At 35.3% G+C, this 72089-nt stretch overlaps 1 non-coding gene and 2 pseudogenes across 1 annotated transcript; all 3 read right to left on the bottom strand.

The window, feature by feature from the left end:
- Positions 1 to 7402: 7402 nt before the first annotated feature.
- Positions 7403 to 7535, bottom strand: LOC126031361 (small nucleolar RNA SNORA51). Its single transcript, XR_007503284.1, has one exon. It is a non-coding gene; the product is annotated as a small nucleolar RNA SNORA51 (small nucleolar RNA).
- Positions 7536 to 46171: 38636 nt separating this feature from the next.
- On the bottom strand, positions 46172 to 67535 carry LOC126009001 (60S ribosomal protein L5-like; annotated as a pseudogene).
- LOC125995455 (uncharacterized) lies at positions 51974 to 52092 on the bottom strand (annotated as a pseudogene).
- Positions 67536 to 72089: the final 4554 nt, after the last annotated feature.

Here is a 72089-nt window from a genome sequence, read left to right as displayed (position 1 = left end):
TTAGAGGATCAAACTGAAAAATTTCTTCTGAATGCTATGCCCTTAAATAAGGCCCTTCATCAAATGGTCCTCCTCAAAGGAACCATGAACACTTCCTTTTTATTCATAAATACCTAGCATCAACACTTTACCAAATTGCAGAATTATTCAAGTCAATCTCATACTTTTTTTTTTTTTTTTGGTTTTTGGTTTTTGGGCCACACCCAGCATTGCTCAGGGGTTACTCCTGGCTGTCTGTTCAGAAATAGCTCCTGGCAGGCACGGGGGACCATATGGGACACCGGGATTCGAACCAACCACCTTTGGTCCTGGATGGGCTGCTTGCAAGGCAAATGCCGCTGTGCTATCTCTCCGGGCCCCAATCTCCTACTCTTGCGGAAATAAATTCACCCTCCAACTATAACCAAATCTGCCTCTTACACCCTGCTTGTTCCAAGTTCAAACCTTGTGTGACTGTGAATGATATATAATCACTCCCCCTCCAGCCATAAACAGATGAGACAGATAGACCAATGCTGACTTTATCTGTCCAGTGTGAAATTTTTTGTTTCACTGACTTAATAACCAGAGGATGGAAGTCACTCTCTTAGCAATCAGGTAGAGGAGGCAAATTTGACACATTGGTAAAGCAGCTTCTTTAAAATATTTGGTATGTTTATATACATAAATTTGTTTTTGTTAGTTTTCCTCTGACTAAAAGAAAAATTTAGTTTCTTGTTATAAAATCTTCACAATTAGATGTGTTGAGTGTTGGTCTGGATCAACAACTATATACTAAATGGTTTGTTTTATTTTATTATTCTTAAGCATGACAAACATTCAGCAATCTTTTAAATTGCTGGCCTCTCCTTTCTTCCTCTAAAAGCTTTACCACAAAACAATAAAAGCATTGTCATTATTATCAGCATGGCTCACATAGTCAAGGATTTCTTTGCTGATAGGACTAAAGAATGTATATTTTCTATTATTATCACACTAGTGGAAGATAATTGCTCTGGAATGTGTTTTCAAAAGTTCATAAGCCAGAATCAAAATACTTTTTCAAATGATAGTTTGAATGGGCATTTTACATCTTTTTTATGGCCTTGCGCTTTTGCTTTCATCCTTATAAATAGGTAAGTGAATAAAAGAGTACTATAACAGAATGCAAGCTGTCTTCAGCATCTAGAAATATCCAGTTATTGTCTTTATTATTAGATATAAAAATAGCATCCCAGTTCAAAGATTACATTCTCAAGTTTCCCTAGTTTCTGTTAAGTACTATACAGAAAAATATGTGTAATCCATGAATTCTCTTTAAATAATTCTGACACACCTTTTTTACTGTTTGCTTACTTTTCTCCTGGTTGTAAAGTGGCATGAAATTTCAAGCTTGATTAAATGTTTTGAACCATAACATATTATAAAAATAGGAAATTTGAATTCTAAACTCTCTCAAACTACCATATAAGACTTAAACCTAAAGCTGTTACCCCAAAAATTAGGAGTTGAATTTCAATATTCATGACCAGAAAATGTTTGCTGGCTGGGATAGATAAAAATGTTAAGAATGATCCTTAACTTTTTCCTAAAGGATAAGAGGATAGAAACCTTAATTATAATTTTTTTATTTATTGTCATATGTGAAGAATACCTCTGAGGTTGAATCCCTGGGAAAATGTACTGATCATTCTGGTGCCCATCATCCTTCCTAAAAATGGTGTTACCTTACTACTTTTTCTCTATAAAGTTCCTTATTGTGAGAATTGAGAAAAGATGCTTATTGTGAGGATACAAGTCCACTAATCTTCTCCAGTTGCTAGTACTTGAATTAAGCTCAGTTTTACTCCACATCAATCCTTGTGTACAACTTTAGCATTTCAACCAGTTTAGCGAAGCATAGCCAAGATGAATATTAAATTATAAAATATTTCATATGTTTTTTTAAATAAACCCCATCTAAAAGTGTTCTGCAGCAAAAGTATAGAAAAGAAATTGTAACTATGACTCTTGTTAGCATATATGCATTTCTAGGTGGGTTACTAAGTGGACAATTGGTAACAGCAACACAGTCAGAGGTGTGTTGTGGGTCCACCTGACATTTAGGGGTGCCCAATGTTTGAAAGGTCGAAGTTGCAGAAAATATAACAGGAATGGTGATACTGGTGGCATTTTCAAGTCTATTTATGACTCAAGCTCTTTAGACTTGCAGGGAAAACTGACTTCCTGTAAACTAATAAAACCTAAACTACTGGTAAACACCTAAACTATCTACTAAACTACTAAACACTTACAAACTACTAAAGGTACTAAAGGTACAGATGCCAAGAACCTATTAACTTTCTATTTAAGGAAAAAAAAAGCCACAAACTAGTGTGCTTCCTAATTACAAATCATAAATCAGGCAGGACAATAATGTGAGCAAAAGATTTTACTTTTAGTTTTTAAGCAAATTATCAATGGATTTGAAAATTATTCAATTGAATTGATGATATACATTATCATGAAGTTCTGTAATTTTAAACACATACACATATTTAACTTAGAGAATATAAGCATTTTATTTTACATAATAATTTTCAAATCCATTTTGTTAATGCATATTTTGGTTAACACCCTTTGTATTTTAGAAAGAAACATATCTTACTAAGGTCAAATTTTCTAAAAGAAATTGTTTTCTACTCAGAATGACTGATAATTGACTGCACTTGCCATTCAGGAATTATGTAGTGATAATGTACCTATCTATAAATGTGAGGGATAGTATATTTTGTAACCACAATTTTAAAAAGAAGACACTTGTTATATAAAAAAACATTAAGTTAGAAGGATGAAACACTTACAATGAGAAATCAACTATAAAGATTTGACAAACACAAACTACAAAGCCTCATAATCCAACATTATTTTACAACCATAGTTAGAAATATACTGGTAAAACTATTAGCTAGGATCAGGTATGGAGAATGAGTCTCTTCTTGTCTGTATACTAATGTCATTTCACCATAATTTGTTAATAATCTTCCATGATTCAATATAATTATTAATTTTATGTTTCTCAGTATCCTATATCACAGATATTCATGTTACTTGCAAATACTGCTATCTGCTTTTAATTTTTCCTTTATCTGAGTCAGTTAAATACAAAGTTTGTTAGCTCTGTCTTAAAGTTATCTTTCAATTATAATCTGTATAATTGCTGTCCCTAGTTATTAAGAGAAATGGTTTTTAAATACCAATTTTGAGGAGGTGGACTGGAGCAATATTATAGACTGTAGACACTTACCTTGCAATAGAGGACCAAGATTCTATCCCCCAGCATTCAATATAGTCCTCTGAGCTCTGTTAAAAGCATTTCCTAAGTGCAGAGCCATGAATATACCCTGTGCATGTCAGAGCATAGTCTAAAAGGAAAAAAAAAATACCAATTTTTGGCAAGTGCACTTATTTAAATGGAAAAATCAAGATTCCAGCAAATACTGTAGATAAGTGGCTAAAGAAACTCTGGTCAATATACCAAGAATAATATGCATCCGTTAGAAAAAATAAAGTCATAAAATTTGCCTAAATATACATAGATGGACATGGAGATTATTATGCTGAATGCAATAAGGGAGAGGAATAGACATGAAATAGTCACACCCATCTGCGGAATATAAGAAAAATAAAAGGGGCCGGAGAGATAGCATGGAGGTAAGGCTTTTGCCTTTCATGCAGAAGGTCATCGGTTTGAATCCCGGCGTCCCATATGGTCCCCCATGCCTTCCAGGAACATTTTCTCCCCATGCCTTCCAGGAGCATTTTCTGAGCATGGAGCCAGGAGTAACCCCTGAGCACTGCCGGGTGTGACCCAAAAACCACACACACACACACACAAAAAAAAAAACAGTGCGGTAATAAGATCCAGATACAATAGGGATGAGGGCCAGAAGGACCAATTTATTATACAAACTTGCCACATAGAGCGGTGAGTGCAGTTAATATGGAGAAGTGTCTACCATGACAATGATAGTTAAAACTGATCACTTTGGGCCAGAACAGGGTGCTGAAAGGGGACAAAGTGATATGCATGGCAACTTATTAATAATAGTGCAAACCACAGTTTCAGAAAGGAGAAGGGGGGCAAATGCCTGCCCCAGAGACAGGCAGGGGGTAGGGGGATTGGAGGGGAATGTGGGACCCTGGTGGCAGAAAAATTGCACTGATGTTGAACAGTATACATTCTATGACTGAAACCCAACTATGAAAATTTCTGAAACCATGGTGTTTAAATAAAGAAATTATAATAATAAAAAAGACTTGAGAGATCAAATAATATTGAAGGTTTAGGCAATCACAGAGCCCAACAGCTTAGAGAACCTGAATTCACAAATAAAATCAGTGAAGTGCTAATCATATTTCATGAGTGGTTTTCAGTCAGTCCCCAGATTGTTTTCTACCTCTTGTTGAGTAAGCATAGGTCTGAGATCACAGGTTTATCACTACAGACAGTGGATTACTGGGTTGAAAATGCACAATGTACCTGTTTGAAGTAAGGACAGAAGTATGACAATTTTTGGGAGCCCTTAAACATTAAAGGTACTTAGCAGAAAATTCATTCTTTTATGTTTAATAATCCTTTCCCTGCACAATCTCACACAATGTACAAAGGCATGATCTGGTCTCCACCTGCTCTATGTTTACAGTATAATAAAAACTAAAAAATATATTTTGTCTGAAGTCTCTCAGGCAGCTTTACCTTCTATCTAGGTCAATTGGCAGGTCAAATTCTGTTGTTATAGAAATTAAAATATTCAAACCAGTGAAAGGTTCTAAGCATCCTTTTGAATAGAAAATGGAAGTTGTTTAGAAAAAAGCATAAAATGCTTAGGGCTTACAACATGTAGGACAAAACAAAAACCTTAAACAATTATCTCCACACCTTGATGCTCTCCATTGTAAAAACAAGAGGATAGCACTTGCTATAGTATTTTATGGGATTGAAATAAGGCTAGATTAATTAAAATTCTCAAGATACTTGAGAAAAAAATCACTAATGTCATTTTTTAAATTTTTTCTTTACTTAAGCACCATGATTACATACATGATTGTAGTTGGGTTTCAGTCATAAAAAGAACACCCCCTTCACCACAGCAACCCTCCCAGCAATAATGCCCTTCTTCTCCATCCTTCCCCAACCCCTGCCTATATTCGAGACAGGTATTATACTTCTCTCACTCATTAACATTGTCATGGTAGTTAGTGTAGTCATCTCTCTAACTAAACTCACCACTCAAACTGGTGAACTTGACATCATTTCAGCCCTCATCTCTATTGTCTCTGGACATTATGACAATAATGTCTTTTGTTTTTCTTAAAACCCATAGATGAGTGAAACTATTCTGTGTCTATCTCTCTCCCTCTGACTTATTTCACTTAGCATAATAGATTCCATGCACATCCATGTATAGGAGAACTTTATAACTTCATCTCTCCTGATGGTATATATAATGGTATAATATTCCATTGTGTATATGTATCATAGTTTCTTTAGCCATTTATCTGTTGAAGGGCATCTTGTTTTTTTTCCAAAGTCTGGGTATTGTAAATAGTGCTGCAATAAATATAGGTTTGAGGAAGGGACTTTTATATTGTGTTTTTGTGTTCCTAGGGTATATTCCTAGGAGTGGTATACCTGGATAATATGGGATCTCAATTTCCAGTCTTTTGAGGAATCTCCATATTATTTTCCAAAAGAGCTGGATGAGACAGTATTCCTACCAGCAGTGAATGAGAGTTCCTCTCTCTCCACATCCCCACCAGCACTGATTGCTCTTGTTCTTTGTGATGTGTGTCAGTCTCTGGGGTGTCACAATTTTTGATCAATATTTTTTCTTGATTAAATAGACTTACATAAATGTATCAGTGCAAATACTCTTTTTTTTTCCAGAGATCAAGTCTTGGTTGGCAGCATGCAAGGCAAATGGCCTACCCACTGCATTCTCTCTCATGAGTTCTCTCTCATGCATATTCTCTCACTTTGCTAAAGTACCAATTTTAATAACAAAAGAGAACAAAAACAAGTAGAAGTTATCAAAAGTAAAATGGTTACAGATATTATTTAAAAAGAAAACACTTGGGCTGAATAGATAATACAGCAGGTAGGGTGCTTGCATTGCATGCAGACAATGTGGGTTCACTCCTCAGTAATTCATATGGTATCCAAAGTACATCAGGAGTGATTCCTGAATGCAAAGTCAGGAGAATCCTTGTGTACCAATGGATGTGGTCCAAAAACAGAACAAACAAACAAGAGAATATTAAGAAAAGGATAAGAGAAGACATAATCAAAATTAAATTTGTTTTTATTACCATCTATATCTTTTAATTGCACAAAGTATTAGGAAAAATTATAAGTAGTGTTAATGTGAGATTAAAAACTGATGATTTCAACTTGGTAGATGCTCCATTTGTTGTTGGCAAGCAAATTCCTAAGAAACATATGGACAGAATGGAAGTAAAAAATTGTAGCCAGATGCCATTGGTGAATAAATAGTTCTGCAGTTCAGCAGAGGACATTATTGAATCAGTACGGACTTGAAGAAGATAGTTCTTAAATAAATATTTCTGAGAGAATTAGGAAGGAAGGATATGATAAACTAAATTTATTTCTATATTAGTGGTATAAATCAAAGTCTCTGCTCTTGCCTTCCGCTCACATGCAAGACCAATAAATAGTATCTGAGTAAGTAAAAGTACAAATAGACACTTTGTGTCAGTGCCTACAATATTCCTGGTTTAGTTTACATACCCAAATACACACAGAGCTTTCACAAGTAGAAATGTAACTCCTATGTGTGAAAAGAAAAATTATACGGGAAATAACATATGAAAGCTTTCAACCAAATTTTGTCCTTTGAAAAAACTTACTAATCATGTTGCTCTCTAGATCATTTCAGAATCACATTTATTGTTGATACTGTCAATAGATTTATGCCAATTTAATACAAATAGGAACATACAAATTAGTAATGGGTTTTCAGGGCTAGAAAGATAATTCAGTATTCATGGGCACATATCTTGCATACACAAGGACCAAATTCAATCCTCTGCACCACATCCCACCTCTCCTCTACCACTGTGATCCACACCACACACAGCTAGGATAAGTAATACCATATTGCAAATTCGACCATAAAATCATCCAGGTTAGTGAATAGGAGTGGCATCTATTTCCCCTGAAAATATTATTGTGAGTTTCCTTCCCATAATTTTACTTGGGATATTTTTCATTTAGCTCACATCAAATCAAATGAACAGTATATATATTTAAAGTTAATATCAATTTTAAAATATTATAAATTCAAAATTAAATATCATTAATGAGAAATTTTCAATTATAGATATAATATCATACATCATATATAATTCTGTATTTTTTATTTTTTGTCCCCCAATTTACAATACAGACCAGGCAAAGGGCCTGGGTTGAGGTGTATATGGGGTTCATTTACTGTATCTCCTCTTTCTATACAGTCAGTGTAAAAAATACAGTCTGTGGTAAGAATTGGGAGGCCTTATCTTTTTTTATTTTTAATATACATATAAATATATATAATCCTTCGCCAGTGCAACATTCCCATGACCAATATCCCAAGTGTCCTTCCTCCCCACCCCACACCAGCCTGTACTCTAGACACCTGTACCTTAATTATCAATAATATATCCTTCAAGTATTTGTGAAATTGTCACAAAACTAATCTAACAATCAGTCTCTAAAAATTTGGAATTTCAAAAATTAGAAAGAGTATAGGCAATAGAAGAATCCTGTTTATAGAATTCCAGTGTTTCCCATCAATATTTCTAGTATTTCAACTTTTTGTCCCTTCATGGTAAGATTGCCTTTCCCTGTGCTGTTTAATTTAGGCCTAATAATGTGATTGAATTAGTCAATGAAATGTAAGCAGAAGTGTTTAAGTTTCTCTTCTCTGTTCTTCTTCAGCCTGTGTGTTAGTGACTGGACATTCAGATGCTTTCTTCTGAGTAGTAGAGGAAAATACACCCTATTAACCCTAATGAACATAAAGTCAGCAAAAACAGCAATAAAGGAAAGAATGGGAAAATAAGTGTGAAAATAAACTTTCACCAAAAGACATATTTAAATTGACTTATACAATATAATACCTACAACAAATAATCCTATAACAAATAATATATTAGAATCTATACATTCTTTTAAGTATATATAAAAGTATTGAAAGACGTTTTCCTCTAGAACATTGCATTCAAGGGGCCAAGCTACAAAACTCTCTGCCTGACTCTTTCATAATTTAGGTATTTCGTAAATATGATCAAGTTTGGGAGTTAATGCAAATATGATCACAGGATTTTGTCAGACACCCACTATGATTTGAGGCAATTTATGAAAGGTCAACTTATGATTTTATTGCATTTTACCCTAGACCATCTGCTGCTTACCATAAAACCACTTTCCAGATTTTTACTCTGCAAACAGTGATTCTGTCATCATTGCTAGATGAAAATCTTTCCAGGTATGTGGCACTAGTTATACATAGCAAGAAGACAGAGCTATTGTTTGAATGAGAAAGTACCAAAAAATTGAAAAATGTATAAGCATTACATGTAAATGTCTATTGAAATCACCATAAATCCTCAACTAAATGTCCCTAAATTATTCATATTTGTTATAATAATAATTCCCTACATAAATACTATATGAAAAGAATTTATGTTTATGGAAAAACATGAGAATCAGCAGCCAATGATTCTTCATATTACTCACTTGAGACCTATTTTGAAATGTTTTTCTTCATGATTGTGTGTCCTGACATCATTAACTACTAGAAATAAACAATGCAAAATTTTCACTTTTTTATAATTTTTATTGAGAACAATGTGAATTTCAAGTCTTTCACAGTTATATTTAAGGTCCACAGTGACAATGAATTAGGGCAATTCCCAACACCAGTGTTAACCTCCTTCTGCCACTGTTCACAGCATGCCCCCCAGACCTCCACCCTAAGCTCTCTGGACTACTAGAATAACAGGGAACATCATCTTTTTTGCCTCATATTTCTATGTCTTTCTACAAATTGAGAAAGAAAAGTGGGTGGCAATAGGGGCAAAGCAGTCTCATGAACACTGAGTGGAAATAAAAAATTATTAGACCTAAATACCCAACCCAAAATCAATGACAATAAATCAAGAGACCCAAACTACAACAATGTCCACTATTTTTTAATCTTGCTAGTTATTCAAATAGATCATTTTTGTTCAACGTGCCTTTGATGAAACAAAAACCAATTTTTCTCCTTTTTAATTCATGAAGGTCCACACTTTAAGCTGTTCCTAGCAGTAAAATACATACTCCAAAAGAAATCATGGATATTATTAAATCCTTTTTGGTCACAAGAGTAGGAAATTAGGGGAGAGAGCCTCCAGATGGCTATTCTGGAAGTCTTTCCTCTCTTCTGGATCTACCCAGGGGTGGATTTCTAATCAGATGAATTCTACTGGACTACTTTCAAGGAATTAAATATAATTAGCTATTAATTGTTATTGTTAAAGGACTCTGCTGAGTGACTATCAAGGCACCATCTGGCCAGCTCATCACATTCACTGGGGAAACCTTGAAATTTCCATCCAGAAATGCATGTGTCACTTTTAGACATTTACAATACCCATCAAAAACCTTGGTATTTAGTAGGGAACTTGTTCACAGATGGTTGATGTTAAAGACAGAAATAATTTTTTTTGTTGGTCAAAATTTCACCTTATAATGTGTGTATCTTAAAAGCAATATGCTTTGAAAGAAGATAAAAATTAATATATATTTTGTTATCTATAACAATATCACTTATGTTCCTTATGCATTTGACTAAAAGCAGCAGAAAATGATACACTCTAAGATATAAAAATAATTTATTGGAATGATATTGAACAACTAGAAAGCCAGACATGAAAGCTTGACAGGTACTGAGCACTGGAGACCTACAGGGAAGATAATTGGAGAAGGTCAAACAATTCTAACAAATCACTTGATCTGTTTTGTGCTGTTGCTTCCTCAAGAATCAAAGTCCAATTTCTAAGAACTGTTAGTCAAATTTATTTCACAGCATTACCATCTGATTTTACTTGAAAAAAAAAAAAGAGCTGTCTTCTTCAGTTCATACAGTAGGTGATGCATGCCCTCGAATAAGAGGTCTCTAAGTTGACATGTGAATTCAGTTAAGAATCAGGTGTGGAAGCTGAGAACATGTGCAGTTCAGAGGAGGATCTCTGCAAAGTCAAAACTCAGACTTAGGAAGGATGTACCAATTGGTTAGTGTTGATAATAGGAGATTCAGACCACATACTATAAAAAAGAACAATTTCTTTCTAGGTCCCCATCTTAGAGTTGGTTTTATGTCAGAATACTTCATGGGTAAGATCTCCCTGTTTTTAGGCCAAAGGTTTTTCCATTCCACTTCTTCCATATTTTGCTGTGCCTATGCAAATAACAACTATCACACACACATCTTTTCTTTAGTGTATTTTTGTATCTCCTGGCTTAAAAAAAAAAACAGGAGCTTACTAACCCTTTGAGTATTGTAGTAATGGCTTTATTGGTGATACAATAAGTTATATAAATATACTTGCTAATGATCTTTTCTTTCTTTTTTCCATATTATTATTATTTCTATTTTCTTTCTATTTTTTAATAACTTAGCTTTCTGTAATCCTGAAACAAATGTATTATGATCAGTTATGTCAAATGTGTGATACATTTTCTTTAAATAAATAAATACATTTTTAAAAAATGACATCAAGGAAAAAAGTAATATATAACAGAAACTATCTGACAAAAGAGTACTTCTTGCATAGCAGAATCCCAACTACTACAGAATCATAAATTGAAGCTAGGAGATAAACACTTTATAGTAAAATAGACAAGGCTGCAAAAATAATGGAATCTGCAGCTAAAGGTAGGTCTTGGTTTTTTTCCTTCTGATTTTTTGTTTGTTTGTTTTTGGGTCACACCCAGTGGCGCTCAGGAATTACTCCTGGCTCTGTGCTCAGAAGTCATCACTGACAAGCTCGGGGGACCATATGGGATGCCAGGATTAGAACCAGGGTTGATCCTGTGTTGGCTGCGTGCTAGGCAAATGCCTTACCACTGTGTTATCACCCTGGCCTCCTTCTGATTTTTAAATATCAGACATTTTGTGGGGAAGGGTCACACCCAGAGGCGCTCATAGATTACTCCTGGCTCTGCACTCTAAAATTGCTCCTGACATGCACAGGGGACCATATGGATTTCGGGAATTCGGACCACCTTCTGTCCTGGATTGGCTGCATGCAAGGCAAATGCTCTGCTGTTGTGCTATCTCTCTGGTCCCTAAATAGCAGACTTTCTCAAGATTTATGGTTGAAACCATTCCAAAGATACTGTCATAAACCCCAAAATTACAATTTTATTATAAATTTAAAATATAATAGTCCAGTGATTCTTGGGAGGTAAATAGTATCAAGTTCAAATCTAGGGCAAAATATAAACAAGGTATGTGTTCCAGTACTGCCATGACAACCAAGTCCCTACATTAAATAAACCTACTTATCTACTCATTCCTTGATGAATCCTGAAATGCCTACAAATTGTCAATTTTTCCAATCTCTAAATTGTTCTGCCAATAAAAAAAAATTCTAAGAAAGTTTACTTTTTTTTATTTTCTCATATTCATTTCTAACTCAGAAAAGGGCTTTAAAATTCAAATTATCTTTTAATTCCCATAAATATGACTTTTTTGAGCAACATCAGGCAACTCTCAAGATTACTTCTGGCTGCATTCAGAAATTACTCCTGACAGGTGTAGGGGACATGTGGGATGCCAGGAATCAAACATCATTCTGCCACACACATTCAAGGCAAACACCCTAGCACTGTGCTATCACTCCAGCCCCCTTATATGACTTTCTTGATCTTCTCTATCAATGTAGTGATCTCATCTATTCTAAAAATTCTTTTTTTTTTGGGGGGGGGGAGGTTGGAGCCACACTGTGGTGCTCAGATGTTACTCCTGGCTATGCGCTCAGAAATGGCTCCTGGCTTGGGAGACCACCTGGAATGCCAGGGATCTAACCGAGGTTTGTCCTGGATCAGCCGCTTGCAAGACAAACACCCTACTGCTGCTCCAGCCCCTAAAAATTTTTCTTAACCCACAAAAAGTTCTTGCACTGCAGGAGGAAAGACTCAGTTACATATCTAGGCATCTGTAAAATATCAATTTCATTTTGCTTCCTGGAATATTTAGCTTTTGTTCTTAAAGAGTCTTTGTTTTGTTTTGGTTTGGTTTGGTTTTTCAAATATCTGTATGTCCTTGTCTTAACAATAGTTACTAATACAAAACAACATTCAGTTTTCTATGGGCCTAATAAGGCTAAACTCCCATTGAGCACTGAGCACCGTTTTATCAGTGAAATAATGATGAATGCTTTTTTCCATACTTAAGCATGACATTGAATTAAAATCAACCCTGCATGGTTCACTTTTAAAACTCGTCTGACAGTTTTACCCTGTAGCTTCGCCTTAAGCCTGCCTTGTCTTTATAGGCTATCACATTTGTTAAGAGATCTCCAACAAGCAGCGGACCTCAATACCTGCAGGTTAGTGGCTCACAATGAAGGAAACATTTCTTTCTAACTTTGAATCTACTAAAACAATTTCTCCCCCTCTGATTTCTTACAGTTTGCATCCAGTTGGCCAGTCAAGCATATCTGCAATGAAAGGAAAATAGCTTTGAGGAAGCAATATGGACTGTTTAGAGTAAAATAATCAACAGCAGAAAAATCCTATGTAGTTCATTCTCTCACAATTTTTTGAAAATATCTTCCCCACCTGTGCTCCCTTTTGTGTCTGTAATTGGTTAAATAAATTCAATAGAGCAAATGACTAGTATATATGCTTCTATATTTGTACTAAATTGTTGCATTAAATAATTAATGATGGTGACTGGATGGTGAAGGATGGATGGAGGAATTTTTCTCTGCCATCCCCAGGCCACGTGGCTCCGCAATCCCCGTTCAGTTGGCAGGTCCCAGGTTTAGGTGAATGGCGGGATTAGATTTATCCAGAGACAGGCATCAGGAAGCATCAACTTTATTCATGCCCTGTCCACCACAGGTGTGGCCTATATCATAACCTTTTAAGCATTCAGTCATTCTTAGCTAGTCCTGCATCTTAACTCCTTTCAGCCATCTTCCATTTGACCTCCATGCTGGCCAAAGAGACCCCGCCCATTCCTGGGAGGGGTCTTGGAAAAGGTAGATAAGGTTTTGACCAGAGGATTTTGGGGCCCTTTTTGGTCTTGTGCCAGCATGGAGGTCAAAGGGAAGATGGCTGACAGAAGTTAAGATATTGTATAAGTTTGAAGTATATAAAATGAACATATATACTTGTATATTATTAAATAATTAAATAATCGAGGACATAGGTGGTGGGAATGTTGCATTGGTGAAGGGGGAGTTCTGTTTATAACTGAAACCCAACTACAATCATGCTTGTAATTATAATGCTTACGTCAGGAGAGAGGAGAGATGAAGTCATGAAATTTTCCTATACATGGATGTACATGGAATCTATTATGCTGAGTGAAATAAGTCAGAGGGAGAGAGAAAGATGCAGAATGGTCTCACTCATCTATGGGCTTTAAGAAAAATGAAAGACATTTTTAACAGTATCTCAGAGACAAGAGCGATGAGGGCTGGTAGGTGCAGCTCATGACATGAAGCTCATCACATAGAGTGATGAGTGCAGTTGGAGAAATGACTACACTGAAAACTATCATAACAATGTGAATGAATAAGGGAAAGCCTGTCTCGAGTACAGATCTGGGGGTGGTGTGGGGAGGAGGGAGATCTGGGAAATTGGAGGTGGGAATGTTGCACTGGTGAAGGGGGGTGTTCTTTACATGACTGTAATCATACAACTATAATCATATTTGTAATCATAGATGTTTAAATAAAGATAATTATAATAAAAAAGAAAAAATTATAGTGATTAAATAAACGTTTTATAAAATAAAAAATAATCACAATATATAACTTTGCTCTCAACCATGGCTTTAGCTATCACCTATATTGTTATATAATGGCCATTTCATTGGAGGATTTGACTAGTTAATCAAATCTCAAGAATTTTGAATTATATATTATTAGCCATAATGAGTATGTTATGCACTAGATCTCCAAATTTATGTCATATAGTTGCAAGTTTATACAATTTAACATCATTCTAATTCCCCTGCATCACAGGAAACTACCATTCTACTCTCTGTAAATGTTTTTAGATTCTGCACATACAAGGTAGTATACAACATTTACTCTTTAAAACCAGCTACCATATTGTGAAGATGCTCAGACAACCTCATGTAGAAGCCCACATAAAGAATTAGAATTAGCTGAGTTTGCAGATAATAGTAAATACCAACTCCCCAGTCATGTGTGTAATTTATCATGTAAATAGAACTTTTGACTCCAAGAAAGTTTAATGTTTCTGCTGCAAATTTATGAGCAAAATAAAGTTTGTGTTTAAGACTTTGGGATATTAAACAAGGATTCTGTAGTCTTCAACACATTTTAACGTTTTTATCCTAGATCAATAATAATCAAACAATTCTACAAATATTCCACTAGCATACACATAATTACCAGTTTTAAGTAAAGCTTGCTTTGAAAGAGGGGAAAGACTTGTATATATAAGAGTACGTTATAAGATAAAAAAAAAAGTTCTATGTCCCGTATTTTGCAAGGTGATCTAAGAGCCATTACCTTGCCTACAATTTTCTCTCTTTTTTCCACTTCTTTGGACTTTTTTATGAGCTAATTTTCCTTCCTCACTTGTTACCATCTCATCACTAATTTTTAGTCTCAACATAGCTAAAGTAAAAGGTGTGACCTTGAGGAAGATAATTGATCAGGAAAAAAAGTCAAGCCACCAAAGAGAAACCTTCATCTATTACAAAAATATTATTTTTCTCTATTCACAGATAATATTGCCATCTTCTAGAACAAATACAAGTTATGTAAGTTTACCAATAAATGTTTTCAAGATTAATATTGGTAAATGGGTTCATGTATTTTATCATTAGAACATACTATTGCTGATATTGATAAAATATATTCCAAATTTTATATAAACTCACTTTTCCGTTATTTTTAAAGCAGTATCTTTCAATGATTCTCTTTATTTATAAATAAATATAATTATATTATATTACATATAATAGTACTATAATTCAGTACTATAAATCCAGTAAGATAAAATATTCTATAAATTAATGTTAAATAATATCATACCCATAATTGTCTTGGGTTTTTCTCAATTTTAATTTTGATCAAAACAAATTATTGAATATTTATCAAATAAATCTTGACTGCTAGTAAATATTTATGGAAATATCTATTGGATATAAAAATAAGAAACATTGACAAAATTATTTGACCATTTGTATGGATTCTAGAAAAAGCTGAAATTTATTACAACTTTCTTGCTTGTTTTAGGGCCACACCCTGTGGTGCTCAGGGGTTACTCCTAGCTCTGCGCTCAGATATCACCCCTAGAAGGCTTGGGGAACCATATGGGATGCTGGAAATCAAACCAATGTACAAGGCAAATGCCCTCTCACTGTGCTATCTCTCTGGCCCTACATCATTTTCATTATTCGATGACCTTATGTCAAATGATATGTTGGTCTTAAGAATTTTTTAACAGGTTTTAGTTCAAAGCTTGAAAAATTAATTGACATGCATTTTAATTCCCAGAAAAATAAACATTTTATGGATTATATACTCATAGCAAATGACAATGAAATCACAATGCTCTGAAGCAATGCTTATTTATCTTTGCTCTGGCTACATGACTATAAAGTTCTACAGAGTACAATGGTATTTATTTATCCATCTGTATTCAGTTTTAGCTTATCTGGACGTTTTGATTGCCTTAAAGTTCTCTCACATCTCTAGACCTTTATAAGGTAAAGTGAGTGATCTCGTTTCTGCTTCACATACCTCATTCCTTCCTTTGTACAGTTTCTTGTGATAAAGGCAGAGAGAGGGAAGAAAACACAGGAGTACTTTTGAAGTCTGAGACTCTATTATCTGCAACTATTTTACTGTTCAAAGTATGTCACAAGTCTATATCTGAAATTGCAGTATAAATAGATGATGCTATTACAGGGATGCCATTGATTATTGGTCATTAATCCACCTCAACTTTGTACTTTAGTTTCATTATGTTATAAATGAATAAATTAAGACTTGAGATTAGATTATTTTCCCTAAAGAAACTTGTCATGGGAATGAGCCAGAAATGAAAGTCTTCTGACATTAAAAATGTTCTTTCTTCTAACTCTGTTGAACTGATTCATTTACATTCACAGATGCTAAAATTATTTTCTCTGTAAAGGTAGACCAACTTTATATTATAATATTTCATATCAGTATTTCAAGAAATGTTAAGAAGTTAATTAGATTAGTTACCCTTTTTTGAAAACTGAATGAATATAAATCCTATCCTTGCACACCAATCTCTATGGGTTGTTTTTTTTTTTATCAAATCATTATTGAATCTTTGGGTGTACATCATCTGACCCTCCAGTTAAACCACTACCTTCTTTCAGGCAGAACTCCCGAGTTCAAACTTTATCTTCACATTCCTCCTAGGGCCAATATATTTTACCTATATTGTAGGTAATTGATAAAACTAAAACAACATAATGTCAGCTGAATATAGTTCTCTGCTGGAAGTATTAAAAGCAAAAAATCAAAATCGATCTTTGGTTGAGTAAAAGGTAAGGAATTATTTTGAATTGTTCTTACATAAGAAAAGAAAATATGGTCATGTTGATGTGCTTTCAAATATTTCATTCCAGTTAATATATAAATATCTCCTCATTTTTATTTGCTCGATCTCTGTGTTGAAAATTAACTGTGGTGGACTGCCAGGAGCTGACTGGTGAACTATTTCTTTTTATCCACAGTAATAGTCATCACAAACATTGGAGTCAAAGAGGTACTCACTTTTCTATTAAAAATTTAAATCCAGGGCTGGAGAGATAGCATGGAGGTAGGAAGTTTGCCTTGCATGCAAAAGGATGGTGCTTTGAATTCCAGCATCCCATATGGTCCCCTGAGCCTGCCAGGAGCTATTTCTGAGCATAGAGCCAGGAGTAACCCCTGAGTGCTGCAGGGTGTGACCCAAAAAACAAAAAAATAAAAAATTTTAATCCAGATTTATTTTTTACTGCATATGACAGATACCTGGGTACATGATGTTCTATATTCTCTACAGTTTTTTAATTGAATAACTTTATCAGACAGAAATAATTATATGTTTAAATATGTATTTTGGGGGCCGGAGAGATAGCACAGCGGCGTTTGCCTTGCAAGCAGCCAATCCAGAACCTAAGGTGCTTGGTTCGAATCCCGATGTCCCATATGGTCCCCCATGCCTTCTAGGAGCTATTTCTGAGCAGATAGCCAGGAGTAACCCCTGAGCACTACCAAGTGTGGCCCAAAAACCAAATATGTGTGTGAGTGTGTTTGTGTGTGTATTTTGAATAGATTTTTTGTCTATTGATGAATGAGAATGCTCCTTTCGCCAAATTTTAGTCAACCATAGGATATAGAAAGAAAAGAATCAGAAAATAATGTATATTGTCTTTTGAAAGCTCTAAATACTGGCTGGAGCAATAGCATAGCTAGTAGAGTGTCTGCCTTGCACGCAGCTGACCCAGGACCAACTCAGGTTTAGTTCCCCGGGATATGGTCCCCCGAGTCTGCCAGGAGTGATTTCTGAGCACAGAGCCAGGAGTAATTTCTGAGTGCTGCTGGGTATGACCAAAAAAAGGGGGGGTGGAGCTGAAGATAACTCTCAACATTATGTCCTCTCTTAGCAATGTGAATTTTAGAGGAAAAGCCCAGATGTGATGCAGTTTAGTTCCCAATCACAACTATCTCTAGAGAATGGTAACATAAAAACTCTACCATACTAAAATATATGATCATCTGTTTCCACACTTGAATAAAAACTGAAATTTCATTTTAAATGTTGAATTTTAGATTTTCAGTTAGGAGTCCCTTAAAACCACGTAAAAATTGATTGCCACTTCAGATTCTTTGCAAAGTGAAACTAGTCTTTCTCATAAATAAGCTTCTCAAAAGGAACCAACACACAGTCAAGGCTAACTTCACTATTAAAGTAGCAATTAAGTAGCAATAAATGTGAAGAGTGTTTCACATCACTATAAATAGATCTGTACTTTTGGAAATATATTGCAATAATGCCTGGGGATAATGTTATTTCCTTCAGACTTAAAATGACATTGGCAGACCTGTTACAGATATGGAAACGTTGATTGAGAGCGACAGGCACTTGAAGCTGCTGTACAAAATTTCAGATAAGGGTGGATTCCATGGTAGATTATGTTTCTACCATAGGACAATGTAGACAGGAGAATTTTAAGTTAATAGTCTCCATCAATGTCAGTGTCTGAAAACAGAAAGTATAACCACTTCGATAGTTTCATATTTGCTAAGGGACATCCAGCAGTTAAAAAGTGGTTTTCTAGATATGCCTGTTTTTCCAGAAGACATTGGCATTTGAATCAGAGACTTAGTAAAGAATCTGTCCCTGACATCATCACTCTACTGAGGGACCAAAATGAATAACAAAATAGAAGAGAACTAGAGTGATAGTACAGTAGAGAGGATACTTACCTTTCACATGGCTGATGTAGGTTTGATCTCTATCATCCTGAAGACACCAAAAGTGAACCTGACAGTAGAACCAGGAGTAAGCCCTGAGTGCTGTACTGAGGGTGAGCTAAAGACAAAAATATATTTTAATTAACAAATTAATAAATAAATAAAAGCAGGAGGATGGTTTTCTCTTTTCTTGAACTGTAATATTTATATTTTTGCTCTCGAACTTGAGAGCACCTAATTCTGAGTCTTAATACAAGATTGATAATGATACATTATGCTATGCTGTGTTATATATCCCATTATCTCTCCAGAGGAACCTAACTAACCAATAACAAAAATCTTCTATGTGCAGATTACAGTGAAAGATCTCTCTCTCCAACTGTATCACCCACATAAAAAGTACCACCAGGAGCCACTTCACTATGTAAAAACCACAAGCAACAGTATAAGACTAAGACATTGTCCAATGCTTTATCAATTACAAAACAACCATTTGTGTATGTGAAATTTAGAGAAAGCCTAACATAAATTAGATATACTGTAAAAATTTTGTAATGTATAATAGTGAAGTTTAATTATAAAAGACTACAATTTATTATCACTAGATTTTATATTTCATGGCAGTAAATATAAAGTTGAAAAATAATATCAAAAGATAATGATAAGATAATAATTACAACCAACAAAGTGTAATAAATTGATTTAAAATTGAAAGAAGATATGGCTGGAACAATAGCACAACAATAGAGCATTTGCCTTGCACACAGCTGACCCAGGATGGACCTGGGTTCGATCCCGGCATCCCGTATGGTACCCCAAGCCAGGAGTAATTTCTGATCACATAGTCAGGAGTAATCCCTAAACATCACCAGATGTGGCCCAAAAACAAAAAAAAAAAAAAAAAGATTGAAAGAAGAATTGGGACCCGTATCTCTCTATAAGACCAGTATCTCAACAAACCTCAACGAAGATATTTTGATTTTCTTTTTTTATTTTATTTATGCTTTCCTTTCCAGAGAAATGCATGACTGTATTCTATTAACCCTAATCCTCTCTGTCTTTAGGATTTATTGACCTTTCTATGAATTTTAAATAGTGAACTGAAATATTACCTTGTCTAATTTCATCTGCTTTAATTTTTCCTGTGTAAATTTTAAATAGCCTTTAATGTGTTGTATATCATACTTAGCATTATCTTTTGTTTGATTAATAATTATGATATTATATTAAACCACTGACATTGATTTTAATTGCTTAAAGTCAAATGAAAGAAAAAATTATACTTAAAATTTCATCATACAATAATTTTGATTTTCATAGTCAAATTATAAAAAATCATCTTTGTTAACATATTGATATTAACTACTTTTCAAATATTACTTTATTGTTAAATAATATGTAACAAAGTTGCACTTTCATAAATCATTGCTTACTAATGTAGATTGATCTAGCAGAGTAAAAGTTGATAGTTTAATCAAGAGTCAGAAAGTACTCAATATTTTCTTTCAGTATGGTCTATAGAATTAAAACAATTTAGTCCTACAAAAATAAGCAAGTTAGAGCTCCAATTTGTCTTATATAATATTTTTAGACATATTGAGAAGAGAGAAAATTGGGATCAAGCAAGAAATTACAAACTGAGCAGATGCTAAAGGTGTTTCTCAAGGATTCAGATCTAAACAGGCTGTTTTGACTGTTTTATTCATATCAAAAATCACTATATCTAATGCACATTTTCAAAGCAGAATAAAAAGAAACAAGAATAAATCAATTCAAAGAAATGAGTAGATATATATGTCTAAATATTAGCAATTCAAGGTAATAAAATCCATTTGACTACATTGAAAAACAGCGGTGTTTATTTTTATATGACTGCTATTATTGACATTAAACAGGAATTTTCCAAAATTTTTCAGAACTGGTTGCAGAAAGGAGGAATGTCAATAATAGCCCAATTCTCAGCAATAAGACATCAGACTCAATTGGCTACCAGGAAGCATCTCAAAATGAAATACTATTCCTACAGGAACTTTTAAAGATTTTATAAATCTATATCTTTACATGTTTACTGTTTTTTCTTTTCTCTAGTATTAGTAAGTAGCATAGGAAAAGCAGTTATTTCTAATTAGTGTTTAAGTGCATGACAAGAAATATAATTGAATGAAAAGAACAATTCAAAAGGGAAGAGAAGCTACTCCAGACCCACATCACAGTCTACTAGGGAAGCAGCTTCCCAAGGGGTGAAAGGCATGATAGGTGACTGCAAAGAAGAGCAGGTAACAGACCAAATTTAAAGGTAGGAGGATTTACCTGGAAAAGAGTTATGAGAAAGATATACAGGGCTGTTCAGGCGACCTAAAAATGGCTACAGCAATTTTAAAAGTCGATTTGAGATGAGTCCAGAAAAAAGTCATTTTGCTAGAAAAGTGAAAAAGTTATTTTGCCACAGTTTACAACTATACTGTTCACAACATCTGTATTGAAATTCTTTCACTGCCATGTGTTCTCCAGGGACTTCCCATTGTATCATACCTTCTAGTATACTGCTGAAATTCAGCTTTCAATTGCACCTCAAATGAAATATTTACAGTTTGAATTTGCAAAGCCATGATATTCTCTTCAAGGCATGATGATAGGGAGAAGAGAAAATTCATGCATTTTTTTGTGTTTCTGAAATTTATTTAGCATGTTGATATACATACAACATATATAGACATAGGCATATGTGTAAACTTATATGTATACACATGGATACATGTACACCATTTATGTCCATCTACCTAAATACAGAAATTTTCAAAGAAGTTGACAAAATCAAATTTGTCATATTTTCCTAGTACGCTTATGTTTCTTTAGAGCCCAAAGTACTCTATAGTATAGGGAACTATAAACTTAGAAAGAATTCTTAAGCTCCATTTCAAATGGTTTTCAGGGAAAGAATTATTTTCCTCATGACCTAAACATAGCATCATCCACAAATATTGGAAAAGCAATATTGTCCAGGAATATTGCCTCAAGAAAGCAGACACTGCTGCTTTGTATAATAGTAGGCTTTGAGATGTCAAGTTGACACATGTACTTCAAACAGAGAATAGGAATACAAAGAATCACAACTGTGAAAAATGAGCCCATAAAATGCTATGATGCTATAAATGTGTGTGAATATAATTTTAATAATATGTAATATAATAATATAAATTTATATCTTTCTGAAAATGCCATCCTGAAATCATTAACTTGGGAGTGGGAATCACTATATTAAAATTGTAACCTAGATAGACACCAGTAATCAAGTCTACATTTAGTAATAAAATCTACTGTATCTAGACCAGGGGCAGGGATTAAGTGTTTTTAACATGCACATGACCAACCCTGGTTCAATTCCCACCAACACATCTGGTCCCCTTAGTACCATTAGGAATTACTCCTGATCACAAAACCAGTCCTGACACTGCTAGTTGTCACCCAAATTCAACCCCCAAATAATTAAAATCAACCTTTATTTTTTGCCATCAACTAAGAATTTGTTACTATTTTTTAAATGTCTTAATGGAAAACACAAAAGAAATGTCATTTTTCTTTTAGATTTTAATTTTATTATAGTTTGGATATTATGGTTGCATTAATGTCCAAATATGTGCCACTAATGCAAAAAGTTACTGTATCCCAGGGACACCAAAGTTTGAATATATTCCAGGACTGTCTCTATATCACCTGAAGTTTAGTCATCACTATCCCTACCAGAGTTTGGTAATTATTTGAAAACATCAAAATTATTCTTTAACATTATGTTGCCTTTGTTTTGTCTTACTGTGTCCCACAGAGAAGTGAGATTATCCAGTACTTGCTCTTCTCCCTCTGTCTGATTTAGAAAACTGATTTTATGTTCTTAGAAACATCCTGCCTGTATCCCTTAACTCTCAAAAATAAAAACAGAAATGTATTTGGTTACAATAACCAAACTTTTCAGTTAAAATATTTTTTACAATGTAGATGCCATTATTTTGGATCTTTAAAAGTTTTGTGATTTTTTTGTCCTGAAATTGTATTTGGCCAAGAAAATTGTCAAATAGAAAAATCTATTCCTTTCTGTAAGTCACGAAATTTGAAGGACTACCTCTGCCAAGAAGGAAAATGCTTATTTATGCTCATCTATTTCACCAACAGACATCCTCTGGACACATGTCTTCTCTGCTCCAGGCTCATAATGATACCTAAACCCCAATCCTTGATTCTTGTTCTTCACTTTCTATTGATCTCCAAATCCTTTTCTTTTTTTAAGGCAAACTGGGTTGTCACCAGTGCTTTGATTTCTTGACTGTCACAGTCCTTTATTCCTTATGACACATTTCTTAAAGGTTGACTTTATACTTAAAGTTTCTTATTTTGGGTCAAGTTGACTCGCTACCAAATTGTCCCAGGTAAATCAACCTCCGGACTAAATTCTGCAGTCTTCTCAAAATGAGGTCTAGTAGATATCCTCACACACACCATATACACCCAGCAGACACCACCCCAGACTTCCTCCAACATATAAATGGACAACCTTCATAGATCCTGGAGCACACTGGTGAGTACATATCTGCACAACACCTCACCCAATTTCATGCTACTAAGAGTAAGTTGGAGCACAGCAAATTTGTTGGGAAAGATTCATAGAAGGCCATTAAACTTAGGGGGAAAAAAAGTAGCAGAAGTATCAACCAGCATCAACCAGCTCTGTAAACCTTCAATGGTTTTAATAACAAGATTTTGAAACTTAGCAAGTACCAAACTTTGAATTTTATTGAATAATTTCTGATAATTCCATTTTTTTCTTAAATATCTTAAGCAGTATGAAGTAAATTGATTTTTGCGTGCTCAGAGGACAGGCTTGGGTGGTGGATGGGAAACTGGGGACTGACAGGGAACGTCACACTGACGATGGCATTGGTGTTGAAACATTAAAATCCTGAAACAACTGCAGTATGAACAACATTGGGACTCATGGTATTTAATTAAAAAAATTTTTCAGGGGCCGGGCGGTGGCGCAAGAGGTAAAGTGCCTGCCTTGCCTGTGCTAGCCTTGGACGGACCGCGGTTCGATCCTTCGGTGTCCCATATGTTCCCCCAACCCAGGAGCAACTTCTGAGCGCATAGCCAGGAGTAACCCCTGAGCGTCAACGGGTGTACCCAAAAACCAAAAAAAAAATTTTTTTTTCAAAGTTTCTTATTTTTGTTTTAGGCATTATCAATATATACTCTGATCTTAATTTTTTTTTTTCATTTTTACTCCTGTGGCAACAATATCTTTTAGTTAGAACTTTTGTCACTCATCACAGGATAAATTTTGCCTGTAGGAAAAAAGAAACATACGGAACAACAACAAAAAAGACTCTTCTTAGGGCAGGAACCAGTATCTGTGAATGAGGCAGGGTAGGTGCCATGTCCGAACCAATGTGCATCTTCAGAAGAGCAGCACTTCTTTCAAGGGCATGAAGAATGTAACATCCTCCAAAGACTTCCAGAAATAGGTGTAAGTTGAAAAAACTTAAAAATAGATAAAAACGGGCCCGGAGAGATAGCACAGTGGTGTTTGCCTTGCAAGCAGCCTATCCAGGACCAAAGGTGGTTGTTTCGAATCCCGATGTCCCATATGGTCCCCCGTGCCTGCCAGGAGCTATTTCTGAGCAGACAGCCAGGAGTAGCCCCCGAGCACTGCTGGGTGTGACCCAAAAAACAAAAACAAAACAAAAAAAAAAGGATAAAAACTTGAAACAATGATCTTTATTCCATTTGCTGGATATAAAGAAAAATAATAAGAAATAATAAATGGGGCCCAGAGAGATAGCACAGCAGCGTTTGCCTTGCAAGCAGCCGATCCAGGACCAAAGGTGGTTGGTTCGAATCCCGGTGTCTCATATGTTCCCCCCATGCCTGCCAGGAGCTATTTATGAACAGACAGCCAGGAGAAACCCCTGAGCACCGCTGGGTGTGGCCCAAAAAACAAAAACAAAAAAAAAAGAAAAGAAAAGAAAAGAAAAGAAATAATAAATGGACAAGAGTGATATAAGTGGTCTATAGAATTTAGTTCAGCATATGCCAGGGTCATATGTCATTAATTATATTGTAAATCACAGTATCTCAAATAAAATAATTTTAATGATGGAAAACTCATAATTGTGAGTTCAGATCAACTCAGAATGTGAAAATATTTGGGTTTCTAGTTTCACCCCTACATTAGCCTTGCCTTGAAAATGTAAGGTATATTCTTGTATTAAGTTTATTTAAAGTATTAAAGAATCATAATATTAAATTCAAAACATTTACCTAGGGCAATAATTTGTACAGCTATCATTTATAAAAAGAAAAAAGGTTGAGAGGGATTTAGCAATTTAGTGCTAAAAATGAGACATTAAAATTACATTAGAAGTGTTACACAGGGCCTGGAGAGATAGCACAGTGGTGTTTGCCTTGCAAGCAGCCGATTCAGGACCAAAGGTGGTTGGTTCAAATCCCGGCGTCCCATATGATCCCCTGGGCCTGCCAGGAGCTATTTCTGAGCAGACATCCAAGAGTAAGCCCTGAGCACAGCTGGGTGTGGCCTAAAAACCAAAAACCAAAAAAAAAAAAAAAAAGGTGTTATACAGGGGCCGGAGAGATAGCATGAAGGTAAGGCATTTGTCTTGCATGCAGAAGGATGGTGGTTCAAATCCCGGCATCCCATATGATTCCCCAAGCCTGCCAGGAGCAATTTTTGAGCATGGAGCCAGGAGAACCCCTGAGAGCTGCCGGGTGTGACCCAAAAACCAAAAAATAAAATAAAATAAAATAAAAAAATAATAATAATAATAGAAATGTTATACAAAGGCTTTTTAAAATATGAAGTAGAATATAAAAGGTAGAAGTGATAACCTATAAAAAGTAAAGGTACTATTTATGAGATACTATTAGTATATACTGGGGATAAAAATTGCAAGCCAATAGATTTAACAGCAATGCATCTTTTATAAGGTAAGTCTATATGTCTATTCTTAATTTAGTCTATCCCTAATTTAGCATAGTTGTTCTCTAAAATTTAATAAATATTTTAATTATGTAAACCAATTTAAATGTTTAGCCTTGCCTAGAGACAAAAAATATTCTGATCTGCAAACAAGAGTAATTCAGTCCTAGATACAGCTATAATCCGCATTACAAATGAATGCATTGATATTCTAGTTTATACATCTTTCTCTTTTTATTGAAATTAAGCAATTTCCTTGGGTCTAATTATCTCCAAGTTTTGACAAGACCAGATTCTTAGGCTTGCAAGACTGAAAACTTAATCAGGAAAAGTGATGAATCAACCACTAGACTGTGCTTTAATGACTCTCCTACTCCATAATTAGGATTCCAAATGGACACCCCAACATCACAGACATGGGAAATCAACATATTTTGCTCTCTGTATTTTATTTGAATTTGTGTTTTTTCCAAATATTTTTTACTTGTCATATGCTCTAAAATTGTTTGCACATTAACAAATAAAGGATAGGGGCCTGACCAATGGTTAGTATTAGGGCATTTGCCTTGCATGCAGCTGACCCAGGATGAACCTCGGTTGATCCCCAGTGTCACATATGGTCCCCTAAGCCAGGATCGATTTCTGAGTGCATAGCCAGGAGTAACAACCCCTGAGCATCACCAGGTGTGGCCCAAAATTAAAAAAAATTAAGCTATATATAATTTATGCATAGTGAAAATTTAGGTTAAAGAATAATATATATATGCACAGTTTAAGTTAAATTCAAAGTTTTTATAAGGTTCAGAATAACATTTAATAAATTTAAAGGGAGAAATATGCAAAATATTTTCCAAGATTCAATCTGTACCAAAAGTCTTTTAGCAAAGAGTATTCAAAGTTTATATTACAGGAAAGATAATTTACTGTTTTTAATTACAGTAAAGAATAAATTTAAAAAAATATGGGGACTATGCTATACATAAATATACTCTACATATCTTATTGTTGAGAAATTACATATAATGATGGGACTACTATTAGTACAGTATGATGTAACTTCTACTCCTCCACCAATAGAAAAAATGCCTAACCCCCCGGTGTTTCAAAACATTTTGCACAGAATCTCCAAACATTTTTGTTGTTTTGGGGGCCACACCTGGAAGTGCCCAAAGGTTACTCCTGGCTCTGCCCTCAGAAATCACTCCCTGAAGTGAAGAATAGGATGGGAAGCCAGAGACTCAAGCTACAGTAATTACTAACGATATGTTTTAATGCCCTGATTTTACCAAATATAAAATAACCCTTCAGCTTCTTTGTCCACAGTGGTTCTTGGAAACACAGGGTGTTTTATAATTTTATACCTCCATTCTCAGTCATACTAGATACCATATACAGTGTCCATTATGATAATGTCTCGATAAAATAATTTACCCATTTCCTTTTGTTTATGTTTTCTATTAGGATCTAAAGCATATGGTCATTCAGACCACTGAAACAGTCAACGGTACACCAAAGACTTATATTACAGTTTCTACTCATCAAATACATTTTTGCAAATTACCATTCTCTCTCTCTTTCTCTCTCTCTCTCTCCTTCTTCCATTTCCCCTTTCTTTTTCTTCTTCTTCTTTATCAACTCAGTCCAGGTTAAATAAAACACACAAAGTCAGTTTCTCTTTAGGAAAGGAACCACAATACCTAAGATGCTGTGGATAATACTAGATAGGATAACCACCTCTTATACCACAATACCACATTGCTTAGTTCTCTAGACGTAAAAGCTAAGTATATCCTAAAATGCTCCAGTCACTATCTAACCCTGAAACCTTAATTTAGCAAACCCACCCTTATCAGTGATGAAGTGCCTAGATTAAATTGGAAAACCTTCCAACTCCTATGCACAGGCCAAATTTTTTTAACTTATTTCTACTGTATTTACTTATTGGTTTTCTCTTCTCTCTTATCTTTTGTTCTCCCTTTCTCTCTCTCCTAATCTAAGCTAATTATTTACCTTTACTTAAATCAATTATTTCTTAAGAGCTCAGATCCATCCTATGAGGGTCAAGCCTCTAACAACAAATTAAGAATAGATTGCTAATGTCTATATTTATGTGCGCATGAGTTTATTGACAGTGGACTCCTCTCTGAGTGCCAAATCTAAACAATCCATGCCTAAAGTGTGTATAGTCCCTGCTATATACTATCCCTCCTCCCCTCCTTCAGAAATCCTTATATCCTTTCATACACACCACCGATATGATCCGATATCTCTCCTTATTTAACTCTCTTTATCCTCAGTTCTTAACTCATTAGGTACCGAGACAGATCTCTTGCCCCAATAAGCCATCACTGAGCTATCAAAGTGAAAAGAAACCTCTCAACTTCACATCTCAAGAAACTACAAACAACATTCATGCTGACTCATGCTGTGTGGCCCTTTTTCTCACTCCCCCCACAAATTTGAACTGTTGCATGATACTGGATTCAGCCCAAGAAGGACCCCAAGTACAAGGGCTCTACCTGATCCTTTTCTGCTGCTCAACAAGACCAGGGTGTGTGATGAAAACATGCCCTGGATTTCATCCCCCACAAGAATATATCAAAAGACAACGGGAAAGCCTATATTTCCTTTATATGTTTAAAACCTCTATAATAATACCTTTGAGTCTGTTTATTCCCAAATGTAAGGTAGCCTCTTACATCACTTTATTTTTCTTCAATTACTTTTTAAATTTATTTTTATATATTTCTTCTATAATGTATATATACACACACACATACACACACACATATATTGCTTTTTCTCTTTAACTTCACCTATTTTGGTTCTGCTTGGTATGAAAACCTACAAGAAAAGGTCTTTCTGGGATAAAAGCTCAGATCAAAACCAGGGCACAGAGATTGTGTAGCTGATATTCTCAACCCCAAATGCACCAGCAATGTAACATAGTACCATTCCTATTTGCAAAGGTATACTAAAAATGGGGAAATTTTATGTACAGAAACAAGTTCTTATCTACTAGGGATAAGAACCCATACATTTTATAATCCAGTGCATCTCCCACCCTGAACATAGACTTCATAATATCAGACAGTGACCATCCAATCCCGAGCCCTAGACCCAGACAAAGAATGGACACAGTTCCCTGCAACAGCACCAGGAACCAAACTACCCCTGGTAAATTCCTAATACCGCTCTAGCATCAACCCATGCCAATTTTGATATGACATCCCGACGACGAGGAAACGGCAACAACTTGATCTCAAGAGCAGGTTGTAATATATAATCACCTAACTGTAAGATGATATCAGAAGACACATCATCTTTTGATCTGTGCAAAAACCAAGATGGCTAACTACAGAAGCTGACTTTGACAACCATGACTGGGCAGAACTTATCCTGGGACCAAAAAGAAAGACCCTAGCCTAGGCTCGGCCTAGGACTTGTACAATAACCAAGATCTCTAATTCCAGAGGTCTGACTTTGACAATTGCGACAGAGCAGATCTTCTTGAAACATGATGAAAGACTATCCTAGGCTTCGTCCTAGGACCTGTGCAAAAACAAAGACCATCAATTACAGAAGACTGATTACAACAGTGATGGAACAGAACTGCTAGAACCATAAAGAAAGACGCTATCCTAGGCTTCATCCTATGACTTGTGAAAATACCAAGATTTATAGTTAGAGGCCTGATTCTATCATCAACAATTGAGTGAAAAATTTCCTGGCACCATAAAAAGTCCTTGGGGTGTGAAAAGGAGTGTGCATGGAATCTGTAGTTATAGGTTATAGTATGTTTCATGACAATATGTTTCAAGGGTGGAGAAACCCTGTATCTTTTAGGCCAAGGAATTCCCTTTTTAATTTCCCCAATATTTACTGTGCCTATGCAAAAACAAAAAAACAAAAAACAAAAACACCTTGCCACACCAGCCCTCCTTCCTTTTTCCTTTCCTTTCCTTTTCTTTTCTTTTCTTTTTTCTTTTGTTCTTGTGGTTATTGTTTGGTTGTTAATTTGTTGCTGTGGGGCTCTTTGTAGTTGCTGTTTTGTCTTTTTGTTTGATTTTTGTTTCTTTTTTGGTTGTTTATTTTTGTAGGTTTTTGGTTTTTGTATTTTGAGGGGGGGGGTTCTTCTTTTTTTCCTTTCTTCTTTTTAAATTGATATTTATGACCTCTAGACAACTCCTCCCGTTTTTTGGTTTGTGTGTTTGCTATTTTTCTCCTATTCTTTTTTTTTTCAAACAGAACCACATAATTTGAATCATCTTGTTCTGCCTCATTAATTGAGAGGCGGGAAGGGGGGGGGAAGGATGGTACCAGAACCAAATAGTCATATAAACATTAAATAGAAATATATAAAAAAAAGGATCAGACTTAAACACCAAACCCAAAGGCAACGATAACAGAATTGATAGCCAATCTTCAACAAGCTAAGTCCAGAGGGGACCAGTTACACTAGCAGTCTTGGGGGTAAAGAAGGAGGATGCTGGGATCTGGGGTAGAGGGAGGACAAAACTGGTAGTGGGAATACCCTTGATTCAATGTCACTATGTATTCAAATGTTCCCGTGAAAGATTTGTAAATCATATTGGTCACAAAAATTATTTAAAAAAAAAAAAAGAAAGAAATCACTTCCTGTAGGCTTGGGGGACCATCTGGGATGCCAGGAATCAAACCCAGTTCTGCCCCGGGTCAACAATGTGCAAGTTAAAAGCCCTACTGCTGTGTTATCTCTTTGGCACCTAAATGTATGAGTTTGTTATTTGTTATACACTTAGAATTTTAATATTAGATAAAATAGATCTAATGTTCCTTTTGATTCACCACAAATTTACTACAGATTGTTAAAAAATATTTTATATAAGAATCATTTGAAATGTTTGCAGAATCATTTTTAATACATGAGGTTAATACAATATACACAAAAAATATAAGTACTAGCAGTTTTAAAACATTATAATTCATTTTGTGAAAACATACAATGTTCCTGTATTCCAATATTCCATAGAAATAATTTAATTAAATGGTCAAAGGTTCCTCTTATCTCTGGTGGTGTAAAATTCTAAAATCTGGGAGGTTTTGAGAATTAGTAATATAAGCATACAGCTTACCTAACTAACATTAAAAAGGTAATATGTAAGTGAGGACTGAAACATACTGAGTATACAGTCATCCATCAACTGCGATTCTATAGTAAAAATCTTCTGTGTATGGCATTTGGCACATGGCATTTTATTAATATACAATTCCATGTTTTTCTGAACATATCATTGATCTTTGTAGTACTTTATTAAATTTAGAAAACATAGAAAAATTACTTTAATACCTTAGTTTATGATAGCAAAGATAAAAATTATTTCCTAATGATTTGGAGAAACAGTACAAGTAGTCCTTGAGTAGAGAATTAGATGTGGCTCCTGAGCCTCATTGGGTAGGACATAAACACAAACTAGAAATGTTTACTTAGAAGAACGTCATGGGTATCTTTAGAGGAATTGCATTAAATCTGTATAGTGCTTTGGAAAGTACTGCCATTTTAATTATGTTAATTTTACCAAACAGTGAGCAGGGTATGTGTCTCCATTTCCTGTGTCCTCTTTTATTTCTTGAAACAGAGTTTTGTAGTTTTCTTTGTATAGGTCCTTCATGTCTTTAAGTTGACTCCAAGATATTTGAGTTTGTATGGCACTAAAGGATTGCTTTTTGTAATGTCCTTTTCTTCTCTATCATTATTGGTATACAAAAAAACCGTTGATCTATGTGTGTTCATTTTGTAGCCTGGCACTGTGCTATTATATGAATCTTTGTTTCTAGAAGCTTTTTGTCAGAGTCTTTAGGGTTTTTTAAAGATAGTATCATGTCATCTGCAAACAGTGAGAGCTTGACTTTTTTCTTTCCTATCTGGATGCTCTTGATATCATTTTCTTGCCTAATTGCTAGGCAAGTACTTTTAGTACTATGTTGAATAGGAGTGGTGAGAGAGGCAAGTTTGTCTTGTACCATATTTTAGAGGAAAAACTTTTAGTTTATCTTCATTGATAATAATAATTGCCATTAGCTTGTTATAGATGACCTTAACTATATTGAAAAAAGTTCCTTTCACTCCCAACTTGATCAAAGTTTTTTTTATCAAGAATTGGTTTTGGACCTTATCAAATGCCTTCTCTGCATTTATTGATAAGATTATATGGTTTTTCATTTTTTTTGTTGATATGGTATATTATACTGATTGATTTATGGATGTTTAACCATCCTTGCATTTCTGGGATGAACCTAATTGGTCATGGTGTAAGACCTTCTTGATGAGGCACTGAATCCTATTTGCTAGAATTTTGTTGTTGATTTTTGCATCTGTGTTTATCAGGGATATTGGTCTGTAGGTTTTCTTTTTTCTTTCTTTTTCTTTAGTTAGTTTTTTTTTGCAGCATCTTTCTGGTTTTGGTATAAGGTAATATTAGCTTCATAAAAAAGAAAAAATTACTTAAAAACTTTCAGCTTTTTAAATTTTTTAAGCTTTTTATTAAACAATAAGGTAAATATAGGATAATTTAAAATCAAAGAAGTTATATTATTTCTATCTAATGTTCTATGTATTTCTATATACTAATCATTAAAATATCATTGAATATTATAAATAACATTGGTTTTAAATATTATAAAACATTTTTATTCAATTCTTTATATCCAGATATTCTGTTTGCTTGGAACATTTTATTCTAAATGATGCCATAATACTCAAACAGAAATCTTCCCATGGTTGTTTTTAGAACTTCTTTTTCTTATGGATTTAACTGAAGAAATCTTGGGATTTCTTTTTTTTTTAATTTTTATTGTAACCAATATGAATTACAAGTCTTTCACAGTTATATTTAAGGCACATAATAATAGTGAATTAAAACAATTCAAACCACCAGTGTTGACATCCCTCAGCCTCTGTTCCCAGCAAGCATAACACTCTTAGATCCTGGATTGTTAGTGTAACAATTTTCTTTTGTGTATAGGTTGTTGTAGTTTGGGTCTTTGGATTCTATTTTTTTAACTTCCATTCAATGTTCATGAGACTGGTTGCCCTTGGTACGATCCACTTTATTTTTTTCTCAATTTATGAGGTAGAACAAGTTGATTCACGTTCTATGGTTCTGTTGAAAAAGAAAAAAAAAAAAGGCAGGGATCAGCCCCTATGTGGAAGCTATGAATTTAAATTTTTTAATTTAAAATAAAAAAGAATTAGAAAAAGAAAAAAAAACACTAAATTTAAGAAAAAGAAAAATAGGAGGCGGGGCTGGTGTGGCAAGTTGTTTTTTGGGGACAGTTTGCTGTTATTTTTGTTTTGTTTTGTTTTTTTGTTCTTTGGATTTGGGGCCACACCCGGTAACATTCAAAGGTTACTCTTGGCTATTCACTCAGAAATCGCTCCTGGCTTGGGAGACCATATGGGACACCAGGGATCAAACCGAGGTCTGTCCTGAGTCAGTCGCATGCAAGGCAAATGCTCTACCACTGCACTAGCGATCCAGCCCGTTTTATGTGTGTGTGTGTGTTTGTTTGTTCGTTTGTTTTTGTTTTTTGAAACAAGCACAGTAATTGGGGAAATTAGAAAGGAAATTTCCTTGGCCTAACAAATACAGGGTTTCTCTATCCTTGAAGCACACTATATTGGGATCAACTTTAGGATAAAGCAATGCTCATTGTTGAACCCCGAGGGTGTTTTTTTTATTATTATCTTTATTTAAACGTGATTGCAAATATAATTGTAGTTGTATGATTACAGTCATGTAAAAAACACCTCCCTTCACCAGTGCAGGATTCCCACCACCAATTTCCCAGATCTACCTACTCCCCACCCCACCCACACCTGTACTCAAGACAGGCTTTCTTTTTCCCTCATTCATTCACATTGTTATGATAGTTTTCAGTGTAGTTATTTCTCTAACTGCACTTGTCATTCTATGTGGTGAGCTTCATGTCATTAGCTGCACCTACATGGGAGGATGGGGGGAAGTAAGAGTTGGGACTGAAGCAGTAAAATATTAAAAATGAGCTTTGTAGGGCAGTATCAAGGTCCCAATACAAGATGGATATTATGGATATATAGAATATATGCACACAATAATATCAATATGAAAACAAAGAGAAAAAATTTCCACTGATTGTCCCAATATAAACCAGTGCTAGGACAGCCTGCCCTCCTTCCAGAGCACATTCTCATTAGTGTAGGGAGAGATAGGGGGAAAGCCTGTTGACCCCTATAGAGTCCACCTAGACTGGAGTCCAGGAAAGACTGAAGTCCAGGGGAGAAAAATGCTATACCTGGCAAGAGCTGATCTCCAGAATCAAGGACGAAATCGGAAGCCAGATGTCTGCCCGCCCTCCTCCTCATGCACCTCCCCCCTGGAGTACGGAGGGGAGGGGGAATCTGAGGACCACTAAGAGTTCACCTGAATCTACTTCTGGCCATTTGAGCTGGCACCCAGGGAAGGCCTGGAGTCAGGGAAAAAAGACAAGGACGGCTGGGGGCCTGCCAAGCCTCCCAGCACTCCCCAGGCTAGGGAGAAAGGTTCTGGTATGGGGCCTCCCCAAAGCCCATACCTGGCAAGAGCTGGTCTCCAGAATCAAAGAGGAAACCAGAAGCCAGATGTCTGCCTGTCCTCCTCCCCATGCACCTCCCCCCTGGAGTATGGAGGGAGGGGGGAATCTGAGGACCATTAAGAGTCCACCTGAACCCACTTCTGGCCATCTGGCTGGCACCCAGGAAAGGCCTGGAGTCAGGGGAAAAAGACAAGGACGGCTGGGGGCCTGCCAAGCCTCCCAGCACTCCCCAGGCTAGGGAGAAAGGTTCTGGTATGGGGCCTCCCCAAAGCCCATACCTGGCAAGAGCTGGTCTCCAAATCAAAGAGGAAACCGGAAGCCAGATGTCTGTCCGCTAGTGCTGGTGCAGGGGACTATGTTTGTAGGTGCCCCGACCAGTGGGGGACACCAGTCAATATGTGGGTTACTTTCTCGGAGGGAGTGTGGGTTCAAAACATAAAGACACAGAATACACAAAACACACACAGAACAAATAACAGACACAGACAGACAAGAATGGGAGGATTTCGATTCCGTTTATTGAAGCAGGAGTCTCAGCTTAAATTTTTTGGGGAGCAGAATTCTGCACATACGCATACAGATACATTGAACAGATAAGATGGTCTAGATACATTGAACAGATAGGAATACCTAGATAACAGTGCCCATCGCGAGTGGGTCGAAATGTATAGATGATAGGACCCATCTCTGGCAGGCCAGTATGTACTGATAATGGGACCATCTTGCAGGGGTCTCAAACTCGGCCTGAGGGCCGTTTGCGGCCCTCCGTACATTTTGTGGCCCTGCCCTAGAGGAATCTTTTTTGTTTTGTGTTGTGTTGTTTAGTTGTTTGAGTCACACCCCCCAATGTTCAAGGCTTACTACTGACTTTGCACTCAAGGATCACTCCAACTTTGCCTCCTGCAGCCCCCAGGTAAATTGAGTTTGAGACCCCTGGTGGCCGGAATGTACAGATAACGGAAACTTCAGATAGGTTAGATAGGTTAGACTCAAGTTTCCCAAGGTTAAAATTCTATGCTTTCATTGTCTCTATGCAAGCCTTAAGTGGTTACACTTACTTTTCGGGGCTCCCTGCTTTTAGCAAAGTTCTCTGCTTGTTACAAAGACCTGCTTTTAGCAAAGTTCTTTGCTTGTCACAAAGGCCCCTTGCATGTGTCAGTTCTAAGGTTAGGATCCGGGGTTTGGAGTTGGACAGTTGATGTCCAAACTCATGCAGTCTATATCAAGTCCCCATGACCAATGTTCAGGCTGTGAAGTGCCCTGTATTATAAAATTTATGAGTTCTTATCCCTAACAGGGGTGGTGAATACGTCTTGAGCCGCATATGGCTCTGGGCCAAAATGAATGCAGCTCTTAGCCTCTTATCATTATTTTGTATACTGTGACTCTTTGCCAAGTTTGGATTTTGTTCTGCTGCTTCTGAGGAGGGACCTCTGAGGAGAGATCTCTGAGAGCTTCGTCCATCTTCCATCCCTCGGAAACAACTGCACATGCCAGGGAGAGAGGGACCCGGGTGTCACATGTTGTGTCACATCTTGCGTTAGTTTTTAGTGTGGAAGAAGCAGCACACCCTCATCATTACTGCAAGATTTTTACCCTCACTCAAAATGGCAAAATGCATTCTGTGTTTAATAAAGTATTGTTAAAATTAGATACTTTTGTGTGTGTGAGTGTTTGTCTGTTTTGGCAGGTCACTGCGTGGTGTGGCTCTCTGACTCTCACAGTTTAAAACTGTGGTATATAATCATTAAAAAATATGCTCATCTGGGCCCGGAGAGATAGCACAGTGGCGTTTGCCTTGCAAGCAGCCGATCCAGGACCAAAGGTGGTTGGTTTGAATCCCGGTGTCCCATATGTTCCCCCGTGTCTGCCAGGAGCTATTTCTGAGCAGAGAGCCAGGAGTAACCCCTGAGCACCGCCGGGTGTGGCCCCAAAACAAAACAAAACAAATATATATATATATATATACACTCATCTGGGGCCAAAGCAATAGTACAGTGGTAGAGCGTTTGCCTTGCCAGCAGCTGACTCAGGACGGACCTGGTTTGATCTGTAGCTTCCAGTATGGTCCCCCAAGCTAGGAGCAATTTCTGAGCAGCCAAGATTAACTCATAAGCGTCAATGAAAGTGGCCCCAGAAGCAAAAACGAAACAAAAAAAATACACTCATCCAAAAGGATATATGCACGCTGGTACTCATCATAGCACTCAGTACAATAGCTAAAAATTGAAATCACCCTAGATGTACAACAATAGACAACGTGGATGTGGTAAATATATACAATGGAATACTACTGGATATAAGTAAGGTACAATAATGCAATTTACAGCAATATAGATGGAACCGGAAGATATTATGTTAAATGAAGTATGCCAGAAGAAGGATAAATACAAAATGACATTACTAATAAGTAGTATGTAGAATAACTGCATGAACCATGCAATAGTTTAAATGGGTATTGTTGAGAACACATTAGGCTCCAGAGTATATATATTGAGAAGGAAAGAAATTGAATGGAAGAGGAGAAAGACAAATACATAAGAACAGAGGACAGAGACCAAGAGGGCTCAGATGTATTAGCAGTGTTGAAAAAAGTTAGAAATAAATATTCAAGCTAAAATCAATAACAATTAAATCATGATATTCCATATTTTAACAACTAAAGTTAAAAATTATCCTGTTATAATGGCATGTTGGGGTGGGGAAACTTGACATGGGATCGATTCTGGGAACATTGGTGGAGGGAATTTAACATGGTGGTGGGATTTGTCCTGAAACATTGTATTTCTAAATCCCAACTATGAATAACTTTGTAAATCATAATTATTTTAAAAAATACATTTAAGTGAGTCTTTTTCATAATATCCTACCCAGGAATTCACCTATTTATATTAAATACATGGTGTGATGGGAATACATGATATTTCTTCAAGATAATCTATTCAGTATGTTTGTAAAAAATTTTTATTAAAACAGTTCATATAGATTGAGTGTTAGTTCATACAGATGAACAGTTTATATAGATGTTGGGGATACAGTTGAGAGTAAACCTCACAGACTTTGTGCATCATGGAAGGCAGACAGTAAACAATAATTGACTATTCAAATGAAGGTGAGCTTGATAGAGATCATAGACATTAGTCAGGAAATGCTGGATTTAGAAAACAATAACTATCAAATTAAATAGTGAGGAATAATGAAAATCTAACCATGCAATTAGGCAATAGGAAACTGCCTGACATGTTATAGAAACTGAAAGGAAGTCAATGTGGCTTGAATTTAGCACACAAGTGATAGAAGGTGACATGACATAAGGCTAGGAAAATCTCTGTTTACATTGAAATTACTCTTTTTTTTTTCAAGCACTGCTCATTAGTGCCAGTTTTTCTCTTTGTACTGTTCAGAACAGACTCATCTTATCTGTCTCCCTGAGACAGGCCTTTAGCATTTATCTGAAGCATCTCTCTTGTATATCTGTGTCTTTGCCTCTGTTAATTGCTTGCAGTTTTTTAATCTCCTCCCAATGTTTGAGAGGATACATATTCAGCTCACACTCCCATAATTATTATAAGAGATTATTTTTCATAATGTCCTACCCAGCAGCTTATTCTATTTATATCAAATGCATGGTCTGTATACTTCTGCACGGTATAGGTACACTGTTCAAAAAATGTTCTGGTCAGTAATAGCATAATTATTACAAATTATCTCCAAGTAAAATATCTATGTAATGCAAATAACTGTAAGAAATAAAAATATTCACAAAAAATGGAAAGGCACCCTATGCTATGGAATGTAAAATAAACTAGTAAGATCCTCACAAAAGCAATATATAGATTTAATTCTACAGATATTTTCCTAATTTTTAGTTGATAAAATATTAATTTATGTAATCCCATGTGTTTTGGGGATATAGAAAATCACCTTTTCTAAGTATATGTCACTGTATAGTAACATCAAAACTACCATCAAAATTAAAGCATCTCTCTACCACAATCCATTGAACTATCTTCCCAAATCAACCTCCTTTACCTGCCTCCTCATCTAACAACCATACTTCTGTCTGAGTCAACAGGTTTGTTTCCAATGGGTCTTACTTGTCCCCATACTTTTCATCTGAATATGTCACATTAAGTAATATTTATCTTTATCCTCTAAACTTATTTCACTTGATATAACCCCTCCAATCATCCATATTTTATCTAAAAGCAATATTTAACTTTATGCTAAAATAATAATTCATTGTGTGTATATATATATACACCATATATTCTTTTTTTCCACTCATCTGTCATTTGGCATTTAAATTACTTCTATATCTTTGCTATAATAAAGATATGCTGCCTATGTCTTTGTATTCTTTGTATTGATAAGTAGGAACAGAATATTGAAACATGTAATCGTGTAAAATAAGTGTTCCCCCACCTTCCACTTTCCTTTTTATCTAGCACTTTCATATATAAAAGTCCACTGGATCTTATCCATCCTGCCCTGCCTGGTTAAATTTTGCACTGGGTTACTAAAGAAAGAGCAGTTTTGGCTTGGCACTCAGAGAATACCACGAGACACAGACTGACTCGATGACTCTCCTGACTGAATTGGTTTATTAATCTTTCATAGCTACCCTATCTTTATCAAACCAGTCCATGTGGAGTTGGAGATATGGTAGGTGAGGTGGCTTCACAAAATGGGAATTTATTTTACATAGTAGACCTATATTTTTTAATTTGAAACTTCATGCTTATTCTATAGAAGATAGATAGAACTTACATTTTCACCAATACTATATTAGGGTTCCTATTTTGCCACACTTCACCAAACTTTGTTTTCTTGTCTTTTTATAGATATAGGACAATTCACAGGTGGCATGTGGTTTCTAATTGCCATTTTAATTTGGATTTCACTAAAAGTTGATAATAATGAGAGAGCCCATTGAAAAATAAAATAAAAGCACAAACAAACGGTACTACCTTAATAAATGTAAATAAACAAGTGGCAGATTCAAAAACTTCTTCATAACAAAACAAATGACAGCAAATTAAAAACACTACTGAATATGAAAAAATATTTATGTCATGAATTGGACAAACAGCTGGTTTCCAAGATATATAAAACACTCACAAAACTTAACAGTGAGCAGGAGAGAGAATACAGGGAATACATATTTTTCCTTGAATGCTACTAACCCAAATTTAATCCCAGCACTTCATATGAACCTCCACACACCAACAGAAGTGCCAGAAGTGATTCTTCAGCAGAGATCCAAGAGTAAGCCCTGAGCACTAACAGGTATCCAAGTTGGCTCTCAAATTAGATAGATGATAGATAGATAGGTAGATAGATAGATAGATAGATAGATAGATAGATAGATAGATAGATAGATAGATAGATAGATAGATAGATAGATAGATAGATAGATAGATAGATAGACAGACAGACAGACAGGCAGGCAGGCAGGCAAACAGACAAACAAGCTTAGTATCAATAACTATAACAATATTTTAATGAATAACTGGGGCCAGAGCCAGAGAGATAGTACAGCAAAAAGGCTTTTTGCCTTGCACATATATTTGACCCTCAGCATCCTATCTTGTGCCCTTGAGGCCCATCAGAGGTAATTCCTAAGAACAGAGCCATAAGCAACCCCTGAATACCACCTGATCTGGCCCCCAAGAAATGTGGAAGGGAAGTTAATAGATATTTTCTTGAAGAAGACATGAAATTTACCAAGAGATATAAGAAAAAATGTTCACTATAACTGATTTTAAGAAATGCATATCAAAATGTCAATGAAATGTCTTTTCACGTGCCTGAGAATGGCTTACATTAAAAAATAAATATTAGGGCCTGGAGAGATAGCACAGCAGCGTTTGCCTTGCAAGCAGCTGATCCAGGACCAAAGGTGGTTGGTTCGAATCCCGGTGTCCCATATGGTCCCCCGTGCCTGCCAGGAGCTATTTCTGAGCAGACAGCCAGGAGTAACCCCTGAGCACCGCTGGGTGTGACCCAAAAACTAAAAAAATAAATAAATAAATAAATAAATAAATAAATAAATAAATAAATATTAAATAATAAGCAGTGGTGATATTGTTCTCTGAGCCAATCCCTTATGAAAAATGGTGTGGAAACTTCTCAGAAACTTAAAAAGAAAATTTCCATATGACCCTCAATTTCCCTCCTGGGCATCTATGCCAAGAATACTAAAAATAAATCCATAAGGATACATGCATGTCTATGTTTATCAGAGAATTACTCACTATATCAAGCACCCAACAACAGTTGAGGGAATAATGAAACTGTGGTTTAAATGAACAATGGAATAGGCTACTCAACTTTGATAAAACATTAAATCATGCAATTGGCTGCAGCCTGAATGAAATTGAAGAGTTTTATGTTAGAGGTCTATTGACAGAAATAGGATAAAGAGTATGGTACATATACACAATAAAATATGACCCTATCATTTTATAAAGTGAAATTATGCCACCTGGAACAAAATAGAAAAAACTTTAAGTGATGATAGTAGTTGAAATAAAGCAATCTATGGCTTCACTCATGTGTAGAATATAAATTTAAAAAGCAAACTTATGGGAAATAAATGAATAAAACTAACTTCTACACTTGATGAAAACTATTTGATTACCAGAATGAAGGGGAGAAAGTAGGAGAAAATGGTTGAGCAATGTTTTCAGAGGTGGAATGATGTTGGAAAATTGCTAGTTAGTACAGTTTATGAAGGTGTCCAACAATACGCCTGAAACTCTATATTGTAAACTGATAAAAATCAGTTTTGGAGAGAAAAAGAAAAAATTCACTACAAAAATACAGTGAAAATCAATTCAATAAATTAAAAATATATATTTTAATAAAATTCTGTTACTTGGGGACAGTGAGGTGGCGCTAGAAGTAAGGTGTCTGCCTTGCAAGCGCTAACCAAGGAAGGACTGCAGTTTGATCCCCCAGGGTCCCATATGGTCTCCCCAAGCCAGGGGCAATTTCTGAGCGCTTAGCCAAGAGTAACCCCCTGAGCATCAAATGGGCGTGGCCCAAAACAAACAAACAAACAAAAAAATAAATTCTGTTACTTGAAAACAAAAACAAATTACTTCTTAACCTAGAAGCAATATTATATAGTACTTAATTTACTTTTGAGTCTACTTTTCCTGTGTATAGCCTCTTTACAGATAGGTATTCCCCTATTCTCTACTTACTAAATCTCCCTTCATATTCTAGTTTCTGTATAAAGTAAAACCCTTTTACTGACATCCAAAATCTTCACTCCTAATCTCACCCCACTCTGCACTACTCTAAACCACTTCCAGTTTGTGACCCTCTGCTGCTTTTTTTGGACCATATTCTATGTGAACTGATGACATGCAACCAAACCCTCAATCACACAACACCCTACCTCAGATATTAAAGGTAGAAAAAACTCATATTAATACAGCTCATCTCTCCTGGTATAGAGTACGTACCAGTTTTTTAGACTGAGACCTCAATATGGACAGGATATCATACTATATGCCAGGCTCATCCACTTACTTACTTTAGTTTGTCATCCTACATGTGTGTCTGAGGGGTATATTTCGTTCACTGTGCCAGTGCCTAGAAATAATCAGCAGATCAAGAATGTATTGTCCTTTAAATCATAGCACATAATGCAGTGGTATGTTTGCTGTGGGACAGGGAAGTGACATAGCTATATAAGCTGTCAATAATATATCTTGACCAGTGCTCGTATAAGAAAATTATGTACTACAAAGGACCATTTACAAGGAGGTCCACAGGTCTGGTGAGATAGAACAGCAGGTAGGGAGCTTGTCTTGCACACAACTGTACCATATTTAATCTTCATATGATCCACCCTGCCCTAAGAATCACAGGGTATAAACCCAAAGCTAAAAAATGTAAATAAATTAAAAAGGGACCACGGGTCAGGGAGCTAATTAGGATTAGAGTGCACACAAGACATGCACTGGACCTAAATTCAATCCTGGTTACACAGTTCCTTGCACTTTTCAGCAGGCAATCTTTTTTGTTTGTTTTGTTCTGTTTTTTGGGGTTATTTGGGGGGGGGGCCACACTCGTTTGATGCTCAGTGGTTACTCCTGGCTAAGTACTCAGAAATTGCCCCTGGCTAGGGGGAACCATATGGGAGGCCAGGGGATTGAACCACAGTCCTTCCTTGGCTAGAGTTTGCAAGGCAGAAACCTTACCTCTAGCGCCACCTCACCGGCCCCTCAGCAGGCAATCTTGAAGGCACATTGAACAGCCTGCTGACGTAACCCTGGGAAGCTCCATCACAGAAGTAGCACTTAAGCAGAACTGAGTCATATTGTCCTAACATTGAACTGCCAGGCTGGTTGACTAAGAATCACTGAAAGGTATCCCTGAGTCTCCTGAGCTCTGTTTCAAAGATTCCCCCTCCCCCCCCCCAAAAAAAAAAAGAAAAGAAAAAGAAAGTGAAGGAGCCTTCTGGAGCTTTGTTATGTAGTCACTATTTGACTCCTAAAGGCTCCAGTCTCAAACTTCTGCCTTCCCAATGGGCCTGTATCAAGTCATCATCACATTTGATATTAGCATTCAGCATACAACTTCGCAGCAAATGTGATGTTCAAGTTATATTATTCCTCTTCAACTCATTTTCTCTAAAAACTCATTTTCTTAGAGAAATGCTTTTCACATCCCAATCTGTTTTCATCACTGTACAAGGTATTTTTTACCACTGTGCAGCTCCCAATCCACTCATCCAACTATTACATCAGCCACCATCATACATTATCACCTGATCATCAAAGCCCTAGCAAAACTGTCTTTCTCTTCATTCTCCTCTTGTTTGAGGAAATTTCAACCTCCATATAAGTGATAAAAACCACTCATGGCTCTATTATTTATGAATATGGTTTACTTCTTGCCCTCTGGCATTTATAGCTCAGGTTCACTAACAGGATTGATTATATTCTGTCTTTCCCAGTCATAGATAACTAAGTGCTTACTCTTTCCTTCTTTTCCCAGTCTCTCCCTAGCAAATGCAGTATACAACTTTAGTAAACATTTCTATGTTAATAAATGTTGAGTCTTTTTCTTCATCCAAATATTCCCATTTTGCTCCAAAAATGTAAGTCAGTTTAAATAAGTATTCTTTGTTATCACTCCAAAGACAGCTAAGTTCAGTGTTTCACAATAAATTTATCATCTTTTTCCCAAATGAGCTACTTGTCCTGAAATGACACCTAACTGCTAATGCCAGAAATATGGGTTTCATATTTTGTTGTTTTCTCTCCAGATTCTCTGCATACTCTCCCTAAAGGCAATACATTTCTTATTTTTCTATTGGCATTTTTCTAATTCAGGTCATCCCCCTTCCTTCAAGTACATTGTGCTGCACCTGATTCTGACATCCTTCCAATTTACTTCATTCTACCCCCATGATAATTGTCCAAATATGCAAATGCAATTATACAATCCCTCAGTTTAGACAAATAAAATAAAGCACGTTAATAGAACCCTCCCATACCTCAGGATAAAGTTCGGTCTGTCTGGAGAGATTTAATAGACTTCTGATCTGTCATCTAGGCCATCTTTTTATTCTTCTCACCCCCTGTATGTCCACCATGTTGAAATTCTGCGTGACACACTTCTAGATAGAACATTATCAAGTTTCTTGGAACAATTATAATCCTACTTGTACCTGGGATAACAGTCACCTTATTAATGTTTGAGGTTAGAGGATGAGGGTTTCTAAGGAACTATGTTCATCAAGCTAGATTTGTGAGTAAAGATAACAATTACTTCTAAATTTGTTTTTTTTTACAAATAATTCTGATAAATCCTTGAAGGACAACTAGTGAGAGAAGGGTGGGAGTGGAAACTTATGGATAAAAATGTAGTTCCATAAGGCTACTTAAATTATGACAACTCATTCATGATTGGCCCAGAATTTAAGCTGCAGTGAACGATCTCTAATGGCTCAGTTCCAAGGGTAATAAAACCAAGCAACTCCTTGGTGATTCTCTATGCTCTCTCATTTTTAAATCCCCTGATGCTGGCATGTAACCAATGCTTAACTTTATGCTGAAGATATCTTGTATGAATTATTCTGCTAATACCTAAATTCTTCAAGATAATTATGATTTTAAATATTTTTCTCTAATAAACAATTCAACTATATTATAAATTGTAATTTTAATAAAAAACATCATGATGAGAATTTAATAAGCACTACAATGAAATTATAAATGTTGAAAAGCAAATAAATGACAATCTTAGATAAATCAGAAACCATTAAAATATTATCGCATATCATGAAAATGTTGCCTTCTAACCCACATTATACATAAATAGCTATGTAAGATGAAAATGCACAAAATAAGTCTGATAAAAATAAATCCATTAAGGTAGTTCTTTAAGAAACTCACTCTCAGGGCGGAGAGATAGCATGGAGATAAGGCGTTTGCATTTCATGCAGAAGGACAGTGGTTCAAATTCCAGCATCCCATATGGTCCCCTGTGCCTCCCAGGGGCGATTTTTGAGCATAGAACCAGGAGTAACCCCTGAGCACTGCTGGGTGTGACCCAAAAATCAAAACCAAAACAAAGCAAACAATAAAAATAAAAGAAACTCACTCTCCTGGTTTATATGATCTATCAAAATTGGAACAATGTGATAAAACTTATCTATGTGTTTATGGTACCAGGGGTCATATCAAGGTCTCACAGTTGCAAGTAATATGCTCTACCTCAAGCTACATCGCAATTCAAATCTAATTTTATTTTTTTTTTTGTTCTTGGGATTTCACCAAAGATTAGCTGAGAAAACAGAAAAGCCTGAGCAATTATATGAAAATAACATACACTTTACAATGGAGTTAATCAAGTACGATAATTCATAAATGTTTGACTACTGAAGACATTTTTCTAGACTCCCATAGCTTAACTTATTCATTCATCAATAAATATTAAGAATCTCCTATGTCTGATACTATTTTAAATACTTAGAATAAAACCCAATGAACAAAACAAAGGTTCCCATCTTCAAGAAACGTGTACCCTAGCAGTAAAACAACAGTATTAAGAAAATTATGTCTACTAAATGATGGTAAATTCTGAGTGGAAAATGCAGTGAGTGGCAAAAGGATTTCAGATGCCAGTGAAGGGAGGTGGGTAGAAAATAAAATACAGTGATCAAAGCATGGCTCATCTGGGGAATATAAGCAAACATTTCAAAGGGCAATGTAATTAAAGCAAATGAAGGAATTCTGTTCTCAGGCAGAGAGGACAACAGAGCAGAAAACCTATGATAGAAGGACTTTTCAGTGTTGTGGTTGCATATTTACCGTTAAGTTTCTTTTAACTCTGTCACATTTATTACACTTAATCTATAAAATGACAATAGTTTTATCTTCTTTGCTTCATTTTATCTTCAGCATCCAGTAAAAAGACTAATACAATATCTAAAAGAACAGGTATTCAAAATATTTGGTGAATGATTAAATAGATGAAGATCTTCCATTTAAATTTTTCCTAATGAACTAGAAAAACTTTCACATGATTTGTCTAACATTTTATATCCTATTAAATTGTAGATTTTGCTACTTCATTTGTTTTTAGCTATTCTCTTTGTATCCTACCTTATTACTGGCCCAACCTCCTCTGTAATGGCATGATTGCTTTCTTGTATTACACACCTATTACTAATTAACTGCAGAAAATCATCAGCCTCATCTCTATCTGATAATTTTAAGTACAAGAATTTTTATAAGTCCTCCAGTTTCATCTAGTATCTGACTGCAACTGATTATTTTTCTACATGGCAATTATTTCTGCCATCTTCTAGCGTGACTGCACAGATTTTTCTGTTCCTTTATTCTCTGGCTAGCTGCCTGCGTTCTGCAGAATCAGTATTCTGCTCTGCCGTGTAATGGACAAAGGGTTATCCCACTTCTTTTTGGCAGGAAAAGGATCTTCAAGCTTGGCTTGGAGCTGAAAATGGGTAACACATGAAAAATAAATAAGGTCATCACTATTGTCCCTTATATAGCTCACTATTAAAAATCTTTTTTTTAATATTAGCTCAAAAACTATTTTGTTTAACTATTTATGTAGTTATGTTCTCAATTCCATAAATGACACTATTTAAAGTTGATGGATTCTACAGCACATATGAAAACCAAAGTTAACTGGATGGAGGAATTGTAATTCTGTATTTCATATTTTTATTAAACATATTTAAAAATATTTTATTTATTTTTAATTATTTTTTATTTTTAATTATGAGAACAATGTTGCAAAGAGGACAAGGTAAAGTTACAGTGAAAGGACAATCACCCATAAACAGAGTTCTCAGAAGAAATATCTTGCTGACGCCTAAATATTGAACTTACAGTCAAAGAACATTAAGAAAAATAAGGCAGAATCCATCTACAATTACTTTGTCCAGAAGTCTCCAGATTGTAGTACATAACATTTCTTAGCAGTACACAAAACAATCTAAAGCCATGAGATTTATGTGACTCCTTAAACATTGAAAGCATGTTATTTTTTATATTTTCATGCACATGCATATTAGTTTAAGTTAACATCAAAAGTTTAAGAGGTTTTTTTTTAAAGTTAGTCAAAAGAGCACAGTAAAAACGGTGTTAGAGTGGCACATATTGTTTGCATAGGCCCACCAAAATATGGGGGACATGGAAAGGAAAAGCCTTGGTCTAAATACAAGGAGACCCTACCCCTGAAGTTTCCTGGCATAAGACCAACTCTAGGCTCCAGGCAAACTAGTTTATTCAATCCAAGTCATTATTTGTAGTGCCAATACAGTTTTATTTTTCACGCAGTCTCTATTGTTGGCATCAGGTTTCTGTATTAAAGATCCTGGAATCTGCACATCCTACATTGAAGTCAGGCTGGTGTGGAGCATCCTCTAGTTTCACCTCACAATTAAGGGGCAATACAGAAAGCCCTGTCCCTTAAGCAGGTCATTGTTGTTGTTAAGTCTTCTCAGTGTTAAGGGAAGTCTCTTTTGAGTAGGTCGATGTCAGAGCAGCAGTAGGGTATTCCCTGGTTGAGGATTGCCTCCAGGTGATGTTATAGACAACCTTGGATGTTTTGTAGATTTCTTCTCTAGATCAGGGGTGAATGGAGAATGCCCATTCTTCTGAGGCCTGTGCCAGGTCTTTATGTCAATGTTCAGGGTGTAAGGTCCCATTGCACTACAAGATTTGTGTGTTCCCATCTCTATTAGATAAGAACTTGAAAATATTTTATTTATTTTATTGTTCAAATAAGTACAAAGAAAATTTAAAACATGAGAAATTTTTATTGACAAAAAAGTAGAAAAGTAAATTTCAGTATAAACTGGAGGATGGCTCAGTAGTAGAGGGCTTGCATCCCTGGCATGAATGAGGCAACACATTTAATTCCCAGCGTTATCACCACTTGCCAAGTATGTTCCCTATAGTGCTGCTAATTGTGATCTCTAGCACACTGCAAAGATATACTATTTCCAGTACACAATAATCAAGTGTGTGTGTGCAACTTCCACAACTAGTGTACAAACCCCCATAAGTGCTCAACATCAACAAAAATGTGAGACTCCTCCCACTCAGTACCACAACCAGCAACCAAGTGTATGATCCTTACCAAACTCTACAGCTAAAGTGTTTTTGATCCCAACAGCCAGTGTGTTATCTCTGACATATCACAATCAATTCTGTATGTGAATACAACTAATATATGTGACTCCTGGCAAGCACTAGTACCACATCCAAATATTTTACCACTAGCCATATTAACAAAAATAAGGAACTAGAAATCTGGGTAGGTGATGAAATTATTGGAGATACATACGTATACAATGAAATATTATTCAACTTTAAAGAAGAAGGAGGTCCTACCATTTGCAACAGCATGAATAAAACTGGAGGACATTATGTTAACTTAGAGTGTCATACATAAATATAAAACATATCTAATCTCATTTGTATATGATCTAAAAATGTAAATACATAAGAACAAGTTGATAAAAATAGTAAGATAACTGGTCAAAGGGAACCAAGTTATACTCATGTGGGGTAAATATAATAATCTTGAAATCTAATATAAATATGATAACACCCATTCAAATTAAAGACAATGTCAGAAATTTGCTAAAAATAAATTAACGGTGATTACCTCACCATAAAAAAGAGGTGACAATGTATATTACTTAGTCTAACTGTAATTATTCTATTATCTATAAATCAAATCATCATATTGTATACTTAAGATATATGATTTTATTCATAAAACTTATTCATAAATAATAAGGAAGTTTTTAAGTCTACAGAAGAAATATTTTCTAAATAATATGATCATTTATCTATAATAATTGGAACAAATTATTATAAGACAAGTTTATAAGATTTCCATAATTAAAATTGAATCATATAGTACTTGTATAAATAATTTTTATAATAGACACAAAGTGCTTGTAATAAAATTTTATTAACATAAATTTACATTTATGTAAAGATTTGCATTTATTTCATTTATTTTATTGTTCAAAAAATTATAAAAAAATTTAGAACATAAGAGAAGTTTCCATTGACAAGTAGATAATTTACATTTATGCTGTATTCATCCATGGACTAAACACAAAATACAACTTAATGAAACCTCAAAGTACAAGAATTTAATTTCATTTAACAAATTGAATATAAGAAATGCCAATTAATCCTCAAATGCATTACATACAGAAACTCAGTGAAGGAATCTCCATGTATCATTTAAAATATTATTTTAGTCAAAGAGTTTTGTAATAAAGGAGGGCATAATTCTATTTTATTATATTTATACTGACCACATTAGTGTGCTGATTGTGTCTGTTTCCAAAGACAGTCTCCCTGATTTTGAATCTTGGTTCTCCAACTTTCTATGTGCCCTTGTCAAGTCTAAGTCTTAGCTTAGTTCATCTTTAAACTAGACAATAAAATAAAATAGTTGTACACCTATTATAGACTATATATTTCTGCTACATGCCTGAATTTATGAGTTGTATCTTATTTTTATCTTAGATTTAGCTTTATTTCATTATTGTGAGCTGATCAAGTAGAATTTTTCTGCCATCTGCTTGAAAAAGATTTACCTGCTTGAATGTCTTATGTGTCAATAAATGTCCTTAAACTTGCTCCAAAATGCATTAAAGGTATTTAAATCCTTTTGGGTCTTGTTTTAACCATCTGTTAGGAAGAATCAGTTCTGATTCTGACTAGAATCAGAATCAGTTGAGAATAAATGATTCATCTCTAATAGAGAGATGTCCTATCCAATACATGAGGAATAGAGGTCTTTATGTGAGTATAGCTATTCTCTATCTAATTTCTTTCAAATTGATTTTTTCCATATCTCAGCAGAGCTTCAGAGCTCTAAAAAGTGCAGCATCCTCTTCGTTGATCCTCAGCCACATGATCATGTGACCACCAGCTATTTGACTTCACCGGATTTCCTTTTTTCGTCTTCTGACTCATGAAGTTTGCTAGAGTACACCTAGATTTGTCCCCTCCTTTTACTGTGGCATAGAAATATTCTCAAATCAGGAGACTAGAAAAATTCTAGGACTTACCTCGATTGTTTACCATCTTTATTCCATTGACTCATGTACAATGTCTTGAGAGACATTTTTATATTATGTTTGTAGATTAAGGTACAGAAGAGTAAATCTTGTCCTTGAGAGTACATCTTGACCAGAAGAAAAAATTCAATACTGTCAAAATTTAATAAGGAAATGCAAGGAAAGTGCTTGGAAAGAGTTCAATGAATATTAGCTACTATTATTATCACCAAATTATAAACCATTTCAAATATTCTCTTAAGCAATGAATTTGGTAAAGGAAATTTTCATAAATATAAACAAAATATGGTCCAATGAAAATATAACAGCAATAATAATCAAGTGCTAGGTACTTTAAGTTAATTGACCATTTATATTCTGTTAAATGCTAGAGAGTAAGATATTATCTGAATTTTATAGGCAAGAAATCTAAAGTTCAGAAAGGTTTTAAAAATTGTTCAAGGTTAAAACAGCTCCCAAAGTACAGAATAAGGTCAAGTTCTATCAAAATCCAAATTTGATATCTTAAAAATCATGCATCACTGTCATATTTCTTCTGTCTTCTGCTACATAGAGGCAAAAACTTTAAAAATAATGAATAAACTGTATCCATATTGCAGCAAATTGCAATGAAGTAAGCCAGAAGGGTAATTACAGAATGATATACTTAGATGTGGTATTTAGAATAATTGCATGAAGAAATGCAATAGTTTCAGTGGGAGTTGTCTCAAACACTAGTATAGTGAAGAAAAAGAAAGAAATTGAGGAGAAACACAAATGTGAAAGGATGGGGCCAGGCGCCAAGTAGTCACAGGTGAACTGGTGATGTTAATAAAGTACAGAGCTAAATATCCAAACCAAAAGCAACAACAATGGAATCAATAGACCCAAACTTTAACAATCTAAACTTAAAATGGTCCTGTTATACTGATAGGCTGGGGCAAAGGGTGGTGGTTAGGGTATACTCTGAGAACATGATGGAAGGAGGTTGACACTGGTGTTGGGATTGGCCCTAATTTATTTTATTTCTGAAACACAGCTATGAAGGTCTTTGTAAATCACAATGGTTTCAATGAAATAAAATTAAATTTAAAAAAAACTAACTCAAGGCCAGAGCAATAGTACAGCAGGTAGAGTATTTTCCTAGCATGTGATGTGCTAGCTTCCAACCTTTGCACCCCAAGAGTTTCCCCTTTGCTCACCAGGAATAATCCTTGTGTGCAGCCAGGAATAAACCCTAAGCATAGGCAGTAAATCACAACGATTTCAATGAAATAAAATAAAATAAAATAAAAAAGCTATCTCTTGGCCAGAGCAATAGTACAGTAGGTATAGTATTTCCCTAGCATTTGATCTGCTGGCTTCCAACCTTGGCACCCCTTTAGTTTCCCCCTAGCTCACCAGGAATAATCCTTATGTGCAGCCAGGAATAAACACTAAGCACAGACAGATATGGTAAGTAAGTAAGTAAGTAAATAAATAAATAAATATTGTTTTTCACTCAGAAACTGTTCCTAACAGGCTCAAGGGATCATAGAGGATGCCAGGAACCAAACCCAGGTCCATCCCAGGTTGGCCAAATGCCCTACTGCTGTGCTATTACTCAGGCCCAAAGAAAATTTTCTGATAAAACTCTTGGCAAGTCAATGGATAACATAAATTTTGATGTTAGTAGTGTAAAACACAGAGATAAAAAGAATGACTTAATGAATACCGTATTTTCCGGCATATAAGACAACTTTTGAAACGAAAAAGTCAACCGAAAATCAGGAGTCGTCTTATGCGCCAAGTATATTCTGAAAAACGTTTAGATATGCCACTAAAAGAAAATTATCTGCATATTGCCACAAAACGAATTTTCCATCTCGATCCTGTACCAATCACTGCAAGGCTGCTCGGACCTCCTCTCTAACTCAGCCAATCCAAGCAGGCTTTTTATGCATGCAAATTAGACAATGTTCGGTATACTTGAATCTACACGATAAAAAGCCTGCTCAGACTGGCCAGAATCAGAAAGGAAGTCTATTACAGTATAACCTTTGAACCTATGTTTTAACTGTAAAATTAGGGGGTCATCTTTGTTTTTTTTAAGCCTACAGCACCCGGTATTTCCAGGCTGTCTCCCATCCACGTACTAACCAGGCCTGACCCTGCATAGCTTCTGAAATCAGACAAGATCAGGTGCATTCAGGGTGGTATGGCCGTAGATGCCCAGTCTTCTTAGACACCATAAAATATGGTATGTCAGTAAACCTCGGCAAAATAAACTAGAACTAAAGGATATGGAATATGTGTACAAACAAATAACTCATCACATATTTCTTTAGTCAATATGGTAGAATTAAAGAGAAATAACAGACCCTGAAATGAATCATTCATGCTGGACCTATCAAGACTTACTTCCTAACATAACTGTAGTTTCATACTCTGCCCAAAGTGGAATTTTAAACCAACAAATCTGGGATTCCCAGTTCTGCCAGAGTGAGATCATCTTGATCAATTGTCCCCCTACTCTGTCTTTCTATAATGGAAGATGTCTTTGCCTGAAGTAATCCTTTTCTTTTGCTAATGATCTTGTCCCATTTTCTGATTACAAAAACTTATCCATTTGTGTAACCTTTGTTTTATCTTTTTACCTGTTAAATGGGATGTTACCTATATATAAATTCTTCAATAATGTCAAATAATGGGCATTTATTTTAAAGCAATTTCTTCCTACAATAAAGATATTTCTGTAAACATCCTAGAGAACTATAATAGCTCTCTGTGTATCCTTTGTAAATAATAAAAGGTATATCATTTCACTACTCAAAGTTGAAAAACTAATAATAAGGCCAATAGATATGTAAGATTATTCTCTATTAATTTTGACTGTAATTATTGTAAGATATGTAATTGGTTTATATATAACTATACAAAATGTAACAGTTAGACAATATATTGAATTTGTCTAAGAAAAAATAAAGCAAAGAAAAAGATAAGGAAACAAAAAAGAATAATCAGTGACTGCACTGCTATGATAGTCTAAAAGGAAGAATTCTGTGAGTACTTCTCTAATATCAATACAATGAATGAACAGAGAATGAATGGAACACAGGAACCCTTGTGTAATCTCTCTGAGAAATTTTATTGGAGAAAACAGGCATCACTTCGGGGAGACTCAACTCTGAATAAGGCAACCATGGATGAGTTCAAAGCTAAGGATTGCTTCCTACCACTGAGGGAGAAAACAGACTGAAAGCAAAGAAACTAGCAAATCCAGAAAGTTGACCAAAAATTTACCAATTCAGTATATGAGGAAGCTGGACATAATGAACTTACAGAACACTAGATTTATACAGGAACTTTCCATTAAAGTATGTTGGCAAAAGGAATAGCTATGTGAAAAATAAATAAATAAAACAATCACTATATACAAGTTAATGAATACGAAGTACGTACATCAAGATTAAGTCAGAACTTATAGAACACAATAAGGAAACATAGACAATTTTCTCTAAAAAAAATATAAAAGAAACTCAGAGTCTTCAATGACATGAATCAATGATCTAGAATAACAAAAACAAAAAGTTTAAAGTGGACTTACATCAAAATTTAAAGTTTTTCAAGGCAAAAATAATCTGGCTCAAATTAAAAGATGCCTTTATGAGTGGAAGTAAATATTTGCACACAACACATCAGATAAAGAATTAGTATCCAAGATACTCACAAAGAACAACAAAAAAACAGTGAGTTATCTCATCACAAAAATAAAAGGAGGATTAAAGGTAAAATGGAGATAGCAGAAGATAATCCCAACAAAACACATATGTGGGTATTTGAAAGGTGTTCATCACTTATTATCTGGCAAATGCAAATTAAAACAACAATGAAATAACATCTCCTACCAGTGAGAATGGCATATGTATAAAATGCTGAAAACAAACAGTGTTGGCAGTAATGTAGTGAAAAGTAAGAAAAGAAATGTTATCTGAGTTTATCTCTATGGGAAACAGTATGGAGATTCAATAGTCAAGAATAGAAACCACCAAAAATTTCCAGTTGCAGGTGAATAAATGCCGAAGTTGCAGTACATACACATCATGAAACATTATGCCTTTTTAAATAAAGATCAAATTTTGTCATTTGCTGCATCTTGATAGAAATGGAAGGGTTTCATGCTAAGTGAAATATGGCAAGAGAAAAACAAAGATATATTTTGGGGGCCGGAGAGATAGCATGGAAGTAAGGCGTTTGCCTTTCATGCAGAAGGTCATTGGTTCAAATCCCAGAATCCCATATGGTCCCCCAAGCCTGCCAGGAGCGATTTCTGAGCATAGAACCAGAAGTAACTCCTGAGTGCTGCCAGGTGTGACCCAAAAAACAAACAAACAAAAAGATATATTTTGGATAATTTCACTCATGTATGGTATAATATATAGACACAAAACAAGGTAATAGATGGGATCAGAAGATGACAAATTTTGGCCTTAGATTCAAAACTCATTATCAAACAGGTGGCAATGAGGTTGAATAAATTGGTACATCATGCTATAATAACTACAACAAAAATAAATATTAAAGCTTTTTCATGAGTTAATAAAAATGTATTTCTTCTCTGATATTTTCATCTAAGCCTCTACATCTTTACCTTTCCTCCTTAATAGTTATGACAAATATTGTTGTGTTCAGTTCTGAATAAATACAAATGGACAATCCAAAATATTTCCTTCTTAAAATTTTCTAATTTTTAAAAATAAATTATAAATCACAGATATGTGATTCCTATCACTGAGTCAATACTGTTTACCCACCTTCACTGCTAACAGTACCATCTATATGACTTTTACTTGTGATGCTTCTATATGGTAATTTGAACTAAATCATCTCTAAAAATTTTTTTTTACTTTAGTTAAACTTGATTCCAGATACTGCTATCCTTCCTATAAAGTCTTGTTGTCCATGGTCTTGCTTCAAAGGCTCTCTTTAGTCTACTCTTTAATTACAGCTAACTCATCCCAGAAACTAGCATCTTCCCACAATATTTTCTTTTGTGACACTGGAAAGGCTGTTCAGAGATAGAGAAAGTGCTCTGCTTTTAGGTTTGGTCTCTGATATACCACACTAAAAAAATAATAATCAATAAGTGTGTATCCTCATGTAATCCTAAGGACAAAAGAATAAGGGATCCTTTTAAATATCAGTTTCTGACACAACCGAAAATAAAGAAAATTCCTGAAAGTTCTCTTCTCTGTACCAGAAATAACTTATTTAATTACCACAATTATTGATTAATGCAAAATAAAGTGGGAAAAATGGTAGTTATTTAATTTTGTTAATTTAAGTTTCTTTATATAGATTGACTTAAAACTCTTACTAAGCTATGTGAATGATTTAAAAATATGATTTGGAAAGTATTTCAGGTACATTTGTAGCAAAATTGATGGCTGTGAATGTTATACAATAAGTGATCATTCCCTCCTTCAGATAACAGCTTTACCCTCTGCTGCTGGAAGCCCAATTTCTGCCAAAAAAGCTAGGTTATTTTAAGTTATTTGACAAAATACTTTTAACTTCCAGAAATAAAGCAAGTTGCTTTAATGCATATCAGCTACAGTCTTCATTTCCTCCTCATGTAACATTCCTCTACAGAGTAAATGAAAGACTCCGACAATATAGAAATTCAAAAATGGCACATGTAAATAGGAGAGGCAACAGAATTAGACATTTCAGAGTTTTGTCAGTTGCCATACGGCTAAGGTAATCTCAGTAACACATACTGAGGAGAGAAAATCCTTAAAATAATGTGATACAAATAGTACAAAAGTTGTTCATCAATGCCAAAAGAATCTTAGGAATGTTTGAAACAAGAAATTATTCAGAGTAAATAAACATCTATACCATAAATTACAAAAGAACTATCCCTTTCTTAGCAATTTTATCTCTAGGTACCCTGTATCAGTAATTCTGGAAGGTATTGCTATACAACAAAAGTCTATAACTTTCTCCACAAAAGAAAATTTAGGTTTCTGGGCCAGCATACTGCCTTGTCACAACTCAGCTCTGCTATAGTAGTGTTATAGCAGCCACAGGTGGACCATAGCAACAGGATTTAAAAGTATTCCAGTAAACTTTTACTTCTTGACACTAAAATTCCAATTTTCTGCAATTTTTATATGTGTTGAAACAGTATTTTTCTTGTTTCTCACTGGGGCAAAGTATTAAAATGATTCTTTACTGGCCATACTTAAATAAATGATATATAGAGGATTAATAGATGGATAGAAAGATGATAGAGATGATAGATTAGATAGATGATAGATAGATAGATAGATAGATATAGATAGATAGATAGATAGATAGATAGATAGATAGATAGATAGATAGATAGATAGATAGATAGATAGATAGATAGATAGATAGATAGATAGGTAGGTAGGTAGGTAGGTAGGTAGGTAGGTAGGTAGGTAGGTAGGTAGGTAGGTAGATAGGTAGTTAGGTAGATAGATAGATAGATAGATAGATAGATAGATAGATAGATAGATAGATAGATAGATAGATAGATAGATAGATAGATAGATAGATAGATAGATAGATAGATAGATAGATAGAGATGATAATTAAGGAAAAGCTGACTTTAGTTTTGCCCAGGAAGCCTAGAGTTATTTAGTTTATAAATCCCTGGCTTACACATTCAGTTTGGCTTCCTTTTTATATAGGAACTTTAAGTATTTTTGTTAAAATTATTTTGGGAGAAAAATCTATAGGTCTTTTCTTAAGAGCTTAGGGTATATTAAAGTATATTATTAGTTTACACTCTGCTTTTACCCAAAACAAGGCATTCCCCCAAGTTTCTCTTTCTTTTCATTAACCCCTTTGACTTGTAAACATCCACCTAGATAGGTACTTTTGTCTCTCACTCCACCCTCTTCCTCTCAGTTGAATTTGAACTGGTCAATAAAGAAAAGCTTCAGTATGATGGGTCCAGAGAGACCACGAGGAGAGAAGACACCTGAATCCATGATTTTCTCCCTATGTCTGGCTTGGTTTATTAATTTTTCACAGCCACCCTGCGTTAGACCCACTTACCTGGAGTTGGAAATAAAGTGTGTGGATTTATTTTACATCTGGATCTCAAAAAGGACCCAGGGACCTAAGAAGATCCCAGCTATAGAGAGTGACTTGATTCTCTGATATAGAATTACTATGATGGCCACTTAGAGCTGGACTGAATGTGCCCTACTTTTTTCACTAGAATATTGGTGCACATGGTCCCCCTTCTGAACGGTTTCAAGTTGCTCTGGTCCATCTACTTAACATTTCTCACTCTGGACTATACATGCCAGGCTCCCTAGAGATTCTCCTGCACTCATGCCCCAAGTGGAAAGGAGTGCCGTCGCAGTGGTCTGATCTAAAGGTCTTCCCAGGGCTGATAATTTATTATTCACTACTGGCACTAAATCAGAGAGACTCCCATTTCTCAAGGATGGTGAGTCATCTATCGCCTCTGCAGACTCAGATTCTGAAAATGGCTCAACAAGATATACCCCCACACCACAAACCTGGAATTTGCAGACAAGCTAGTGACGGCAATCCAAGTCCTGCATACTGTCAAATGGTTTAATGTCTGGAATGGTTATAGATTTATTAACAGAAATGACACCAAAGAAAACATCTTTGTTCACTTAAGAGAAACAATTCCAGAAGTTCCTGAAACAAGTTCCAGGAAGTCATGAAAGGAGAGAGGAGTACAGTAGCTGTGAATATATCCATACCTGATGGTTTGCCAGTGAAAGGTAGCTGCTATACTCCCAATTAACATAGGTTCTGCAGATTGATCCCTCCAGCCTCAGCAGCCCACCACCATGGTGGCAGAGGCTTCAGGCAGGACAGAAATAGGCCGTGAAGGGGAGAGAGGTGAAGACTTAGGGCAGCCAAGCCCATTGAATTTCTTCTAGCAAAGGCACTTTGTGTGAGGATGTCTCTTTGGGTGAGAAGCCAAAGAGACAGCCCCATTGGAGGGGAACCTTCATCAGGAAGATAAGCTTGTCCCCTCGACCCAGATTCTGGTTCAGGTACCAAATGCCATTCCATTCCAGGTGACCTCAACAGCTTACCACAGAAGGTAAAGATGAAGAAACCAAACCCAGTCAAAGAACAGAGGAGAATGTGCTTTCAGAACCTCCTCATCTGGGCCACCTCCAAAAATTAACTTTCCTCTAGGTTACTCTCGATCCTGTTGGTATCGGTCACTATAATGCGAATTAAATTGTGTGTTCTACCTGTATCGATCTTAATAGCTATATTTTTTGTTCTATGCCCCACTGCAAACAGATAATTATGTAATCTACTCTAGTGCTTTAATATTAGTTTGCAAAGTTCTAGGGAAATGCATAATATTTTTATATTTTAATGGTTCTTGGCTATCCTAGTAAATGTTTCCCAATTGCTGTTATGCTTGATTGTGTATATCATTTAGCAACTTATTCTCAAATTTTGTAAGTCAGCAAAAGTGTTCTAATGTTTTTGTCCACAAAAGTTCATGGAAAATGAATTTGAATCCTTTAGATTCTTATTAAAGTGCTCATTATAAGAATGTTTTAGCAAACTCAGCTTAAAACTATGTATATCTGGTGCCCGGAGAGATAGCACAGCGGCTTTTGCCTTGCAAGCAGCCGATCCAGGACCAAAGGTGGTTGGTTCTAATCCCGGTGTCCCATATGGTTCCCCATGCCTGCCAGGAGCTATTTCTGAGCAGACATCCAGGAGTAACCCCTGAGCACCGCCGGGTGTAACCAAAAAAAAAAAAAAAAAAAAAAAACTATGATCAACTATGTCAACTATGAAATACCTGGTATAAAAGGTAAATTATAAGAAAATTATACAGCTCATTTTATGAATCTAGTATAATACGAATACCATAATCATAGAAATAGAATATCAACTATTAGTTCATTTTAATTTTTTTATTTTAAATATTTTTAATATATTTAAACATCTTAATTACATACATGATTGTGTTTCGGTTTCAGTCATGTAAAGAACACCACCCATCACCAGTGCAACATTCCCATCACCAATGTCCCAAGTCTCCCTCCTCCCCACCCGACCCCCGCCTGTACTCTAGACAGGCTCTCCATTTTCCTCATACATTCTCGTTATTAGGACAGTTCAAAATGTAGTTATTTCCCTAACTAAACTCATCACTCTTTGTGGTGAGCTTCCTGAGGTGAGCTGGAACTTCCAGCTCTTTTCTCTTTTGTGTCTGAAAATTATTATTACAAGGGTGTCTTTCATTTTTCTTAAAACCCATAGATGAGTGAGACCATTCTGCATTTTTCTCTCTCTCTCTCTGACTTATTTCACTCAGCATAATAGATTCCGTGTACATCCATGTATAGGAAAATTTCATGACTTCATCTCTCCTGACAGCTGCATAATATTCCATTGTGTATATGTACCACAGTTTCTTTAGCCATTCGTCTGTTGAAGGGCATCTTGGTTGTTTCCAGAGTCTTGCTATGGTAAATAGTGCTGCAATGAATATAGGTGTAAGGAAGGGGTTTTTGTATTGTATTTTTGTGTTCCTAGGGTATATTCCTAGGAGTGGTATAGCTGGATCGTATGTGAGCTCGATTTCCAGTTTTTGGAGGAATCTCCATATCGCTTTCCATAAAGGTTGAACTAGACGGCATTCCCACCAGCAGTGGATAAGAGTTCCTTTCTCTCCACATCCCCGCCAACACTGTTTATTCTCATTCTTTGTGATGTGTGCCATTCTCTGGGGTGTGAGGTGGTATCTCATCGTTGTTTTGATTTGCATCTCCCTGATGATTAGTGATGTGGAACATTTTTTCATGTGTCTTTTGGCCATGTGTATTTCTTCTTTGTCAAAGTGTCTGTTCATTTCTTCTCCCCATTTTTTGATGGGGTTAGATGTTTTTTTCTTGTAAAGTTCTGTCAGTGCCTTGTATATTTTGGAGATTAGCCCCTTATCTGATGGGTATTGGGTGAATAGTTTCTCCCACTCAGTGGGGGCTCTTGTATCCTGGGCACTATTTCCTTTGAGGTGCAGAAGCTTCTCAGCTTAATATATTCCCATCTGTTAATCTCTGCTTTCACTTGCTTGGAGAGGGGAGTTTCCTCCTTGAAGATGCCTGTAATGTCCTGTAGTGTTTTGCCTATGTGCTGTTCTATATATCTTATGGTTTTGGGGCTGATATCGAGGTCTTTAATCCATTTGGATTTTACCTTCGTACATGATGTTAGCTGGGGGTCTAAGTTCAGTTTTTTGCAAGTGGCTATCCAATTGTGCCAACACCACTTGTTGAAGAGGCTTTCCCTGCTCCATTTAGGATTTCCTGCTCCTTTATCAAAAATTAGGTGATTGTATGTCTGGGGAACATTTTCTGAGTATTCAAGCCTATTCCACTGATCTGAGGACCTGTCCTTATTCCAATACCATGCTGTTTTGATAACTATTGATTTTGATAACTATTTCATGACTTCATCTCTCCTGACAGCTGCATAATATTCCATTAATAACAGAATACAAGGTTAAAAGTAATTTTTCTTTAATTTGAATATAGGTAACTTCTATATACTTAAATTAAACATCAACAGTAGTAGTGAAATATTAAAAACTTCTCTTATTCTGTGTAGTCAAAACCAATATCTGCTATCACTAATTCCATGCAAAATTATATTAGAAATCCTGCAGGACTGGACTTAAAAGAAAATAAATAGAAGTTTAAGGATAATAAATAAATTAACAAATGCCTAATAGTATTTAGAAAGACTGTAGTTAATTCTGAAGAAAACTGACAATAATCTACATAGATTTTAGAGGATCAAAAACGATTTGTAATGATCTAACTGAATAAAAATCTATACACAAAAATAATCTGCATTCCCAGGCACCAGTGACAATTTGAAAACATCTTTCAAAGTATAACCATTTATCATAACAATAAAATATAAGCTACTATAAAATAATCTAACAAAAATATATAAAAGCTTTCTAGATAAAACTATAAAACTTTATTAGAAGCTATTAAAGACTACCTAAATAAATGTAACAATAAACCATATTCTTAGATAAAAAGATTGAAAAATCATAAGGATGTTGATTCTTTCTATTTGATTTATATAGAATCAATTCTGATCAAAATTCTGGCAGAATTTTTCTCATGTAACTTGGCAAATTAATTATAAATTTCATATGGTGAACAAAAATAAAGTTACATAAAATATTGCTACATGTGAAAACAAAGTTAATTTTGTCCTAACGGCTAATTTTATAATTTGTTTTGAAAATAAAATTATAAATAAGATGAGAATATCATCAGTAGCAGCTGCAGCAGTTCAGATAAACCTTAAGACTTTGTCTAAAGCAACTCATTTCCTAGTGACCCAAGCATGAAATTCAAAAAAACCTCAGCACAACACGGCACCAGACACCTAGAGAAGAAGCAAAGGTAGGTCCCCAGCTCAAATATCAAGTTCTGAGGGAGATTGCCAGAAAAAAAGTATGGCAATTTAGTGACCTTAAAAAAATTAAGACTGGGCCGGGAAGGTGGCACTGGAGATAAGGTGTCTGCCTTGTAAGCGCTACCAAGGAACGGACCGCGGTTCGATCTCCCGGCGTCCCATATGGTCCCCCCAAGCCAGGGGTGATTTCTGAGCACATAGCCAGGAGTAACCCCTGAGCGTCAAACGGGTGTGGCCCAAAAACAAAAAAAAAAAAAAAAAAAAAAAAAAAAAAAAAAATTAAGACTGTGGGGGCCGGCGAGGTGGCGCTAGAGGTGCCTTTCAAGCACTAGCCAAGAAAGGACCGCGGTTCTATCCTCTGGCGTCACATATGGTCCCAAGCCAGGGGAAATTTCTAAGCGCTTAGCCAGGAGTAACCCCTGAGCATCAAACGGGTGTGGCCCGAAAAAAGAAAAAAGAAAAAAAAAAACTCTTAATTGCTGAGACTGGAAAAGGTGCTAAGTCTCTTGCAAGAAACTGGCTCCAATTTCATCCCTGGTTCACATAATAGTGTCCTGTGCACCACTAAAAGAGATACCAGAGCACAGCACTAGAGGAAGTAAGCACTGAGCAACACTACCCCACCCTTGGGAAAATAATTGCAATAATAGAATATTATCCAAAGATAAATGTAATGAGAAAAAAGTGTATTGTATATAGAAAAATGCATCTTAAGGAAGACTATAAACTGCTTGAATAAACACAAATTCTATGGTCGCATTTTCTTTTCTAGAAATTAATTGCAACTCTCCAATCAGTGTCAGATATTCCTTCTCCTTGCTGCTGATACTTCTTCCTTGCTGAGAAAAACTTTTCTTTATTGCTTGGTCAATAGGTTTATTATTACTGTCTGAAAATTCCCACAAAAATATTTTATGAGTTTTACCTCTCAGCGGCCTGCTCCTGAGCTCTGAGGAGCTTTCTTCTGGGCTACCCAATTTTTCTTCTGGGCAAGAGACATTTTGGGATGGTTCCGCCTCTTATTTTTAATTTCTTTCTTAGGTTTTTTTTCTCATAGACAGTGTTTTTCCTTATAGCTACATGAGCTTTCTTATATGTCTACAGTTATGTTGTTTTTTTATGTGCTGAGAAAACTATTTCTTGTAGGCATCTTCATCTTCCTTTAGATAATGCATTATCAGTCTGCAAAGTTCTGTCCCATAATGTGTTTCTGATGTACTTCAGCATTGAATTCCTTACTTTACATACCATAATCAGGGAATTATCTGGTACTGTGAGGGATAGATAAGCCCCCATCCACAGCTTCTTTTAGGGCACCAAAAACTTTGTTTCCAGTAGTAGTTCTGGAAAATCCTGCATCCAAATAGCAGATGAAGGCACTAAGTTTTCCATCAATGTTTTCCACGTTGTATTCATCTCCAGTAACCTCCACTCGGCCTTCATAAATCTTGTCCATGCCAAATCTATTGAGAAGCATGTGGGTCAGCAGCAGACCAATATAATATGCTGCAGCATAATTTATCAGGCCAACCTTCACACCATACTTTGGAAGTTTATGAGTATATGCTATACAAATTATCATATCTTCTATACAGGCATAAGCATTCTGACAAATGAGGTCTCTATTTGGTTACACAAACAATCATCTCGTATTGGGTGTGTTGTATTTAATTTTATCCTGGATCACCAAATGTTTCAAAAAATAGTAATCAGTTTTAACCTCTTGCCATCTTCTAAATTTCGCTTGGTATCTCTTGAAGAATGCCTTATTCTTGATGACTTTTAACAGACCCTATCCTGCAGAACAAAGACCTGTTGAGTACATAAAAAATTGTCCCAGCCATCTTGACTTTCTGTGTTTCTTATTCCATGTTCAGAGACTTGTATAATAATGGCTGATTATAACACCTATCTTACAATTTTTCTCTGTTTTTCACATCCATGAATTAAATGGTCTGTTGGTCCATTTAATTCAAGGCAACCTACATGGGCCAAAAGGTTAATATGCCCAAAGGCAATCAATTTCCCTCCTCTTCTTCTTTTTTTTTTTTTTTTTTTTTTTTTTGTTGGTCAAACAAATTCCTATGTTCTCTTCCTCTCTTCCCTTGTCTTAATTATAAGTAACAGAACTTAGAACATGGTAGTACACTCCTGTTGCTTTACTACAAACATGTAGGCAATCAAAGAGGTCTGCCTTTTCCTTGTACAAATGTCTTTCATATAATAAAAACATCAACAAAGTGGAAGTCAGGCTGAAAGAATGTCTGTTCAGCCTCAAATAGCAAGACATCAAGACAGGATCAGCAAAAGGGCAATTAGAGAAATTCCTTGTGAGGAAAAGAAATTGAATGGAAATCAAAGAAGTTAGAAATGCAGGTTTCTAAGCTGAAGAGGGAGAAAAGGAAAAGTTGGAGAAGAAAATGCTTAAGTGCAGAGCTAATCAAAAGAAGTTTTTAAGTGTAAGGAAAGACTTCAATAGAAACTTATGCTTCAGAAGAATGTCATGCTGCCCTGAAAAAAAAGAGCCACCTGAGTTGACCCACTGTGCTCTATCACTGGCCAGTAGCAAGGGGCTTCAGCAGGAATGCAAAGATAAATTTCAGAGCATAGCAGCTGCCAGATATTCTCCCTTGAAGTTAAAGCTCTCATAACCACCACAGAGAGCATAATTTGCCACAATGTCACAGAGGGACATATATACATATATCATTATTCAAACCCATGTAGTATTGGTTTGAATAAATTCACACAACAGATCACCATGCAATGTTTTCTTCTTTTTTTTTCATTACTGATTCAAGGAGTATTGGAAGATTATGTCAAATCATTTATTTCCAGCCTGTTTTCCAAACCATGCTCTCATACAGAAGCCAGATGAGAATCCATATAAGAATTATAAATTCTACCCCTCCTTTTCAAAATTAATCACTGCCTTTCAGACTCATCCTTAGTAAAGTTTAAAGTTTCTTGTAGAGAATATAGCCAGAATTATGTGGAATTTGCATACCAAAATTATGCTATTTTCAAATGCTGCTACTAATTTTCACTTTTGCAAAAATGTCACTTTTCTTTATTTTTCAATCATCTACTCAATAAGAAATCATGGGTTGCCTCTCTAGTGATCATTCCACTTCAAAAATAAGAAGCTTGAGGAGAGCTGGAATGATAGTACAGTGGGTAGGGCACTTGAATCGATGCAGTAGACTCCAAGTATCCGTAGTACCCTTTGGTCCCCAAGCCCTGTTAGGAGTGATTCCTGATTGGATCACTCACTCAGGAGTAAGCCCTTGAGTAATAGGGTGTGGTATAAAAACTAAAAAAATTTAAAAAGAATTTTTGGAAACTAGATGATCCCTTAATTCTCAAGGTACTTATATTCATTCTCTTTAGTGAGAAAATAAGGAACCATGTAATTAGATTCAGAGAAGCTTAATGTTCTTTGTGGGAATTTGTCTCCTTAGAAAATATTCTCAATAATGAGAGGCCCTTAGTAAGGTACATTTGCAAAAAAAAAAAAATGCACCCAGGAAATAATAATATAACAGAAAGGATAAAATAAATAACAAATATCTGGCAGCTGTAAGAATGCACTGGACAGGCATAGAATAAAACTGTTTAGGGTCTTTTAGATGTAGAGACTACATGAGGAAAAAAAGAAAAAGAATTTGTCATGGCTTTACTCTGTACTCTTAAGGGTGCTTACAGATTAGCTATGGGAAATATCCCAGCCTCTGATCATCATGTACCTATTGTATATTAATGTCTCTGTCAACTCAAAAAAAAACTCACAGCCCTGAGTCTGAAGGTGATCTGGTCTTGAATAAATGGCCTGCCTCTGAAATGCCTGTAAAATCATGTGTGGTTGTTCAAGAGACCCTAAAGCTTTGCCAGTCCATGTGTTTATCTGTCTCCTGTTTGCTTATCATATTTTCTGAATCAGCCTCACTGGCCAAGGCTGCAGGACCTGTTTGCCAAGGTTTACAACTGTTAATAGAAGAAATCAAGAAAATTTTATGCGGGCCCGGAGAGATAGCACAGCGGCGTTTGCCTTGCAAGCAGCTGATCCAGGACCAAAGGTGGTTGGTTCGAATACCGGTGTCCCATATGGTCCCCCGTGCCTGCCAGGAGCTATTTCTGAACAGACAGCCAGGAGTAACCCCTGAGCACTGCCGGGTGTGGCCCAAAAACCAAAAAAAGAAAAATAAAAAGAAAAAAGAAAAGCTTATGCAAGAACTTAAATTAGAAAGGTGGTCATCAAAAGCATAAATAATAAATCAATTCTTGAGAACTTCCAGAAGAGGAAACAATAGTTAAATTTAAGATAAAAGGCAGGTTCAAGAAAGAGAAAAGGTGTGTGTCTCAGAGACATATGCAAAGGGAGAAATAAGAAATTTGGTCAACCCAGGAGAAATAAGGCATTTGATCCAAAGAAGATTTTTTTGCTAGAGGAGTGTTGCAACCCAAATTTTGCTTTGTTTATGTATTTAATGATATATTTTTATTACTCTGTTTACAATACTTTAAACAAAGCATTTGGATTGCTAGCTAAAGGAGAAAGATAACAATTTGTAGGTTTGTGGGCAGACTTCATTTACCCACACCTTACTATTTTACAGCCTTAGCAAACACTGTTCATCCTTTGATCATAGTCAAAATATTAGAACCACTCTTTAATTTGTTCTGTGCATCCTTTGAGCCTTCTTTGAGATTATGCCTCCCCAAGAAGTTCCTAACAGGCCTTTCTATGATGTATCATTTTTCATAGGAATGATTTGAAGCTAAGGTCAACCTAGGCCTATAGGCATATGAGGAAAAAAAATTCCCATACCTTTAACTAAGTAGAAGAATAAAAATTGAGGGCACTGCAAGGTACTAAGATTTTTACTAGAAACAATCTTTATATTAAAGAAGCCTGTCTAAATGTCAGGACAGTCAACATATTAAAGAGCATCGGATCTTTGTTATATGAATCATCCTCCTCATCATTATTTTTTCTCTTCTCTCCCCAAAGTTCCCAAACCTCATCTCATTCCTAAGAGAAAAATACTCTTATTTTCTTAATTTGCCTTTTATTTTTTGAGAGTGTCAAATCCAGTAGCACTCAGGGGTTACTTCTGATTCAGTGCTCAGAAATTATTCCTGGCAGGCTCTGGGGGACCATAAGGGATGCTGGAAATTGAACCTGTGTTGGCAGCATGCAAAGTAAATACCCTATCCACTGTGCTATCTGTTGCTCTGGCTTCCTTAATTTGCTTTTAAATCTACATGCATGAAGGCTTTCACTCCATAGGTATTACCTTGGTTTGCTATTGTCTCCTAATAATATTTCTTTGATGTGATAAATGTGATAGCACAGTCAAAGAATATAAAAGAACAGAAAAAATGTTCCTCTTTACCCAGCACTCTGCCCACACCTTCCTTAAGGATACCATTGCATCAGAGGGATTTAAAGCAAATTGGTAAAGTACACAATCCTTTGTGAGGTTCAAAAAATGGCGTAATTTTCTGATATCTGTTATTTTCCTTTATATACTAGAGTACATATTGGTACTGTCACTATGTCTTCTCAAGTTGAAGTTGAATAAAAGAATCATCTATGCTTCGACAGGGATTGTAGTTCTGTAAAATCAATATACTGGAACAAACTTCATAAAATTCAGCACAGGCATGTAAAATAAAAATGAACAGAATCATACTAAAAACATTTGCAAATATTCTGTTTGAGTTTTTTGTTACTTTTAATACTGATCTCAGTGTGTTATAGAAACTCTTCTAAACAGCTACAAATAACGTTTTCAACCTTCTACCAGTAGTCTTAATAATCTTGCAAGAGAAATTTCTCTAACTACCATCATCATCAAGTAGGTTTCTTTCACAAATATCAGATTCTTGTATATTTTTAAAGCTAGTGGTTTTGGATTTTCAAATGTAAACATCAGCAAGAATTAAGTACCTATTTGGTATTTTATGCATTGCAAGTATTTTTTTTTATCTTCCTAGTAAATTTTTATTTTTTTCTTTTGTCTTCAGAATACTCCTTTGTGAATTTTCTCATCTCCTAAACATTGTCAAACTGTAATCTCTTTTATAGACTTCCATATCTAGATGCCAAACCTACAGATTTAAAGCAATTTCTCCCTGAAGCTTCCTGATGGGAATCACAGTGGAATCATAAGAACCCATGGTGGGAAGTATTATGGAACCTGTAAGCTATTAAACCTTTTCCTCTAGCCTTCAGACAGTCTGAAAACAAATCAACACATACTGAATACGTGCCTTTCTGGCACCCAGTGGCCCTCGAGTTTGAAGAAATATCTCTTAAAAATATAGTGAAATACTACACTGAATCAACTCCAAAATATTAATCTTATCTATAAGTAAATATTGTATATTTATATGTATGCAAACAGATTGATAACACTTTGTTAATACATAGTTACTTCCTTCCAAATGAATGTGTTTCCTTTAAAACGTTTTTTTAATTAAATCGCCATGAGATATACAGTTACAATGTTGAGTTTCAGTCATACAATGGCTCAACATCCATCCCTTCACTAGTGTAACTCTTCCGCCCCCACCACCACCATTAATGTCCCCAATTTTACTCCTACCTCTTCCCCTTATCTCATTCTCTCTCTTCCCCTTTTTCCATTTAAGTATTGTATTTGCTATACTGTCACTGACGGAGTATCGTGCATATCACTTTATCTTGAACGGGCATCCTTTGCTTCATTCTTCAGTTATTGCCACTTTGGGTTGCCACTAATAAGAAAGCCTCTACATGAATGGGAAACACAGCACAAGCTCACTAAATTGTGTAGGGCCAGCTGTCAAATCTGAGATGAAGAACTGATTTTTAGGATCTCACAAAGCAGACGAAGAAAACACTTCTAAAGTGCTGTCAAGGTGCGGCTGTCATTGAAGTAATGGCGTCTTGACAGCTGCTGGTGCCTCCTTGCTGCCAATGTTTAATTTCTCTCAAAAAGGCAGGGCTTTAATTAGGTTCCTAGGGCAGCTAGCTCTATATCGTTGACCTTATCAAGGATGCAGGATTTCAAAGCACAGGCTTAGATAGGTCTCCCTTCATTACTGATCAAAAGTCTTCCCACAAGCACTCCCGGGCTCAGATTTTAGTTCCTCTGTAACCAAAGTTGCATTTCCCTGCTTCCTTCTGAAGGATAGTCCTTCACCAGCATCCCTGTCATTACCAGATTCTTCAAAGGAGGAGAGAGTATTCAGGATGCAGAAATTAGATGCTATTCATAGAAGAAACTTTTCGTGTCTAAAGCTACTTACATACATCACTATGAGGGCCTTTTAATATTGGAAGAAGTCTGCATCTGGTATATTGACTTGATTTTTAAACGTATAACATCCTGAGTCCAAAATTTTCCTGTAATTTAATACTAGGAGTTGCTTTCAACCTGGTTTAAAGTAAGTAATTCCTCTAAAAAGACAGATGTTGAATTTTAATAATAAATTTTTTTTGCAGCATATAAAATTAAGGATAGAGCATCTGCTTTTACAATGCCAGCATCTGTTTCTTTGACATCCCTGCCTTCCTTCTGCTGGCTCCAACTGTAAATTTGCCATAGAATCTGATATGAAAAACAGATAAAATTGTTCTTGACATGCTGAATTCTACAGGGCCAACATAAATGAGGCTATCAGTATTAAACCTTCATTTTAAATGAAGAAAAACTTCTGAGTCATTCTTGTTCATGATACTTCAGAATTCCAATTAAAATCAAGAATTGTACAATTTTTCAAGGGAAGGATGACATCACTGACAAACTACATTCTTTATTCTGTGATTTCTTTGGAAATAACTTTGAAACAATTTTAAAAAGGAACTAAGACATCTACTAGTAATATCTCTCTGTATCTATTAGTCAAATAAAAAACTCATTTCTTTGACTGTAAAATTGTTAAAAGAAACTAAAAGTACTAAATAGACAACCCATGGCTATCATTTGGTGGTTGAGCTTATGAGTCTCAAGCAAATAAACAAGTAAAAAAAACTATGGAACAGCTCAGAGACAAAGCCCCTGAATAGCAAACATGAGACTATCAGTTTGATCCATGTCACCACCAGACGTGCATCAGCACAATCCCAGAATTCTGCTATTTGTATTTCCCAATAATATAAGAAAGTATGAGATTTCTAGTGTAACAACCGAATTCTGCAAGGACCATAGCTTAAAATATGTAAGTGTATGTATGATCCAGACAAAGTTCATGTACAAGTACAACAACCGAGAGTGTACTTGGCAGGGAACACTGCAGCCAAAATGTATACAAACTGAAGAGTGTTACCACCCTTAAACAGGAGTGCAAGAATCACAACTAAGTTTGTGGCATCACCTCCCCCAACCAAGTACCATGACCAAGAAAACAAGCAACACACAAAATTTTTGTGGCCTCCAGTCATTGAAACAACAACAACAACAACAATAAAGGTGGGAGAGAGAGAGAGAGAGAGAGAGAGAAGGGAATGAAGATTAATCAATTGATTCAAGTTAAAAAATAAAGTGAAATTTAGTTTCACTGATTGAGGAAAAGTATCATTATGTAATTATCAAGATCTTGTATTGAAGAAAGCAAGTTCTTGGATTAAAATTACTACCAAACTTATTTTCTTATATTGCTTAAATTTAATGTATTTACTTATTTGTTCAAAAGATTAATTCTGGGCAAGCAAGATTAGCTATTAGGGATATAGATGTTAATGCAGAAAATAAAGTTTCTAACTTTGTAAAGTGTGAGGAAAACATACACTAGGAAAGTAAGCATTTAATTAAGTGTATAATTACAAAATTTGCTTTTTTATCTTTGTTTTTATTTTTGATTGATGGGTGTGGTGTTGAAATTATGGAAGTGTTAAAATTATGTACCAGTTTATGTTGTGCCAACATAAACAGTATTGTAAATCATAAATAACACTAAGTTATCTGGATCATTTCTCCTGTTGTGATGCCTTACCTTTGTTACTTTGTTGCTATGTTTCTGTGTATCTTTGATTTATATAAACTAGTGACATAATTTTTATCCCTTTCCTTTAGACTTACTTCACTCCTAATATATCTTCTAGTTTAAGTCATGATGCAGTAAATTGCCTTCTTTTTTCATTTCTTAGAGCCGCATAGTACTCCATTGTGTATATTGCTGTGACTTTTTTGCTTGTTTGTTTAATTTAGTGACTGTAAATCACAATTCCTAATGATTCCTAATGTCCCAAAATCAATCTTTTCACCAATGACCACTTCTTTCTACCAATGTTCCCAGTTTTCGTCCTACCCGCCAATTTAATTTGCTCCTGTGACAGGTACTTTTTGGGAAAAAAAATAGGTCTTATGGTGTACAATACTGTTGTTGCTGATAGAATTTTATGCATAGCTCTTTACCACCTTTAAACACTGCTTTAAACACTGCTTCTCTACACCACTGGCATAGTGGTAGCTTCTGTCCTATCAAGATCTCTTGTTCTTATTTCTGATTATCTCTGGATATTTGTTATTCATATATTATGTTTCTTTATATCCTGCATTTAAGAAATTATTCTGTATACCACAAATTCTCAAAAATTCATTCATTCATTATTGGCATTTCAATTGTCTTCAACCTTGGCTATTTGCTATTGGCTGTGGTAAACATCGGTGTGGACCTATCATTTTTGATTGTTTTTGTGTTTGGGGAGTAAATTTCAGAAAGTGGTCATATGGAAATTCAATTTCTTCTTTTTTTTAATTAAATTACCATGAAAATGGTTAAAAATTTGTTGATAGTTGTTTCAGTCAACAATGTTTCAACATCTATTCCTTCACCAATGTTCATTTCCTGCCACCAATTTCCCCAGTTCCCCTCCTCTGTTCACCTATCCCCACCATATACCCTTCCTCTATGACAAATACCTTTTATATATATATACACATGTATATACATATATACACGTGTATATATATATGTATATACATATATGTATACTAAATGTATATATATACAATATATACATCTATATATTACTCTCCTTCCTTCTCCCCCCTTACTCCCTTGTAAGCACCATGATTTACAATCTATTTCTCTTTCTGGAATGATATTTATATTGCTTCCCATAGGATTTGAACCAGAGACCAGTGTCAGATGAAGATTCCTTTTATCACTACAACCCCACCAACACTGATTGTTTCCAAACTTTTTTATATCTTCCTTTCATATGTGAAATGAAATAATATCTGTGTTATTTTCATTTCAGTTCCTTAAACATGAGTGACTATGAGATCTTTCTCTTATATCTACTGATCACATGTCTATTACCTGTATGTCTTCTTTGGTAATTGTGTGTTCATCCCTTCTTTTTTGGGATTACATGTTTATATTTTTCATTGTTGAGTTTTGAAAGTGCTATATAGACATTAGTTATTATCCCTTTATCTAACATAATATGTGTAAATACTTTAGCTTAAGTTTTTTATTATGCAGAAATTTTAAATTCGGTATAGTACAATTTGTTCTTTATCTGTCTTGCTTCTGTATTCATCTCATTGAAAACAATATGAGCATATCATGGGTTATATAAAAATCTAAAATATGATAGTCATATACCATGATCTGGGCATTTTTTAATTCAAATCATGTTTTTATTTTTGGAGTAATCAGATTTTAAAATAAAATTTTAAATATATTAACATAATACCATTCTGTTGCTACAACATATAAGGAAAGTTAGTACTGTGTCTA

The sequence above is a fragment of the Suncus etruscus genome, chromosome 1 (genome assembly GCF_024139225.1).
Source record: "Suncus etruscus isolate mSunEtr1 chromosome 1, mSunEtr1.pri.cur, whole genome shotgun sequence".
In the NCBI taxonomy this organism is placed as follows: domain Eukaryota; kingdom Metazoa; phylum Chordata; class Mammalia; order Eulipotyphla; family Soricidae; genus Suncus; species Suncus etruscus.
Note: the sequence above shows the minus strand (reverse complement) of the source record. Positions and strands in the feature narration are given on the sequence as shown.